Consider the following 70213-nt stretch of genomic DNA (forward strand, 5'->3'; position numbering starts at 1 on the left):
TTGTACTTTTGAAGTTCACCACATTGCTCTAATTTAGTCTTTTTTTCAGAATCTCCAAGATTTTTTTTTTTTTTTTTTGGCTGTTGCTCTGTTCATTCAAGTTGTACTGAAATCCTGTACATACTGATTTTTATTTTACTTTTTTCCCTCTTCGCGTTACTGAAATTGAGCCCAACTGAATACAGCACTAAAACAGACTGTAGTTAACAGTGCTAATATCTTTTAAAGGGTTTTCTCTCTCTCTTCCTTAAGTTGAGCACCAAGGCAGAGTTGAACGACAAAGTGAAACCCATCACTCTTGTTGACCGTGATGATGGATCTCTGCCAAAAGCATGTGTCATTTCTGGTTGGGGAAGCACAGAAAACAGCAAATATATGTCTGTCAAACTCCTGGAAGTAAATGTGACCCTGACTGACAATGAGCTGTGTGCTAACAGAAACATGTACTGCTCTGAGGGTGAGAGAGAACCTGGTCAGGTAAGTGTATTTTTGCACACTAACATCGAGAAAAAAACTTTGGTCAACAACAGAAATTCACTTCCAAAGCAATCACTAAATACTGTGTAAATACTAAATACTTCCAGGGAGACGCTGGTGGTCCATTAGTCTGTGAAGATGGAAAGGTATATGGGGTGATATCCACCAGCAAAATAAACCCAGATGGCTCAACAATTCAGGGTTATACTAAGATACCTGACCACAGAGACTCCATCAAAGAACATAAGGGAAAGTTACATTCTCCAACAACCGATACAGTAACCATCATTCCTGTTTCTAAGGAACATCATATTTGTGTTAGAGATGCTGATTAGTCTAATAATACATGGTAATTGACAGAAATTAAATCAGCTGTTTTGATGAACAGAACATTTGATAGTTTGTCAGATATGTGATTTTCCACAGATTACAGCAAAGGGAATATTTTTGGGTTTTAGACGGCTGGAGAACATTACAGAGGCTTTGGTTCCAAGCATTTTTTGTCATTGTTTATTAAGTTAAACACAAAACAAAGGTCAACTGATCAGGAAACTAACTGTCAACAAAGAAAATAGTAATCGCTGGAAACCTTCAATCTTCAAACAACATGAGGTGCATTTAAAAATCAACATGGACTCAACTGTGGTCATCAAATTGTGTAATGTATGTGTACTTTTACTTAATAAGAAAAAAACAGCTCAAACAGCGAGAGAAACCTTCCGGTGATAAACTGCAGATTCACATCAGACAGAGGAAATGGTAACAGTAATCTGCACTTCCTGACTATTACAAAAATAATGAGAGATGCAAGAACATTTCCACATGTGTGACTAAACCAGATACACGATACTGAGAAACAAACTGGACTTTAAATGATTCATTTACTGAAAAAGGAAATTAAATAATTATAATGAGTAAAAACGTGGATTAAAAATCTCCAAAATTAGAGGCTTATGTGGCCATAGAAAGGCGATGCATAAAATAATAGAAAGCACATGAATGAGTACAGAAAACCCTTTCACTCGGTAGTTGGTGTAGATTTACAACAAAAATATGTTTTACCACATGTGCATTCAAATTTAATGTCATAACATTTCTTTTTTCACTTAAACAGTGCTTGTCCTGCAATAGTTGAACAAACAGTAATGGCATTTCTCTGCAACTTAAACCTCTATAAGACAAACACATTAGTGTCTTTATTGAAAATTATTTTTACATTTAAATTTAAAATTAATTGACACGACAAATATATTCAGAAATTTAAATCAATGTATAAAGATATGGTTTTCATGCAGTCCAATGTAATAAATTCACATGGTTATACAACATTTGGAAGCAGCTGCACAATTACATGACTGAGCTATAAATATGTGAAGGGGGTGGTAACACGTGTGTTACTTCTTCCCACTGCTTTTTGAACTACAGGACAGTATTTTCCTTTTCGTAGATATGCTCTATTTTGTATGTATGTACGTATATGCTTGAAATAAATGATCTATCAATCAATCGCCTCTATTAATAAACATGGCGAGCTTCATGCAAGCACAGCTTAATGGATGGTGGCCAGAAACACTGAGACTGTGCAGTGAATTAAAACTTGATTGCATCTGCTTGTTCACGCCAGACTGAGACAAAGCAGGGAAAGAAAGACTGAAGTCAGGTTTGTGTTTTATATAGATTTTACAGACCAGCACAATAAAGAATGTATACAGCAGTTTGTATAAAAGGCAGGATCTCCTCTGGAGTGCAGTCACCCATCTGCACACGGACTATAATACCATCTCATGTGGAGGATAAATTTGGTCTGTTTATCTATTTTTGAAGAAAGATGTAGTAACTTACTAATAACTTGCGCTGTTGTAGGTTTCCACTTGCTTTTATATGTGATTTTATATATCAGCTTTTTTAATGATCTGTACATGGCAGGCCACAAATCAAAGCAAACAGGCTGTATCCCAATTCAGAGCCCTGAGTACTTTCTCCCACACTGAAAACACTTGAATGATAAAATTATGGGAACATTACCTAATAAGATTGATTCAGGACAGACAGTTAGTTTAAACTTTTCTAGCAGTCCTTCACAAACAGGGAACAGTCTGTCTATTCTCTTCATCTGTCAGCTGCTGCGGGCTCTTCCTCCTCCTCTTCCTCACACACTGCTGAGTTTGTCCTGGTGGATCATCAGGGGTGCAAAGCCTCACAGATGATGTGCAGCAGTGGGTCCCTCAGTCTGTCCTCACTCTGGACACTTGCAGTTGTCACACATGGAAATCAAATGTGTGGTAAGCTGCAGGATTCAAACACAAGTGTAACTTATAAATACATGTTCATACTTTTATTACACAATCAGAGAGAAAGAAACAGAGAGAGAGTGCAGGACACACAGACAGGTGACAGTCTCAGGTGTATACACCGTACAAGAGAAGGAGGATTTAGTCAATATGCCGTCATTCAAACAAAGGTAAGTCAGCTTGAGTACTGCAAGTAAAATGCATTTAATTCCCCCCGTACTTTCAGATTAGTGCAAGCATCAATTCATTCATGAGGGGGAAATTACAGTGAGAACATGTGGAGGCTCTGTTAGATGGATAACATAGTGAGTTCAGTGCATTGATGTGACATTGTCCTGAAGCATTTAGTCATTCTCTATGGTTAAAGAAATTGCAATCATTAATTCATATTTATTATAAATAATCCTAATTATACATCTTGCTTCCGTGTTTATGTCCTGTGTCACTAAAAATACATTCTTTTTTTGTTTTATACATTGATTAATGACCTGCAGAATCTCCTTATCATATTAAGTGATTCATATTTGTCACTTAAAGTCGAACTTTATGCTTTCTCCCTCTTGAAAGTGATTACATCCTTACATTACATAATTTAGGTTCATTTTTTGCTGGCAGATTTAAAAAAAAACAAAAAAAAAACAGGCAGATTTAGAATGTAACATGCAACATTCTATAGATGGATACATAAAAAGATTTTTAAAAAATTACATGTATTGTCTTTAAATTAACTTTGTGTGTGTTGCAGGTACTGCACGGCACTGAATGAACCAGCATTGCAGGCATGGGTCATTGTGAGCATCACAGGGAAGGTTGAAGCCGCCCACTGCACCTGTGTGCCCGGAGTCGCGGATACCTGCAGCCATGTCACCCCTCTTCTGTTTAACGTAGAAGCAACAGTGTTGATCTGTGGCACAAGGACTGTTACAGATGAACCTGCATACTGGGTTTTGCTGGGCAATATGACCATGATACAGTCAGAGGTTGGCCATAAGATAGACTTCTCTTCAGCTGCCCCGAAAAAGGCTCTCAATCAAAACACAAACAGACCATCTGTAGTGACAGGTAAAAGAAGCCGTCCTCAGAAAAGAAAAATTCCACCTGCTACTGTGGAGGAGTCGTCTCAACGGATGAGAAAATATTTCTCCAAGCATAGTTCTGTTCTGAATAACCCATAATGTTTTATTTAGGGGGTCTACATTTGTGTCTGAAGCGCATTGCCATGTAAATAATTTGCATTTACTGAATATGTGCTTACTAAGTAACACTGTTCAAAAAGTTGAATAAAGAAACAAACTAATTTTTGCCTTTTAATTAAAACCACTTTGTAGAATATCACATCAGTTACAATGTAGAATCAATGTATAGTTTACAAATGACAAAATGTTCACATAAAACCATGACAACATTTAAATAATATCACCCACTATTAGCGTTCTGTAATTTCCTGTCTCTTTTGAAAACTTATAAGTACATACACAGCACAAGACTTTTAAGAGTATTTAACAAGAGCATTTTTCCCTGGTTTTACTACCACTCACTCATTCACCAAAACGCAGAAACCTTCACTATCTTGTCCAAAAGGGTCACCTCTTCACCTTCACATGGAAGAACTAATCTGATTGGCATAGTGGTATGCTATGTAGCGTGTAGTTTGAAGCAGGGATTTCGTAGTGCCCCATATGTAGCGTTGGAACCCAGTCAGGATTTGTGCCATCCATTTCATTGGCCTGCAATAATGAAAAACAATTAGCAACTCTATAAATAGAACGTATATCTACAAAATCACTCATTAGGATGTTTGTTCTAATTTGCTATGGCCTCAGAGTAGGGCTGTGCGATGTGACCAAAATCACATATCCCAATATAAGCATCTATAGCCCCGATAACGATATAAATCACAAAAATGTAACATTTTCTGTAAATTCTGTGAATCTCGGGCAGCTCGACTCAGCTGGGCATCGTGTACCTGGAGTTGAGTGTTGCATGAAACGATACATAAGTTGTAACGGCCGCCGTTTTCTTCGTGAGTATTTATTCAACGGCGTGCTGCGGGGAAAGGCCTGTTCTAACGTTTGAGTCTAAGGTTTATTTTTAGCACCTGGCGGCTCTTTTTTGCTTCTCATCTATGGGCTCAAATTGTGGTCATAAATATTTTGTTATTTATTTCTGGGGCGGTCGTGGTTCAAGAGTTGGGAGCTCGCCTTGTAATCGGAAGGTTGCCGGTTCGACTTTCACATGTACTTTTTGGCTAAGTCCACACACAAGTCTTTTTTACACATACAAATCTTTTTTACAAGTACAACATATTTATGACCACAATTTGAGCCCATACTCATCCGTAAACACTCTTTCACGTGATTCAGTTTATTTTGAAAAGTCTCAACAGGATCTTGAGCTTTATTGTGAAAGGAAAATAAACAAGCGGACACGACGGTTTTACCGTTGCTAACGACAACACATAAAAACAGTCGCTTGTCCATCTGTTTTACAAACGGTAAAAAGAGAGCCCATTCTCCAGCTCCCTTCCCGATCGTGCATCTCGGCGGCCACGCCCTCTCCAGTGACATCGCACTCCAAAGCTGACGTCAGTGTCACGTGATACATTTTCAGCTTTGATCTGGTCAGCTTTGATCTACCAGCTCATAAATAGGTTCGGAGCCAAAGAAACTTCATACTAAACGTTATTACAGACACTAGTAACGGCATCAGAGAACAGCACAGAAAAAAAACTCAAATGGATTCCTTTAAAGCAGACAGTCCACAGGAAACCAGGCCCATAGAAATATCTGAAGAGGAGATGCAGACAGTTCTCTTCAAATCCGCCTTTATGACCCTTACACGGGCAGAAAGACGAGAAATGGATGAAAAAAACTTTATCGTTCAGTTTGTTGTAAAGCTTTCAAACACCATTACAACAAAAATTAAATTAGTCATAAAACCCATCGACATGTCTTCACTCCTCAAAACGGTCACAGAAGAAACTGCAGGAAAATTACCTGCAGAACTGCCAACATCTATAGACAGGGTGGTTAAGTCTGTTTTCCACGGACTGCAGAAGATGTACAACTCCAAGGACTTGCTACTATTTGTCATTGCATTTCATCAGTCAATATTTGAAGCAAATGTCACAAGAATTTTAATATCAGAGATCAATAAGGTAAAGGAGAAAGGGATAAAGGATTCTGTTGTTGGGGAAAATCAGACCAGTCCTGCTGAAACGGCTGAAGAACAGATCCCCTTCTTTGTGTCCAGTCCAGGGCAAAGGACACAAGAAACTAAAGAAAGAAACTTTATAATTCAGTTTCTTGTTAGGCTGATCAACATGATCGCCTTAAAGACAGGCACAGGAACAAAGCAGGTCAACATTTTTGCCATTTTAGAAAAGGTTATTGAATTGGCTGTGGGTAAACTACCCGCACAACTTCCAAAATCTTTAGGCAAACTTGTTAGAGCCGTTTATAAGAGTCTAAAGAAGACATATAAGTCTAAAATGATGGTACAGACTGCCATGGAATTCAGGCAGTTAAACTTTGAAGATAATGTAGCAAGAACGTTGATCTCTGAAGCGAACAAGATGAAGGACAAGAGGATTAAGGTTTTTGTTGTTAAGGAGAATAACAACAATTCATCTGAACAATCCTCTTCAAAGACCTTTAGGAACTGTTGTTCTTTTGGGCAATTTTTGAAAACATTGTTTCCCTACAAAATCATAGTCGAAATCAGGCTATGATTTCGACTATGATATATACAATTCACAAGATTTCAACAATTTTAAAATCCTACAGTGTTGGTTCTGTCTCGCATCAGCCCCATCCAAACAGGTCGCGGCAGATGGCTGACCCTCTCTGAGCCTGGTTCTGCTGGAGGTTTCTTCCTGTTGAAAGGGAGTTTTTCCTCCCCACTGTTGCCAAGTGCTTGCTCATGGGGGATTGTTTGGGTTGGAGCTTTAATTTTGTAAGGTTTTTACCTTACAATATAAAACACCTCGATTCAGAACCTCTCACTGTTGTTGAAATTGTTTGGCCCTTTCTGTGAGGGCACTGCATGTTCTCAATCTCATTGGGAAATGCTAAATTTTGCACATGAATGCAGATTTATTCTAAATTGCAAAATGCATTTGCTAAATATAAACAAACTAAACTAATGCATGGCTATGGTGTATTTTTATGAATCTCGTACTCAGGTAATAAATACTTTTGTCTTATTACTGAGCAATAATAAAGTTAAAAAAAAAACTCATGTCTTTTAATGAACTGCTTGTGTTTTAGTTTAGTTATAGTTATAGTTAGCTACATTAACTAACTATAGTTAATGTAGCTACCCTAACCCTTTAGTTGTAGTTAGTTAATGTAGCTTGAACTGAAACCTCCATGCTTCATAAGTCTGGTTAAAATAAACTAGCGCTTGATGATGTCACTGTTTGCTTCATGATGGATTGCAGCTCTGTTTTGATTTCAAAAACGTATTTTATTAAATGCAGGGGTGGGGGGACTGCTGCAACTATACTAAATAAGGTTATATTAAATACACTTTAAATAGGGATGTTGGTTGCATTGAAGTATAAATAGAAATACGGTTTGTAAATAAGGTGTAATGTCCATGAGTGCTGGCAGTGCAGTTATCCTCCAATCAGGGTGGAGCACAGCAAGAATTTGCTGAAATTATTTTCTCAGCAAGTAATTTTTGTAACTTTCTATGTTAATATTAGTAAATATGGTAAAAATCAAGAGTAACATGTGGAAATCACGAATATCAAAACTAATTACATTTTAACCAAATTACAGTAGCTGGTAAATTAATAATACTAAGTTGTCAAAAATATAATTTCATGTTTAACAAGTACTGTATGGATATAAACAATTATATGGCTAAAAATCACATGGTCCTGTGGCGGATTCTTGAGTGGTGTCTCATGATGCCATCCACTTTCAACCACAGTGTGTTTGAGGTCATGGTTTCATATGAAGCTGCAAGGCCTGGCACTCTCCACCAGTATAGTGCCAACAAACCAGATGAGTGGGGCTTTAAATTGTTCTGCCAAGCAAGTTCATCCGGCATCATCCACGACTTGCTGCTATATCAAGGGGGCCAAAGTTATAAAAAAAAACAAAAAAAACACTATGCAACCCCATAAAAGAACCTCAGCTCTTCACAAGTTTCAGCTTGGTCCAGAACTCGCACACCTCCTTGGGTGTCAGGTGCATTGGTACTGTATGGTAAATGGCCTGTATTTGTATAGCGCTTTACTAGTCCCTAAGGACCCCAAAGCGCTTTACACATCCAGTCATCCACCCATTGTAGCCACAGTGAAGTGTCTTGCCCAAGGACACAACAACTGAGACTGTCCAAGCCGGGACTCGAACCGGCAACCTTCCGATTATAAGGCGAACTCCCAACTCTTGAGCAATGTTCCCTCTAATTTTTCACGTGTCTGAGCGAACACACAAACTCCCTGAGCAGTCCCTTGGTACACTGTGAGCAACAGCAGACGTGTACATTGTGGTCACGCCAGCATCAAATCCATCCAAGTTAGATGGTTTGGCAAAATACAGTATATAAAGACCAATGTTGGGCAATTAATTATATAGTTACTTCTTCAAAAAAGTTACTGAGTTTTTTGCTGCTGTTTACCTAAAAATGCAGCCAAGGCGTTTTTTAAAAACCTCCAATTATCCGTTCAAAACACACACACATCTTCAACCTTTCCCTCTATCTGTCTGTAGTTCCAGCCTGCTTCAAAATGGCCACCATCGTCCCTGTACCCAAATCCTCCACCATCTCCTCATTGAACGACTGGCGTCCTACAACCTTCAGTAATTAATTACAAACCTATGGTAGCATGAGTCTCTGTACAGTGCTCTGATCTGCATCACAGAGTTTTGTGTCACCTCTCTTACCTGGTAAAGGTGTGCGGATCAGCTGATTTCTGTGTGAGGCTTGTTGATGTGTAACTGGAGCATTCTTACTTATATCCTATAATCCTTGCCTGACTCCTCCCATTACCTGTACCTATAATTATCATATGGTTGTTTTTTTATTTCTCCCAAACATTGCTTTGGAAGAGGGCTACAAATGTTTTTACAAATAAGCCGATGACGCAAAGATGAGATCTGCCAGTGTCAGTGAAAAAGTGCAGAACTTTTCACTGCTCTAAATTTAACTGCCATCAAGTATCTGTTATTTCTGTGATTTGATTGACAAGACCGCATGTTAGAATATAGAATACACACTGAAAAACCACCAGTTTGCTGAGACGTTTCAGAATTCTGACCGCTTTACTTTTAATTAGTATTTAAATTATTTAAGTTATCAAGTTTTTAGTCTGCACTAAAAGAAATTCAGAGTGAAAATTAGTTTTGAGAGTTTCTTGAAAAACTGAAATATTTCTTTTTTAAAACTATTCAAGTAACCATTGAAGGTTTATTAGAATGTTTGCTTTAAGGAAGGGTGTAGAATGTCCTGAGTCCGATTGGTCCTCATTCCCAATACAAATTCCAGCAACTATATCCTGAAATTGTGTTTGTACACCTTGTCAGAGAGCTGGTCAATATTTAGCCGTGTCTTGATAACAATTTCTGTGGAAACGTGGGTTTATTATCTAAAAGCGAGGTAAAACATTATTCCAGTGCAAGGTATTTGTATCAGTGCGGATTAAATGTGATTTCAAATTCAGAAATTAATTTCCAAAAACATTAAAAACGGTGTAACAGAAAAGTGTAATTTGTGCAGAGAACAGAAAAGCTAACGTAAAACCGAATCTCTCCAAGCACCTGCAAAGAAGGTGCTCAGGATCTCAAACATGCACGAGGAAGGCAATGATTGCTCTTTAGAATATAACCATATCCATATTTTTCACTTTTCCCTTAGCGCTGGAGTTGTTACTTCATTATTGAAAACTGCATCCGTTACTCCAATTCTTAATAATTTCCCATAATTTCAATAACTTTCTACAGATATCTAACCTCCCTTTAATTTCTAAAATTATTGAGAATGTTGTCGCCTCTTAGCTTCACACACGTCAATAACAATAATCTCTATGAACAATTCTAGTCTGGTTTCGCCCACTTCACAGCACAGAAAATATTCAAAACGACCAATCACCTCCTGATGGCAGGTGACTCCAGCGTCCTCACCATCCTCACCCTTCTCTGAGTGCAGCCTTTGATTTACCACACTATTCTTCTGAAAAGATTTTGGCATTAGTCATATCCTCCTAGCCTGGTTCACCTCATATCTCTCAGATTGCACTCATTTCATTCAACTTAAATCTCACTTTTTAGGTTCATTTTCTGTTTCTGCTGGTGTGCCACAGGGTTCAGTATTAGGGTCTTTTCTATCTCTCTACACCACAAGAATGTTGAAGACATTGCTGTTTACTGCAGAAACGGGGGACTTAACAAGTAAAGACATTCTGTACGTAAGAAAAAGTACAGATACTAGTGTTACAAAATACACAAGTAAAAGTAGAAGTACTTTATTCAAGTAAAAGTGAAAAAGTAAAGGCATAGAGGATCTCGCTTTTCTCTTTTCTGACCTCTGCAAACTACATTGATCCTTGACACAGGTTTTCCCTTCTTTCTCCTGTCCTTTGCCTACTCTCTGCATTACTGCACGCTCTCTTCTCTGTTGGCCGTCAGCGGTAATGTCGACTCTCTCTCTCCTGTATTTGCGATTCTCAGTCTTATTGCTGTCTCTGCCTTATTGAAGATTTAAAATTCAAGAAGGTTTAATTGTGATTTCTCAAGGTATCTAGAAACACACAGGCTGAAACAAAATATTGTCGATTGATTATTGTATTCTACAGTGTAATAATAAGCAAAAAATAAATAAATGAATAAAATAAGAAAAATACAGTAATAAAAAACGTAAAATGAGTATAAATAACAATCAAACCGCATATTGTCCGAGACACTCGGCAAACACAGGTGTAAACAATCACAGTCATTCAGCCAGCAGCAGTCCTCACAGTCACTGAGAGGGATACATTATTTCCGCTAATTGTTATTATTACATGTCCTGGCCTTCAGTGGCCTTGAAGCTTAATACAGGCTCTCCTTTTTTCTCCTGACCTTTGTTTATAATCATCATCATCATCCTGTGCATTTAAGTCCTGAGTTTCCTCCAGTTCATCGTCTTTGTCATTTTTTATTCTGTTTGTCTGTTTCCACTTCAGTTCGGTCCCGTCACGTGCATCAAGATCTTCCTGAATTTCTTTGTACTTGTTTATGAGGTATGATTTACTCTCAATTTGTTTTTACATGTAAACTGTTTTTCTGGTCGCTATAGAGAAAGGTGCTCATGACAGCACACATTAGTTGGAATCCTGCAAGAGTCAAAATATTATCAAAATAAATTAAGGCTTTAATTTTCAGGTGGTGATGCTTTATTGAATCCTGGAATTTAAACTGAATTTCATTTTAACATTTTATTGTTTAAAATGAAATTTAATTGAACATAAAAAAAAAAAACAATTTGGTGCAAACTTAGTGGACTTTGGAGTGAGGTTAATCAGTTCACAGGATCATATTTTTAGACATTTTTCATGAAAAATAGTAAGGCGATATTTACCTTCCTTAAGAATGTGGTTCAAAGCCACATCACTGAGCATGCGTATGCAAATAACACAAATATATAGGAAACATTTCAGGGTGAAAATGATCAGAGATTATTATTTCTCTTCAGTATCTCAGCTGAACTCTCGACTGTGATCGCACCATGATTATTTACTATAAACTGACATTACTGACACTGGTACTGAGCTTTCATCAACAAGGTAAAGATCTTTACATATTTTACGCACACATTTGTTTTTGTATGTATATACTTTATTTCACTTTTGTCTCAGGCCATGCGATCATTGGAGGTCACGAGGCTGTGCCTCACAGCAGACCTTACATGGTGCTTTTGCAGATGAACAGCACAGGTGGTCATATAGGACACTGTGCTGGCTTCCTTCTCAATGAGGATTTTGTGATGACTGCTGCAGTCTGCCAAGCCGAGTGAGTCTAACACACTGTTGTGTTTTGTTTTTTTTACCTGTTTAGTGTTTAGGGGCCTACTGTGGAATCTGTAATCTCAAGATTAAAGTCAAGTCACATATTGAGAGGAGGAAATCTGTTTTTATGCAGCTTCATGGTTATTAGATAAAATGACCCAAAAATTTTTTATCTTGTGAACACAAGACCAAAAACTCATTATTTTTATCAAACAAATAATAAACTTTTTTTTTTTTTTAGGTCCTACAAAGTTTTTCTGGGACTTCATAATTATCATGATCAGAATGGTGTACAGCATGTTAATGTGCCTGGGAGAAATGCATTTCCAATGAAAGGCTACAATCCAGTTAATATTAAAAATGATATGATGCTTCTTAAGGTATATATATATAAAAAAAAATATGATTGTACTTTTGAAGTTCACCACATTGCTCTAATTTAGTCTTTTTTTCAGAATCTCCAAGTTTTTTTCTCTTTTTTTTTGGCTGTTGCTCTGTTCATTCAAGTTGTACTGAAATCCTGTACATACTGATTTTTATTTTACTTTTTTCCCTCTTCGCGTTACTGAAGTTGAGCCCAACTGAATGCAGCACGGAAACAGACTGTAGTTAACAGTGCTAATATTTACTTTTTTCTTTTAACAAAGGGGTTTTCTCTCTCTCTTCCTTAAGTTGAGCACCAAGGCAGAGTTGAACGACAAAGTGAAACCCATCGCTCTTGCTGACCGTGATGATGGATCTCTGCCAAAAGCATGTGTCATTTCTGGTTGGGGAAGCACAGAAAACAGCAAATATATGTCTGTCAAACTCCTGGAAGTAAATGTGACCCTGACTGACAATGAGCTGTGTGCTAACAGAAACATGTACTGCTCTGAGGGTGAGAGAGAACCTGGTCAGGTAAGTGTATTTTTGCACACTAACATCGAGAAAAAAACTTTGGTCAACAACAGAAATTCACTTCCAAAGTAATCACTAAATACTGTGTAAATACTAAATACTTCCAGGGAGACGGTGGTGGTCCATTAGTCTGTGAAGATGGAAAGGTATATGGGGTGATATCCACCAGCAAAATAAACCCAGATGGCTCAACAATTCAGGGTTATACTAAGATACCTGACCACAGAGACTCCATCAAAGAACATAAGGGAAAGTTACATTCTCCAACAACCGATACAGTAACCATCATTCCTGTTTCTAAGGAACATCATATTTGTGTTAGAGATGCTGATTAGTCTAATAATACATGGTAATTGACAGAAATTAAATCAGCTGTTTTGATGAACAGAACATTTGATAGTTTGTCAGATATGTGATTTTCCACAGATTACAGCAAAGGGAATATTTTTGGGTTTTAGACGGCTGGAGAACATTACAGAGGCTTTGGTTCCAAGCATTTTTTGTCATTGTTTATTAAGTTAAACACAAAACAAAGGTCAACTGATCAGGAAACTAACTGTCAACAAAGAAAATAGTAATCGCTTGAAACCTTCAATCTTCAAACAACATGAGGTGCATTTAAAAATCAACATGGACTCAACTGTGGTCATCAAATTGTGTAATGTATGTGTACTTTTACTTAATAAGAAAAAAACAGCTCAAACAGCGAGAGAAACCTTCCGGTGATAAACTGCAGATTCACATCAGACAGAGGAAATGGTAACAGTAATCTGCACTTCCTGACTATTACAAAAATAATGAGAGACGCAAGAACATTTCCACATGTGTGACTAAACCAGATACACGATACTGAGAAACAAACTGGACTTTAAATGATTCATTTACTGAAAAAGGAAATTAAATAATTATAATGAGTAAAAACTTGGATTAAAAATCTCCAAAATTAGAGGCTTATGTGGCCATAGAAAGGCGATGCATAAAATAATAGAAAGCACATGAATGAGTACAGAAAACCCTTTCACTCGGTAGTTGGTGTAGATTTACAACAAAAATATGTTTTACCACATGTGCATTCAAATTTAATGTCATAACATTTCTTTTTTCACTTAAAAAGTGGTTGTCCTGCAATAGTTGAACAAACAGTAATGGCATTTCTCTGCAACTTAAACCTCTATAAGACAAACACATTAGTGTCTTTATTGAAAATTATTTTTACATTTAAATTTAAAATTAATTGACAAGACAAATATATTCAGAAATTTAAATCAATGTATAAAGATATGGGTTTTCATGCAGTCCAATGTAATAAATTCTCATGGTTATACAACATTTGGAAGCAGCTGCACAATTACATGACTGAGCTATAAATATGTGAAGGGGGTGGTAACACGTGTGTTACTTCTTCCCACTGCTTTTTGAACACTGGTTGTACTACAGGACAGTATTTTCCTTTTCGTAGATATGCTCTATTTTGTATGTATGTACGTATATGCTTGAAATAAATGATCTATCAATCAATCGCCTCTATTAATAAACATGGTGAGCTTCATGCAAGCACAGCTTAATGGATGGTGGCCAGAAACACTGAGACTGTGCAGTGAATTAAAACTTGATTGCATCTGCTTGTTCACGCCAGACTGAGACAAAGCAGGGAAAGAAAGACTGAAGTCAGGTTTGTGTTTTATATAGATTTTACAGACCAGCACAATAAAGAATGTATACAGCAGTTTGTATAAAAGGTAGGATCTCCTCTGGAGTGCAGTCACCCATCTGCACACGGACTATAATACCATCTCATGTGGAGGATAAATTTGGTCTGTTTATCTATTTTTGAAGAAAGATGTAGTAACTTACTAATAACTTGCGCTGCTGTAGGTTTCCACTTGCTTTTATATGTGATTTTATATATCAGCTTTTTTAATGATCTGTACATGGCAGGCCACAAATCAAAGCAAACAGGCTGTATCCCAATTCAGAGCCCTGAGTACTTTCTCCCACACTGAAAACACTTGAATGATAAAATTATGGGAACATTACCTAATAAGATTGATTCAGGACAGACAGTTAGTTTAAACTTTTCTAGCAGTCCTTCACAAACAGGGAACAGTCTGTCTATTCTCTTCATCTGTCAGCTGCTGCGGGCTCTTCCTCCTCCTCTTCCTCACACACTGCTGAGTTTGTCCTGGTGGATCATCAGGGGTGCAAAGCCTCACAGATGATGTGCAGCAGTGGGTCCCTCAGTCTGTCCTCACTCTGGACACTTGCAGTTGTCACACATGGAAATCAAATGTGTGGTAAGCTGCAGGATTCAAACACAAGTGTAACTTATAAATACATGTTCATACTTTTATTACACAATCAGAGAGAAAGAAACAGAGAGAGAGTGCAGGACACACAGACAGGTGACAGTCTCAGGTGTATACACCGTACAAGAGAAGGAGGATTTAGTCAATACGCCGTCATTCAAACAAAGGTAAGTCAGCTTGAGTACTGCAAGTAAAATGCATTTAATTCCCCCCGTACTTTCAGATTAGTGCAAGCATCAATTCATTCATGAGGGGGAAATTACAGTGAGAACATGTGGAGGCTCTGTTAGATGGATAACATAGTGAGTTCAGTGCATTGATGTGACATTGTCCTGAAGCATTTAGTCATTCTCTATGGTTAAAGAAATTGCAATCATTAATTCATATTTATTATAAATAATCCTAATTATACATCTTGCTTCCGTGTTTATGTCCTGTGTCACTAAAAATACATTCTTTTTTTGTTTTATACATTGATTAATGACCTGCAGAATCTCCTTATCATATTAAGTGATTCATATTTGTCACTTAAAGTCGAACTTTATGCTTTCTCCCTCTTGAAAGTGATTACATCCTTGCATTACATAATTTAGGTTCATTTTTTGCTGGCAGATTTAAAAAAAAACAAAAACAAAACAGGCAGATTTAGAATGTAACATGCAACATTCTATAGATGGATACATAAAAAGATTTTTAAAAAATTACATGTATTGTCTTTAAATTAACTTTGTGTGTGTTGCAGGTACTGCACGGCACTGAATGAACCAGCATTGCAGGCATGGGTCATTGTGAGCATCACAGGGAAGGTTGAAGCCGCCCACTGCACCTGTGTGCCCGGAGTCGCGGATACCTGCAGCCATGTCACCCCTCTTCTGTTTAACGTAGAAGCAACAGTGTTGATCTGTGGCACAAGGACTGTTACAGATGAACCTGCATACTGGGTTTTGCTGGGCAATATGACCATGATACAGTCAGAGGTTGGCCATAAGATAGACTTCTCTTCAGCTGCCCCGAAAAAGGCTCTCAATCAAAACACAAACAGACCATCTGTAGTGACAGGTAAAAGAAGCCGTCCTCAGAAAAGAAAAATTCCACCTGCTACTGTGGAGGAGTCGTCTCAACGGATGAGAAAATATTTCTCCAAGCATAGTTCTGTTCTGAATAACCCATAATGTTTTATTTAGGGGGTCTACATTTGTGTCTGAAGCGCATTGCCATGTAAATAATTTGCATTTACTGAATATGTGCTTACTAAGTAACACTGTTCAAAAAGTTGAATAAAGAAACAAACTAATTTTTGCCTTTTAATTAAAACCACTTTGTAGAATATCACATCAGTTACAATGTAGAATCAATGTATAGTTTACAAATGACAAAATGTTCACATAAAACCATGACAACATTTAAATAATATCACCCACTATTAGCGTTCTGTAATTTCCTGTCTCTTTTGAAAACTTATAAGTACATACACAGCACAAGACTTTTAAGAGTATTTAACAAGAGCATTTTTCCCTGGTTTTACTACCACTCACTCATTCACCAAAACGCAGAAACCTTCACTATCTTGTCCAAAAGGGTCACCTCTTCACCCTCACATGGAAGAACTAATCTGATTGGCATAGTGGTATGCTATGTAGCGTGTAGTTTGAAGCAGGGATTTCGTAGTGCCCCATATGGAACCCAGTCAGGATTTGTGCCATCCATTTCATTGGCCTGCAATAATGAAAAACAATTAGCAACTCTATAAATAGAACGTATATCTACAAAATCACTCATTAGGATGTTTGTTCTAATTTGCTATGGCCTCAGAGTAGGGCTGTGCGATGTGACCAAAATCACATATCCCAATATAAGCATCTATAGCCCCGATAACGATATAAATCACAAAAATGTAACATATTCTGTGAATCTCGGGCAGCTCGACTCAGCTGGGCATCGTGTACCTGGAGTTGAGTGTTGCATGAAACGATACATAAGTTGTAACGGCCGCCGTTTTCTTCGTGAGTATTTATTCAACGGCGTGCTGCGGGGAAAGGCCTGTTCTAACGTTTGAGTCTAAGGTTTATTTTTAGCACCTGGCGGCTCTTTTTTGCTTCTCATCTATGGGCTCAAATTGTGGTCATAAATATTTTGTTATTGATTTCTGGGGCGGTCGTGGTTCAAGAGTTGGGAGCTCGCCTTGTAATCGGAAGGTTGCCGGTTCGACTTTCACATGTACTTTTTGGCTAAGTCCACACACAAGTCTTTTTTACACATACAAATCTTTTTTACAAGTACAACATATTTATGACCACAATTTGAGCCCATACTCATCCGTAAACACTCTTTCACGTGATTCAGTTTATTTTGAAAAGTCTCAACAGGATCTTGAGCTTTATTGTGAAAGGAAAATAAACAAGCGGACACGACGGTTTTACCGTTGCTAACGACAACACATAAAAACAGTCGCTTGTCCATCCGTTTTACAAACGGTAAAAAGAGATCCCATTCTCCAGCTCCCTTCCCGATCGTGCATCTCGGCGGCCACGCCCTCTCCAGTGACATCGCACTCCAAAGCTGACGTCAGTGTCACGTGATACATTTTCAGCTTTGATCTGGTCCGCTTTGATCTACCAGCTCATAAATAGGTTCGGAGCCAAAGAAACTTCATACTAAACGTTATTACAGACACTAGTAACGGCATCAGAGAACAGCACAGAAAAAAAACTCAAATGGATTCCTTTAAAGCAGACAGTCCACAGGAAACCAGGCCCATAGAAATATCTGAAGAGGAGATGCAGACAGTTCTCTTCAAATCCGCCTTTATGACCCTTACACGGGCAGAAAGACGAGAAATGGATGAAAAAAACTTTATCGTTCAGTTTGTTGTAAAGCTTTCAAACACCATTACAACAAAAATTAAATTAGTCATAAAACCCATCGACATGTCTTCACTCCTCAAAACGGTCACAGAAGAAACTGCAGGAAAATTACCTGCAGAACTGCCAACATCTATAGACAGGGTGGTTAAGTCTGTTTTCCATGGACTGCAGAAGATGTACAACTCCAAGGACTTGCTACTATTTGTCATTGCATTTCATCAGTCAATATTTGAAGCAAATGTCACAAGAATTTTAATATCAGAGATCAATAAGGTAAAGGAGAAAAGGATAAAGGATTCTGTTGTTGGGGAAAATCAGACCAGTCCTGCTGAAACGGCTGAAGAACAGATCCCCTTCTTTGTGTCCAGTCCAGGGCAAAGGACACAAGAAACTAAAGAAAGAAACTTTATAATTCAGTTTCTTGTTAGGCTGATCAACATGATCGCCTTAAAGACAGGCACAGCAACAAAGCAGGTCAACATTTTTGCCATTTTAGAAAAGGTTATTGAATTGGCTGTGGGTAAACTACCCGCACAACTTCCAAAATCTTTAGGCAAACTTGTTAGAGCCGTTTATAAGAGTCTAAAGAAGACATATAAGTCTAAAATGATGGTACAGACTGCCATGGAATTCAGGCAGTTAAACTTTGAAGATAATGTAGCAAGAACGTTGATCTCTGAAGCGAACAAGATGAAGGACAAGAGGATTAAGGTTTTTGTTGTTAAGGAGAATAACAACAATTCATCTGAACAATCCTCTTCAAAGACCTTTAGGAACTGTTGTTCTTTTGGGCAATTTTTGAAAACATTGTTTCCCTACAAAATCATAGTCGAAATCAGGCTATGATTTCGACTATGATATATACAATTCACAAGATTTCAACAATTTTAAAATCCTACAGTGTTGGTTCTGTCTCGCATCAGCCCCATCCAAACAGGTCGCGGCAGATGGCTGACCCTCTCTGAGCCTGGTTCTGCTGGAGGTTTCTTCCTGTTGAAAGGGAGTTTTTCCTCCCCACTGTTGCCAAGTGCTTGCTCATGGGGGATTGTTTGGGTTGGAGCTTTAATTTTGTAAGGTTTTTACCTTACAATATAAAACACCTCGATTCAGAACCTCTCACTGTTGTTGAAATTGTTTGGCCCTTTCTGTGAGGGCACTGCATGTTCTCAATCTCATTGGGAAATGCTAAATTTTGCACATGAATGCAGATTTATTCTAAATTGCAAAATGCATTTGCTAAATATAAACAAACTAAACTAATGCATGGCTATGGTGTATTTTTATGAATCTCGTACTCAGGTAATAAATACTTTTGTCTTATTACTGAGCAATAATAAAGTAAAAAAAAAAACTCATGTCTTTTAATGAACTGCTTGTGTTTTAGTTTAGTTATAGTTATAGTTAGCTACATTAACTAACTATAGTTAATGTAGCTACCCTAACCCTTTAGTTGTAGTTAGTTAATGTAGCTTGAACTGAAACCTCCATGCTTCATAAGTCTGGTTAAAATAAACTAGCGCTTGATGATGTCACTGTTTGCTTCATGATGGATTGCAGCTCTGTTTTGATTTCAAAAACGTATTTTATTAAATGCAGGGGGGGGGGACTGCTGCAACTATACTAAATAAGGTTATATTAAATACACTTTAAATAGGGATGTTGGTTGCATTGAAGTATAAATAGAAATACGGTTTGTAAATAAGGTGTAATGTCCATGAGTGCTGGCAGTGCAGTTATCCTCCAATCAGGGTGGAGCACAGCAAGAATTTGCTGAAATTATTTTCTCAGCAAGTAATTTTTGTAACTTTCTATGTTAATATTAGTAAATATGGTAAAAATCAAGAGTAACATGTGGAAATCACAAATATCAAAACTAATTACATTTTAACCAAATTACAGTAGCTGGTAAATTAATAATACTAAGTTGTCAAAAATATAATTTCATGTTTAACAAGTACTGTATGGATATAAACAATTATATGGCTAAAAATCACATGGTCCTGTGGCGGATTCTTGAGTGGTGTCTCATGATGCCATCCACTTTCAACCACAGTGTGTTTGAGGTCATGGTTTCATATGAAGCTGCAAGGCCTGGCACTCTCCACCAGTATAGTGCCAACAAACCAGATGAGTGGGGCTTTAAATTGTTCTGCCAAGCAAGTTCATCCGGCATCATCCACGACTTGCTGCTATATCAAGGGGGCCAAAGTTATAAAAAAAAAAAAAAAAAACACTATGCAACCCCATAAAAGAACCTCAGCTCTTCACAAGTTTCAGCTTGGTCCAGAACTCGCACACCTCCTTGGGTGTCAGGTGCATTGGTACTGTATGGTAAATGGCCTGTATTTGTATAGCGCTTTACTAGTCCCTAAGGACCCCAAAGCGCTTTACAGATCCAGTCATCCACCCATTGTAGCTACAGTGAAGTGTCTTGCCCAAGGACACAACAGCTGAGACTGTCCAAGCCGGGACTCGAACCGACAACCTTCAGATTATAAGGCGAACTCCCAACTCTTGAGCAATGTTCCCTCTAATTTTTCACGTGTCTGAGCGAACACACAAACTCCCTGAGCAGTCCCTTGGTACACTGTGAGCAACAGCAGACGTGTACATTGTGGTCACGCCAGCATCAAATCCATCCAAGTTAGATGGTTTGGCAAAATACAGTATATAAAGACCAATGTTGGGCAATTAATTATATAGTTACTTCTTCAAAAAAGTTACTGAGTTTTTTGCTGCCGTTTACCTAAAAATGCAGCCAAGGCGTTTTTTAAAAACCTCCAATTATCCGTTCAAAACACACACACATCTTCAACCTTTCCCTCTATCTGTCTGTAGTTCCAGCCTGCTTCAAAATGGCCACCATCGTCCCTGTACCCAAATCCTCCACCATCTCCTCATTGAACGACTGGCGTCCTACAACCTTCAGTAATTAATTACAAACCTATGGTAGCATGAGTCTCTGTACAGTGCTCTGATCTGCATCACAGAGTTTTGTGTCACCTCTCTTACCTGGTAAAGGTGTGCGGATCAGCTCATTTCTGTGTGAGGCTTGTTGATGTGTAACTGGAGCATTCTTACTTATATCCTATAATCCTTGCCTGACTCCTCCCATTACCTGTACCTATAATTATCATATGGTTGTTTTTTTATTTCTCCCAAACATTGCTCTGGAAGAGGGCTACAAATGTTTTTACAAATAAGCCGATGACGCAAAGCAGAGATCTGCCAGTGTCAGTGAAAAAGTGCAGAACTTTTCACTGCTCTAAATTTAACTGCCATCAAGTATCTGTTATTTCTGTGATTTGATTGACAAGACCGCATGTTAGAATATAGAATACACACTGAAAAACCACCAGTTTGCTGAGACGTTTCAGAATTCTGACCGCTTTACTTTTAATTAGTATTTAAATTATTTAAGTTATCAAGTTTTTAGTCTGCACTAAAAGAAATTCAGAGTGAAAATTAGTTTTGAGAGTTTCTTGAAAAACTGAAATATTTCTTTTTTAAAACTATTCAAGTAACCATTGAAGGTTTATTAGAATGTTTGCTTTAAGGAAGGGTGTAGAATGTCCTGAGTCCGATTGGTCCTCATTCCCAATACAAATTCCAGCAACTATATCCTGAAATTGTGTTTGTACACCTTGTCAGAGAGCTGGTCAATATTTAGCCGTGTCTTGATAACAATTTCTGTGGAAACGTGGGTTTATTATCTAAAAGCGAGGTAAAACATCATTCCAGTGCAAGGTATTTGTATCAGTGCGGATTAAATGTGATTTCAAATTCAGAAATTAATTTCCAAAAACATTAAAAACGGTGTAACAGAAAAGTGTAATTTGTGCAGAGAACAGAAAAGCTAACGTAAAACCGAATCTCTCCAAGCACCTGCAAAGAAGGTGCTCAGGATCTCAAACATGCACGAGGAAGGCAATGATTGCTCTTTAGAATATAACCATATCCATATTTTTCACTTTTCCCTTAGCGCTGGAGTTGTTACTTCATTATTGAAAACTGCATCCGTTACTCCAATTCTTAATAATTTCCCATAATTTCAATAACTTTCTACAGATATCTAACCTCCCTTTAATTTCTAAAATTATTGAGAATGTTGTCGCCTCTTAGCTTCACACACGTCAATAACAATAATCTCTATGAACAATTCTAGTCTGGTTTCGCCCACTTCACAGCACAGAAAATATTCAAAACGACCAATCACCTCCTGATGGCAGGTGACTCCAGCGTCCTCACCATCCTCACCCTTCTCTGAGTGCAGCCTTTGATCTACCACACTATTCTTCTGAAAAGATTTTGGCATTAGTCATATCCTCCTAGCCTGGTTCACCTCATATCTCTCAGATTGCACTCATTTCATTCAACTTAAATCTCACTTTTTAGGTTCATTTTCTGTTTCTGCTGGTGTGCCACAGGGTTCAGTATTAGGGCCTTTTCTATTCATTTTTTACATGCTTCCACTTGGTTACATACTCAGAAATTTAATATTAAGTTTCACTGTCATGCTGATGACACTCAGCTGTATATTTCTTCCTTCTAGCCGCTCTGCACCGCGGCACTGGAATTCCCTTCCTCCTGATATCAGGAATACTGGCTCTCTCTCCTCATCCAAGTCAAAACTCATCTGTTCAAACTGGCTAACTCTCTTTATACATTGATTCCAATCAATGACACAGTTTATACTGTAATACAAACCTATCTGAAAATGTGAGGAAAGAAGTCACAAAACTGCTGACTCATATTTGTGTTTGTGCAGCAGCTTTATTAAGACAAAGTATGAAACTAATGTACAGAGCAGCATCACCTCATCACGTTAAATATGAAGGCCACTGGCTATGAACTTCTCAGTGAGTTTGAGCTGGCGATGAACAGATGAATGAGTGCTGAGTTTCTGCAGAGCAGCTCGTGGAGATCCAGCTTCTCGGGTTTTGAACCAGCACGCAGTTGGAGTCGTTCTCGGGCTCACCGGGGCTCACCGGCGCCCCCCTCAGTCTGGAGGAAGACAGCGAGCGACTGTCAGCCCACGATGAGCGTCCTGGACCTCCAGACAGACCTGAGGAGCAGAGAGAGGAGCCGTCAGTCTGGAAGCAAAGCCTGACACGCACCAGGCCTCAGGATACAACATTTCATCCACTGGAGCTCCAAATCAGAGTCACTGAAACAAAAACCTTTCATCGTCATCAGAATCAGCCCGAAAACTCATTAATAAAGAAAACCTGCTCAGGTTTGCGAGCTTAAAAGTTTCCAAAGAGTTCAAAGCATCAAAAGATGGCAGATTCAAGAGTGAAACAACCAGAACAACATGCTCGGAGCTCAGCGACTGCAGCAGAGCTCTGATATGATCCAGAGGGCCACACTGACACCACAAAGCGTCCTTTGTGTTCAGGTGTGTGAGAACAAACTCAGCACCTGTGTGACAATGATCCTGCAGTTTACCTGCAGCACAGCCTCCTGCCAGGTAACAACGACAGCTTGATTTCTCTGAGAACAGAGTTTAAAAAAGACAATGGCTTTGCTTTCTTTGCCACATATTCAAAGTGATGGCCCAAACTCCAAATCTCTGAAAACAGAACTTTTCTTTAAAGAGTTTGCTCGTTTATTCCTCCTACGTCAGCATCACCTTTGATTCTCTCTGAGCCTGCAGGTCCAGCGAGGTGTTACTAAGAGCCCAAAGTGAAAATCTGTGAGGGACCAGATTCAGCCTGCGTACAGTTTCACATATCTGTGCTACATCCTAAAAAAAACAGTGAAATAAAATACAGTTTCCCAGTCAAACTGCAGAGGCCTGCTGGGGTTTGTTCAGACTTTCAGTTCTTTAAATGTGGATAAAAGTCAACATGACCCAAAAGCCAAGAAACATCAGGAAACAGCTAAACTAACTATCAATGAACTTGATTAATTACTGGTTATCATTATTGAGGACACACCCACCGATCCAAAATGGCTTCTTCCCTGCAAACCTCCACAGCCAGCTCACGTCTCTCCTGGAGTGCACGTCAGTCAGGCTGCTGTTAAACCTGCCAGAGGAGAGCAAAGGTCAAAGGTCACATTAGAGAGCAGGTTCTTGAATGATTAATATTTCCTTCCTGCTCATACGTGCAGCACAGAGGTGCATGACCTCAGGCTGGCTCAGCATCGTTGCTTTAATTAGATGAAGCACGGTTTTCAAATGCTCATTGAGTTCAAATAAAAATCATACAGTCACTGCGATGGTTCAAAATCTTTTCCTTGCTTTACAGCTGCAGGCTGTTTGCCACGCACAGCTGGAAGAAACTCTGTGAGGACCTCCTTTAAACCGTCAGATGTGTTACAGCGAGACTCGTGGTCATGTTTTAAACATGTCATGGACATCAGTGATGATTCTGACTTGTGTCGCATGTCAGCTGAGTGACCAAATCTGAAACCAAAGATCAATCAGCAAACCAGAAACAGAACGGAAACAGAGTCAGAGGAGAAAGCGGCTTCTTTACAGCAGCGAGCAGGTTCTGTCGGCGCTGGCCCAGCTCGCCACGGACGGGCTGAGGATGTAACATCGTCTCCTGTGGTGCGTCCAGCCATCAGGACATGAGCTGCTCACAGACTTCCCCACCTGAACACACACAGATAGCCGGAGGTCAAAGGTTACTCCAGTGTGTGTGTGTATGTGTGTGTGTGTGTGTGTGCAGGTGTGTGTGTGTACCTTGTGCTGGCGGAGCTGGTGTTTCTGAGCTTGATGAGCCATCTGAGGAGAATCTCCAACGTGGAGTTCCTGCAGGGGGCGACCGTGAGCTGACCAGCTCCACTCGACATCGCCCGGTTGCAGCTCCTCCAGCCGGAGAGGAGTCAGACTGTGGAACTGGAGGAAGAAGGGGAGGAGGAGGAGGAGGAGGAGGAGGAAGAGACATTAACACAGTGAGCTTCAGTCGGTCTCTGGATAAACTGGCTGAGTGTCTTACCGTCCAAACCTTCTCCTGCTCGTCCTCAGGCCTCCTCTGTGCAGACAGACGGACCTGAACAACAACACAAAGTTCAGAATTTACAGAAAGACACACTCACACAAACACACACAGACGAGAAAATGGATCACAAATCTGTGAACAGATATTGTTTGAGAGCGCAGGCGGTGCCCATCTGAGCCCAACTTCCTGTTCGCTGATGTGTTACGATCGTGTGACAATCGTTCACTCTGACTGTTTAAAGTTTAAAGAACTCAGATTCATGTTCTGTCTGTGTCTCACCGTGCTCCCAGTGTTCCCAGTACTGCTTCCAGTGTGCTGCTGAATGTTTAGGTGGCTGCTGTGGGGGGTGTAGCCATTGCTGTGGGGCTCTGGGTCTCGTGGCTCCACCTCTTTGTAGTCCAGGTGGTGTCGATTCGGGACGTCTCCTCGGGGCGGGTGAGGCTGGTTCTCCCACAGCAGCTCCGCCTCTATATTGATGACCGGAACCTCCTCTTCCTCCTCTGGCTGCAGAGGATCAGGGAGCTGAGGAGGGAGAGGGGGAGGAGTAGGAGGAGGAGGAAGGGGGCGCTGATCATCTTCTACCCACAGGTCGTCTGGGTCACAGCTTCCTGAGACACAGAAACGATCCTTTAACGTTCAGTCGAATCTAAGACTGACCAGCGGCTTATGCTGGGCAGACACTGTGCGATTTTTTCAGTCGCGCGATTCAGCTCCTGCTCAAACTGTACGGTTGACTCGCAGGGGTTAGAAGTTCATAGGTCACGATGCAGGGTCTCACACTATACGGCCCGATGCTCTGATGCGACCTGAGTGCTCACACTGTGCGTACATAAAATGAAGGTTATAACAGAAATTCTGTCACTCGCTCTCCCTCTCTGTCTTTCACTCACTCACACAGACACGCACACCACCACCATCAACTTTGCTAAATTGCTAATGAAAAACATTGATCAGGCAGCTGTGATTGAGCAGCAGTGTAGATCCAACTATTTTCACGGTTGTTGTGGTCGTGATAATTTTGTGAGGCCGCATCGAAAAGGCTCGGATGAGCTTTCCAAAGTTCTACAAGTTGTGCCTCCATCGCTTGTGTCCAGATCACACGCTGCACTGCCGTGCTGCGCCGTCTTTTTCGCTGACATTTGTGTTTGCGCGTGCGCAGTGTGACAAACTGCGGTGACAGCCTCATGACGGTCGCGAGGATTTCAAACAGGTTTGAAATCCTCACGACCAAGCGATTTGATGATCGGGAGCTGGTCGTGAGGTGCTAATCGCGTCTCGTTACCCCACGTATACTACACGATGCACGATGAAGGCCAAAATCGGGCCGCTCGCCAAAACGGTCGCACGACTCAAAAATCGGCTCAAAATGGGCCAAAAATCGCACAGTGTAAGCCCAGCATTAAAGTCCTAACTGTGATGATGTGAGGATGGTTTGATGGTTTATAGAGAGGATGAGCTTTCATCGCTGACGTCCTGGTTCATCAGAACCAGCTGTATTTAATCAAGATCTGAACCCGTTAAATGAAAAATAAAGCAGCAGTTTTCATTTCAAGTCGACTGGAATCATTTTTAAATCCCGCTCACAGACAATTTTATTGTATTTATTTCTCAGTTTGTAGAGTTGAATTCATTCATTGGACTCATTGATCAGATCGATCATGTCACCTCGGCGGGGGTCGATGATCTCCACGGTGGCCGAGCTCCTTGGTCCCAGGATGGCGTTCTGGGGGTTTCTCAGCGTGACCGTGAAGCTCTCGTGGTTTTCTTCCAGGCCGTCGTCAATCAGGTAAATGTTCCAGGTTTTCACCTTCACACCTGAAGCACAACAAAAAACAGCTGTTAGACCAGGACTGCACGCTGCGCCACAACAGGTCACATGATGAGGCGGTGAAAGTCCAAGCGGCGGTCAGACCTGGATCGAACTGGATGAGACTCGCAGTGCTGTGAGTGAAATCTCTGCCAGCTTTGGCTGATCCTTCGTCCACCTGAAGAAGAAGACGTCAGGATTTTAGTCCAAAACAAACCGAGCTACAGCTTCCTGCTCGTTACACGTCGGCTTCACTCGATTCTCAGCTGCTTTTAATCTAACTCAGAGTTTGTAAAAGCTGGAGTCTTTCGCAGGTTTACCACAGCGGCTTGAAAACTGAGAAACGCTCAGGAAGACATCTGAGAGTCTGCGATTTCACTCAGACTTAAAACAGAATCTGAGCAGACAAAGCAGTTAGGAACTTCCTGTTTTATATATTATAAACCAGGAGGAGGGCGAGGTTTGACCTGGATGGCGACGTAGGCCGGGTCAGCGCTCCTCCCGCTGCGCTGCACGCGGATCTGAAGTGTCCCGGCCGTCTCACAGGTTCTGTAGCAGGTCGCCGACAGCTCCACTCGAGACCAGGACAGCTCCAGCCTGCAGGAAAAAGAAGAGGCTGTTAGAGTCAGACAGCACCCCCACCTGACCGAAGATTTCATTTATGTTCACAGAGTAACCGCGAGCAGACAGACAGGATGTGATGTAACGTACGTCTGAGGCAACGCGCTGTTTCCTGCCGGATCTCTGAGGACAAACAGGAAGCTGTCAGACGTCACTTCCACGTCAGCGGGGAGGACGAACATCACGGCTCGCCGATCCACGTCACGCTGCGTGAAACGACCTTTGATGTACGACCCTGATGGAGCGAGAGAAGGAAGAGGAAGAGAAGGAAGGCTTTTAATCTGACTGCACAGTAGGAGAACGTGAGCCCTGCACAGGTGAGCCTGTCTAAGCAACCATCAGTTTCCTCGCACACCTGTGGCGGCGTTCTCCAGGTATCCTGAGAGTGGAGGTCTGCTGATGGAGAACTCGAGCTCCTCTGTGGGGCTGTCAGGGTCTGAGGCCTGCAGCTCTCTGCTGGTGATGAAGATTCCATAACGGCCGCCGCCCAGATCCACCACGGTGCTGGGACTCCCCCTGGTGTTCAGAGTGGGAGGCGTCCGGTCGACCCAATCCACCTGAACACAGCAGGAAGTTAAATCAGTAACACAGAAACAGCGAGCACTTCAGGGGGACGAAGATCAGAGGAAACTGAGCAGCAGGAATCGAAAAGAAACCAAACGAGTCAAACACACGCAAAAAACTTTTTTATTTTCTTTAGGGAAACATTTCGTTTGTGCATCCGTCATCAACTCATCATCTCACTTCAGGACCTGAATGAACAGTTTAACAAACAGTGTTTTCTGGAACGTGTCTTCAGACGAAGTTCAGAGGAGAGGATGAGGATGATTTGTCGGTCATGCAGAGATAACAGTCGGGCTTCAGTCAGGCTTACGGCTTCCCAAGAAAGCGTCGCTCTGTCAGCACTTTACAGAAACTCAAATCTGTGGAAGCGACAGATTCAAAGGTGATGGAGGAAGTGACATCAGAAACAGCAGCATGTGACATCACGTGTTGGCGGAGCTTCAGGTCATCCTTTGTCATCCTGATTTAAGATCTGAGCAGAGGCGGTGGAAGGAGCTTTTACGCTGCTGTTGTCATCAAACTGGGCACAAATCATCTCCCCCTCGTTCTCTCAGTGCCTCCTTTTCCTGAAAAGGCCTGCTGCACTTCATCTCAGGATTTTTATGTTCTGGATATTTCAGAGAACTTTGTGAAGCAGCAGAAACTGATCAGTGTGTGTTATTTTACCCGTCTTTCGCTCTCTCTGCCTGCAGTTCAGCTGCCTGACCACCAGGTGTCACCGATGTCCTATGTATGAGTCCGTTCATGGATGATTCTGCTGACACTGATGAAGCTTATGCCATCCTCTGACTTCAGCTCTTTTTTGGTGTGTGTAATTCATTTTCAGAGCAAGAACAGAACATCTGAATAAGACAAGGTGCTTTAATATCTCAGTGATCTGCAGCTTTTTCGGTTTCTAATATTTTAAAGAACAGAGGAAGGAGCCCAGTTTCATTCATCCGGGTCGCCTCTGTTATGTCCAAACGCAAATAGATATAAAATCTACGTCATCATCAGGTCAGAGATTTGTGCTGCAGGCATGAGCAGCTCCTCTGCGAGGGGATCCTCTGCTGCTTTTCATGGATGCTCCCTGCTCTGGTGTTACATATTATACATATCAAATGGCTTCTCACACACACACACACACACTTTTCACTGATATCCTTCTCACACACACACTATTCGATGTTTGGTCCAATCACAGGTGGCCTCCAGAGTCTCAGAGGCTCGAGGCGATGGTGTTAGCCACCTGGCTGCCTGTCAGCAGGTAACCTGTGGGGAGGAATCCAACTCTGGGTCAAAATCAGGCTTTTAGTGGAAACCTGGAACTGGTTCCAGATCAGGACCAGCACCTCCTGTGTTTGGTCCATTTTCACTGCTGGAAGTTGCTGGTTTGAAGCCGTGTGCAGAGGTCCAGATCGTTGTTTGTTGGGCTCCGTCTGACCTGCTTTAGTTATTATTAAAATTTTGCGTTTCTGCTGTGAGATGAATAGAGTAATTCTACCTGTGGATTGAGCCACACTGACCTCTGACCCTGCAGTCAGTGTTTGGTTCTGCTGGAGTTTTCTGCCTGATTAAATTGAGTTTTTCCTTCCCACTGTCCCCCCGTCACAGGGGTCATGTGTGATTGTTGAGGTTTACTTTGTATTATTGTAGAATCTTTACCTTATCAAAAAACCGCCTTGAGGTGACTGTTGATGTGATTTTTGGTTATATAAGTAAAACTGAACTGAAATGTTCAGACTTCCTGTGTTGTGTTACTTCCTGCTACTTCCTCTGAGTTGTGTTGTGCGTTCGTGGCTCACCTGTATGTCAAACACAGCAGGCTCCTCCCTCAGCTGCCCAAACTCCAGGTAGCCCCTGTTGTGTCCGTCGCTCGGCATAAAGTAGAACCCGTCGATCTTCGCAGGGCTGCTCGGGTCGTGTTGGTAAGTCAGGTGGAGGTCGTCCACGTCCGTCTGGGAGAACCGGGGCGGCGAGGGCAGCGGCGTGCCTCTCAGCAGCAGCTTCCCGTGCTGCGGCAGCTGCGTGATGACGTATCCCAGGTTGGCGGTGGTAGTGTCGGGGTCGGTGAGCTGCAGCTGGTCCGAAGTGATGGTCACTGTGGAGCCATCCTGCAGCCGGAGGCCAACGTTGCGGCTGAGGGTGGGCGGGATGCGGTCACCATGCTCGATGGTGAAGTGGAGGGTGGAGCTGCGAGACGAGTCACCGTTTGTAACAACAAAACTGAGGAGAGAAGAGTGGAAGCAGTTAGAAACTGATCTGATATTTAGCTTCAACTCAGTTGCAGCGCCTCCCGATGGGAGAACATGTTATACAGGACATTGTCCTCAGGTTGAGGCAGTGTCCTCCAAACCAGTGTGTGTGTGTGTGTGTGTGTGTGTGTGTGTGTGTGTGTGTGTGTTTTGTCCTCTCTGCTCTGTGCCAACACAATCTGCCTCTCAGCCCTGGAGCTGACAAACTGCCCCAGGCCTACACACACACACACACAGTCCTGGTGTAACATCTGGCTGCAGTAGCGTCCACGTTTGCCCAGGGACGGCCGTGCTCTGGTTGTCGGTCGCTGTCGTGCCAACGTTGTTGTTATTTTTCTAATAATACACATTTATCATCTGCTGTCACCACACACACGCACACACACACACACACGTGTGCACCTGAGTCCTAACACACATCATCAGTTAAAAGGTAAATCCAGCCACAGCTCAAGCTCAGACTCTAAAAGAGGGTGTCAAACATGTGGCCTGGGGGCCAAATCCGGCCTTCCAGAGGGTCCTTTAAAAGCAGCCAGCGTTAATGTTGAAGAATAAAAGATTTTCACATCATTACTACTTTTTGATTGAGGTTAAATATTTGTGTTGTTCCATGACAGAGACACACTAACTGTGGGAAACTGAGACACTATGTTCAAACTGGTTTTTCTTCATCTTCTGACTCGTCAGGCTGTTCGTGATCTTATCTTCGTGACCTTATTTTGATGTTTTCAGAAGTTAAAAAGGGGACATTTCCTCCTCCTTGAATATATAACTGTAGTGGTCTGAACTACATGAGACTGAGTTTGTCTGTGCCTTCTAAAGCTGACAGACTTACGCTGATGGAAGCTGTTTCACCCCGATTCTGATTCCAGATCTGATTCCGATACTAGGAACGTGATCAGAATTAAAGGAAATGCAGTGTAGTTGAAGCCTAAACTCTAACTCTAAACCTCGCAAGATAAGAAATACTTCCTCCCAAAAGTCTGGAAATTACTGTCCCCCAGCAGCCAATCAAAAAGAAAATACACAAAATGAAAACATCAATAAATTAAAGTCATTCGTATAGCTCTAACATGAATGCAGGTACTGAGGTGTGAGGTAGTAAAGAAAGTGTTCAATTATCAGTTATCCACATTCATGCACCACAGCTACAACCACTGGAGTCAGCTGATGGAGGAATCTAATCGGCTGAAGCAGTTATTAATTCCCGGCAGCTTGTCACATGTTTTATTTGGTTCAATTGATGTTTGATGATAAATGATGACCTCACTCGCTATCGGTTCTACACAGCCACAACTTAAACAGACATAATCAGCTGGAGCTCCACAGGAAACACAGCACACTCTTTCACTATGCAGATGACACCCAACTTTCTGTGTGAAGCCAGATAACACACACCAACTACTTAAACTGCAGGGATGTCTTAAAGACAAAGACCTGGATGACCTCTAATTTTCTGCTTCTAAATTCACATAAAACCGAGGTTATTGTACTCAAACCTAAAAATCTTACAAATATGGTATCTAACCAGATACTTACTCCAGTAACACCAGACCAGCATGTCATTCAGTGCACATATTAAACAAATATGTAGGACAAATGGAAGAACATTTGTGCAGGATCTCTAAAATTAGAACCACCCTGTCTCAGAGTGATGCAGAAGAACTAGTTCATGTATTTATTATTTCCAGGCTGGACTACTGTAATTCATTATAATTCAGCTGCTCTGGAAGCCGTCAGAGTGTGGCTCTCTCTCTCAGTCTTGGCTGTGATCTGATGGGTGTTCTGGAGCCAGATAGCCAGCCGGCTGGGGCAGCAGAGGTCTGGGTGACAAACCCGGGGTCTGCACACACCAGCATGCTCCCCTCCTCCTCCTCAAAACCCTAACCGCTGCCAAATTGGCTGGAAAAGCAGATAAACATACTGCAGCAGAGAAAGCCTCTCGTCTCCTGATGCTGAGCCTTTTTTCCTCTCGTCTCCGTGCCCAGTTTTCTTTTGTTGGCCAAATGTTGTGTGTGATAGTTTTGTGTGTGTGTGTGTGTGTGTGTGTGTGTGTGTGTGTGTGTGTGTGTGTGTGTGTGTGTGTTGGGGGGGGGGGGGGGGGGGGCAGAGAATTCCTTCTCTCACAGTGTGCAGATTTTCACAGGATCCTCAGCCTTTTATTCATCATCACAAACATCCATTTTATTCTGTCATTGTAACTTGTATCTGGCCACAAAGTGATTTAAGGACTAAAATATTCTTCTTGTCAATTATATTTCTTATTTAACAACAACAGCATTTTAAAACTTCATAAGACCTTAACCACTCTGAAAGCATCACTTTTATTTTGAAAATTCACTGTGTTTAATAGTTGCCATCTGACATATGCTGGTTGGTCAGGTTCCTGTTGGTCCTCAATATCACTCAACCTCCTCCTCGTTTTGTTTTGGAAGCTTCTTCTAACCAGAACCTGCAGCAGGAGGACCGTTTGTGAGCAGAACCAGAGCTACCACCTGCAGAACTCAATTCAATTTTATTTATATAACGCCAAATCACAACAGCAGTCGCCTCAAGGCATTTTATATTGTAAGGTAGACCCTACCCACCCTGCATTCAAAGACAAAAACCCAACAATCATATGACCCCTATGAGCAAGCACTTTGGCGACAGTGGGAAGGAAAAACTCCCTTTTAACAGGAAGAAACCTCCGGCAGAACCAGGCTCAGGGAGGAGCGGCCATCTGCTGCTACTGGTTGGGGTGGAACAACATGGAGGAGGTGGAAGAGGGACTCACTGGAGATAAAGCTGATATCTCCTCACAAAGTGTATAATGTTTTTTAAGAAGCTGCAGCAAACACACTCTTCTGGCTGCTCTGCAGATTCGGCTGCCTGTGACTTTGCCCTCTTTGCAAACTTAAATTCAAATTGAGATTCAGTGTTTCGACACAGTGACAGAGTTCCAGCAAGCATCTCAAATCTTTAATGCACGGTCAGAAAAGAACCTCCAGGAAGTGTCCTTAAATCAAGGAATTGGTCCGGAGAACACTAGCAGGTGACCTCAGAGGGCAGGTGGGGTAAACTTAAATATACTAAAGAACACACTGTGTGTAACACACGAACACACAGCAACGGTTTGAAAGCTGACAGATTGCACTGTAACGGTTCTTGGAAAAAGAGCCGAGAGCAGAGAGAAAACCCGGAGTGTTTGTTTTTTTAAAAATCACGCTCCGCCTTCACCTGCACAGCGGTTGTCATTAAAAGAAGCTGCTCTGAGCTCCAACTCTCACCTGAAGGAGTCAGCCTCGACATCATGGCTGTTGTCGTGGGTGTAGCAGACTCGGTGCGCGGCCACGTCCAGCTGGGTGAAGCTGAGTAGCGGGACTCCAGGCCGGTGGACGGCGTGGACGAGGCCGTGACGCGGCGGGTCAGACACCGTGTAGACCAGCTCCTCGGGCCGGCCAGTCGAGTCTGATGCCAGCAGGATGTCAGTGTTCAGGACGACACGCTGCCCCTCCCTCAGGTGCACCGGCCTGCTCAGCACCACGACGTCCCCTGAAGGCAGTCAGAGGGAGCGTTCAGGTGTCAGAGGGGACCGAGCGATTGCCTACATAATACATGTGACAGTCGGGGCCCAAGTTCAACTTTTCAACTAAAAAGCACCCAGAGGAGGTGAGGCGGCGCCCTCCACAGCTGCTCCACCTCCCCGCCATTAATTATTCAGGAACCGAGGAGGTCGGCCATTTCTCACCTCTCTGTTCCTCCAGGATCACAGGGCGCCAAGCCAGAAGGGCCGCGGACCCACGGCAGCGTGTTCATCCGACTGGTAAAACCGGCAGGAAGGGGGCGCGCTCAATAATGAATGAAGCAGGGCCACACAGAGCCCTGTGTGTGTGTGTGTGTTTGAGTGAGTCTGTGTGAGTGTGAGTGCGAGAAAACATGAAATAAAATCATGACCTGGATAAAAGTGTTACTGCTGAATTCTCTGCATTAAAACTCTCTGTGACCTCTGACCTTTCTGCACCACGTGCACAGAGATGAAGAAGCTCTGAGCCGGAGACTCGTTGTCCAGGTCGCTGAGGGTGAAGCGGAAGCTGTCGTGACCTTTAAAGCCAGCTGCATTGGTGGCGGCGGTGTGTTGGTACCACAGTCGGTTCATCTCCACGTCGCCCTGTGTGAAGTTCTGACCCGCCGTCAGCTCGTTCCACCCCGATGTCATCTGCGGGCGAGACGCTCGGATCAGGAAGAGACGCGGCAGGAAGACGAGTCACCTTCAACGTCTCACATCAGCCTCAGGTCACAATTTAATCAGGAGGATTTAACACCTGCACAAACACACCTGACTTCCTGTTTCTGCCACTTCCCCTCCCATCCTTCATTCCTCTCGTCCCTTTCTCTTTCCGCTCTTATTCCCTTACTTTATTCTACCATTTGTTGTCTTCATCCTCCCTTCACTCCTCCTTTCCTTCATTTTCTCCTTTTCTAATCATTTTCCTCCTCTTGATTCCATCCTTAGTCTTTCAATCCTTCCTTCCTTCCTCTACTCCTCTCATCCTCCCTTGTTCCTTTCTTTTTCCTTTTTTCCTCCTTTAATTCTTCCTTCTTTCCTTCCCCCCTCCTTCCTTCCGTCCTCTTTAAACTTTTAACCTGGAAACAACTCAAACTGAAATCTTTGCTTATTATAGAAGTAAAACTCAGTAAACACACACACGCATGCACAAACACACACACACACCTTCAGCTGCAGTTTTCCAAACCGCGGAGCAACATTAAGGAAGTAGTACACCTGTTCTGGGGGCGTGTCCAGGTCCTCAGCCTCCAGAACCACACTGGAGAGCACCCTGAGCTCACCTGAGTCCACCTGCAGTCCAGCATTCCTGAAACACCACAGAAGAAAATTTTGTGGTCAAGCACATTTTTCTGTTCTCAGCATGCTCATAACTTCCATCCTGCATGGAGTTCAACTCAAACATCTGTTTAACTTAAAGTTAAACAGATGTTTGAGTGCCCCCTCCTGGCAGATCTGTGTTCAGAGTGAGACAAAAGTTCACTTAAACTTGTTTCCTGTGCAACAAAACTGCAGACAGAGAGGAGGTAATGACACTGACCCTCTAAGAGCATCTGTATGTCACAACACCAAGAGCGGCATACCATACCAACATCTCTGAGGTGAAGCGCAGAGGTGGAGAACAGAAAATATTGGTCTTTAATAAAAAATATTTCTGACTTTAAAAACATCTTGCTTTATTTTTATCATCAAACACGTTTCGACTCGAAGAGAACACGAACAGGAGCCGTTTGATGTGAGTCACGAGCAGGAGGGTGAACGTTTGTGTGAGCAGGCTTTTCCTGTGGGATGGTGGAGATGTTGGTGGTGCTGGTGGTGGGGTCTTTTTTTTTTTTGAGGTGGGGCGGTGTTGAACATCAGGAACCATCTGGCTGCTTCTTCACTCGGAAGTAAAATCCACGCAGGAGCAAAGCTGCCACGTCCATCCTGCAGGAAACGGGAAAACAAGGCGGCCGGCATCTGCCAAGTCTCTGTGTTATTTCTGCCTCGGCGGCCTTTACAGCACCAGCTCAGCCTCCGCCAGCAACCTCCACCCCCACCAACACAGCTGATCTGGGGACAGCGCATGGGAGGGGGTGAGGAACAGTGGGTGGGAGCCCAGTCAAGGATGCAAATTCACAATCAGTGGAATGAAAACACTAAGGGTGGGGGAGGAGGGGGTCACAGGTCACATGCACCTACCACCCCCTCCCCCAATGCTCTGGATTACACAGCAGCTGCAGACAGATGTTAAACCGGACGTCTGCTGACAGTTCAGGACTTAAACGAATATCCGAACACCCAAACAACACAAAAAATTCTAAACGGCTCAAAAGGTGACGCGATTGGAGCCGGAGAGATTTCTGAATTTCAACTTTTAGGGTCCAACGCTCAGACTGCAGAGGAACAACAGAGGTACAGGTGTGAGGTGGAAACACCTGGACTGAGCATCACACATAAACTTTTATTTTTAGAGTTTTTATGCCGTATTAAGAATTTACTGCACTTTTTTCTGTAGCAGTTTGTGACAATTAAACGAATTTTTGCTGCTCTGTTCTCACACTGTGCAGGTAATTCCCCCTCCCTGTGCAGCAGCGCCGCCTGCTGTGCGGAGGCAGAAGTTTCTTTCCATAAAGCTCAAATTAATCCAAATTATAGTAGGTCCATGTGTCCATGTGACGAGAGGAACTAAACCCAAAACATTTCACCTCCTTCACAGCTTCTCTTTACTTCCTCCCTGAAAACCTTTAAAGAGTTTTAAATCTCCTCACATACAAGGTCTTAAATAATCAGGTCTTATCTTAATGACTTTATAGCACCATATTACCCCATTAGAGCACTGACGCCTTACTTCTTGTATTTAAGTATTTAAAAGTAGAATGAGAGGCAGGGCCTTCAGTTTTCAGGCCCCTCTTCTATGGAACCAGCTTCCAGTTTGGATTCGGGAGACAGACACTATCTCTACTTTTAAGATTTGGCTTCAAACTTTCCTTTTTGCTAAAGCATATAGTTAGGGTTGGATCAGGTGACGCCGAATCCTCCCATAGTTATGCTGCAACAGGTGTAGGGTGCTGGGGGATTCCCATGATGCACTGAGTGTTCCTGTGTGTTAACACACCTCTGCTGCATGTAATTAACTTTTGTCTTCTACTTGCTGACATCCGTGTTTGGTCTCAGATGAAGGAAGGCAGTCTTAGATATTTCTGTGTGACACCATGTTTCTGAGGTTTTTAGGGACAAGAACATTAACTTCATAACAAAGAGAATAAATGTGTGTGACAAAATGAAAACGATGTTCAGCAAATGACACAAAACCATCAAGAAGAAAAACATTTTGCAGCAGCTGCATTTTTAATTCCTGCAGCAAAGTCACAGGAAATGTAAAACATGTTCAGCCTCCTTACACCTGATTTTAATTTCAGACCCACAGGAAGCCAGATCCACATCAGGGTGAGCAAACACCACTCTGTGTGTGTGTGTGTGTGTGTGTGTGTGTGTGTGTGTACTTGAGCAGTCGTGGTTTCTCGTCGTTGACCAGCAGCACAGTGACCTGAACTGTTCCCTCGACTGCATGGACACCATCTGTCAGCCGCAGAGCCACGGCGTCCTTCAGGGTTTCTGTGTCATCGTGCATGTAGACGATCCTCATGCCTGCAGGAGGAAAACAGAAAATATGGAGCAGTGTGTTTCTGTGTGTGTGTTTCTGAGAGCATGTATTCATATCTTTGTGGGGTTAAAAAATTGGATGTTCCCACTGTCGCCAAAGTGCTTGCTCATAGGGGGTTCTCTGGATCTATTATTGTACGATCTACTGTACAATATAAAGCGCCTTGAGGCAACTGTTGTTGTGTTTTGGCGCTATATAAATAAGATTGAATTGAATTGAATTGATGTTAACTATACTTATGGGGACTAACATCCTGGTCCCAACAAGTTTGAAGGCATTTTTTAGACTCAAAATGTGTTTTTTTTGGTTTTTTTGATTGACATTTAGGAATCACTGTACAATACCATCAACTTCAGCAATTTGTTACTACATGTATTTCAAAATGTGGTTTTAGTGACAGGGTTACAGTTGGGTTATGATTAGGTTTAGGGTTAGGCATTCATTTTGATGGTTAGGGTAAGGGCTAGGCCAGTAGCTCCCAAACTTTTTTTGGTAGGCCCCCCTTTGTTTTACAAGAAAATCTTTCCGACCCCCCCTCCCCGGCACAAACACATCCTCCAACCACACACACATATTTTTTTTTCAAACTCCATTGCAGTTTATTTCACAGCTCGAACCTTTTGTGAACAATTAAACAAATAAAAATGAACTGCAATAAATTACAGGTAGCAATAAAATAAACTTCTAACTCTTACACTACGTCCACATGTACACGAGTATTTTTGAAAATGCAGCTTTTTCTATGCATTTGGGCCTTTCGTCCAAACGTAAACAGTGTTTTGGATCACTGAAAACTAAGATTTTTAAAAACTCCTGCCAGTGTGGAGTTTTCAAAGTCTGTTCTTGCATTTACCTGTGGACGAGGAAAACGGAGATTTCGTCACGCAACGTCAAAGGTGTGTGCCTTTTTTGGCATCACGCTGTGCGCCACGTGATGTTTACGTGAGATGAATTTCTACAATGGCGGATAGAGACAAAATACTGTTGCTGTTAATCTGACTATCTGCAGTTTTTACATAAACACACGCGGTTACTGTCCATTTAGAAAGACAAAGGCGTCAGAGTGAACTTTGGACGTGGCTTCTACGTTCACCACAGACGCTTTCACAACCCAAATCCCGACGCCAACGTTGTCGTCAGTTTTGAATACATTTAATTTTTTTTTAATTAAATTTATGTATGCTGTATGCATTTGTCCATTCCTAAGTTGTGAGTCTACATCAGGCAGTCTAGACTTCTGATTGGCCAACATTTCTTCACAGTTAGGATTTGGCATGTTCTTGACAGCGTTTGACTTCATTTTTTTTGTTTACATGTGGACGGAGATATTTTTTTCAAAACTGCACATGTGGGCGGGATTTTTTTTTTTTTTTTTTTTAACGAAAATGGAAAATCTCAGTTTTCAAAAATACCCGTGTACCTGTGGACGTAGCCTTAAATAACAAAAACAAGCCGTCTTTATGGTGTGATTATTTTACGTGTGGTTGTTTTTTTGTTTTTACTGTGTAAGAATATTCAACACTGCTGTCAATACAAAAAATTACTCTGTGCAAAATGGGTCTAAAAACATAAACAACTGTGGGATACTGTTTGTCTGTGATTTGGACAGGGGGAAAAAATTGTGGCAGGATCAGCCTGATATTATTTGTATCCCACTGTAACTTTACTGTATAAAGAGCTAACGTCTCCAAAATTTCAGGGGTAGTTAGTCATTATAATAAGTGTTTGTGAACTAAAAAAAAAAAAATCAAGAATGTGGGATACTGTTTGTCTGTGATTTGGGGCCAAGGTATTCCTGCATGCACTCCCCGTGTATGCGTGGGTTCTCTCTGGGTACTCCAACTTCATCCCACAGTCCAAACACATGCAGTTAGTGGGGATAGGTAAACTCTAAAGTGCCCATAGGTGTGAATGGTTGTCTGTCTCTATGTGTTAGTGACCTGTCCATTGCATACCCTGTCTCTCGCTCTAAGACAGCTGGGATGGACTCCAGCCCCTTTGCGACCCTGATTTAGATAAGCAGAAGCAAATGGATGGACCAAAAACATTTTATTTTTTAGATGGTTGGGAACACGGCCCTGCTGCTGACCCTCTCCGAATATGAAATAAAAAGCGATTATTGCTCTTGTTCAAAGTCATCCTGGTTCAAAGTGTTTGAATGATGATCATCTGTATAAAACACACCAATAATCTAGAATGTATTCACCTTGTACTTTCACACTTCCTGTTTGAGTGACTGCCTCACCTCGTCGGAGCTCCTGCAGAGTGAAAGAAGTGACAGAGAGGCTCCTGTGCAGGAGGTCAGCTCCCGCCTCCGTGCCGTGGATGCTGTTAATCAGGCTGCCGTGAGCCGGCGGCTGCACCACGGTGAAGGTGAGCAGGTCAGGTGGGGCGTCCAAGTCAAAACCATCCAGTATGGATGGAATTAGCTCCCTCATCCCGCCCTCTTTTACCTGCAGAGAACAGGAGGAGTGCGCCCCCGTGAGGCTGTTGGGATCATCGCAGATTCAGTTTCAGTCAGAGAAATCGTTTTACTTTTACTCTCTTGTGTGAATTATATTTAGTCTTTATTGTTATTTTCTCTTGTTTGATGTCACAATTACAGCTTTGTCACCTCAATCGGGGGAGGTGACAATGTTTTTAATAACCAGTCAGCTGTCTTCAAGTCATAGCTGATTGATGACCAATTATTGATCATGCCTCAGGTCAGGCCTCAGGTGTACGTACGGTGAAGTTGGCGAGCAGCAGCGATGGTGTTTCGTCATTGGTTGGTTTGATGATGATGTAGAAGGAGACGGGGGCGGAGCGATGCAGCCCGTCGCTCACGCTGATGGACAGCTGGTCGACAGTTGGCTCCACCCCTTTGTGCTCCGATTGCACGTAGTTGATGAAGCCAGAGGTCAGGTGTGTGAGAGTGAAGGATTCTGGGAAAAGACAAACATTAGAGTGAGATCTGAGTCGGCTCCCCGAGGTTCTGCCCGTGCACCGCACACTGACCGACTCGCACTCCTGCGTTGCTCTTCTCGGAGCCGGGCATCGGCTGCGTGTTCTCCAGGAAGCCGTGAAGGGGAGGAGTCTCCAGGTGAAAGACGAGCTGCTCAGGGGGACTGTCTGGGTCTGACGCTCCGAGGACCCCCCCGCACAGACAGATAGAAGAGCCTTCATCCACCACCAGCATGGACTCGCCTGCGCCAGGACACAGCAACACCTTCATTCTTCATTTATCAACTACGCTGCTCGCCACACTGACTGAGCGCCTGATGGTGGATTTCAACTCCACTGCTTCCACACATGCACGCCACGCAGTAAGCACAGCGTCCACCGAGATGTCCACTCGAAGCACGCAGGAGCACCTGCTTATTTTCTGCCATGATGTTGAAGCCCACCTGAGGCACTAACACAACTCTGGGCTGGACATGTTGTACACAATAGGTACATGTGTAGATGTTGAGCTGCCAGCTCCTCATGTGTTAGCGGACGGTTCATGCAGGCGAATCCGTCCATTCTTTCACTCCCACCTCATCACACTTTACCCCAAACTGAGATCTCTCACAGCTGGAAACTACACCTGTGGTTATTAGTTTCTAACTAAAGTTCAGGCATCGTTTAATAATCCTGTTTTTTATTGAGTGAAACTCAAACAGGACCAGGAGCAGAATTCCCTCCACCTGCAGCCTCCACCCCCCGTTTTCTGCAGACAGGAGCGGGTCTAAGCCTGCTGTGTTCAGTTGGAGTATGAACACTGTGGGCGGATGTGAGTAGATGGGTGTGAGCATTAATGAGGGACAGTCCTGGATCTGGCTGATAAACCAGCGTCGTCCTAAAACAGGAACACGTGGATGTGAGGCTCGCGCCAATAAGGCTCTTATTCTTCGTCTTTATTCACTGCTAATTAATTAGACCAAGAACTCCCCACCCAAACACCAGCACCACCACACGCGCATGCACACACACACGCACCACCCCACCCTCGGCCCTGAACTGTGCGCCGGTGCCGAATGAGCAGGAAGACCCGCCGGCAGGATTACGAGTCGTCCCGCCGTCGGCAGCGCTAAGCTGATCTGGCTGCTGAGCTGCGGCTAACACGTCTCCTATTGTGAGCACGAAATGGAGGTTCTGTCTTTTGTTTAGTTAAGACGCTCATTGTCCGCTGTCCACACACACACACACACACACGGCTGAGATAATCTCTCAGCCGTGTGTGTGTTTTCATGTAATACCACCAGACAATTAGCAGATTTCATTTAAAACACATCAGTGCCAACCTCGTTAGCCGGCTGACAACACACACACACACACACACACACACACACACACACACACACCAAGTATCAGGCCAGTTTAAACAAAGACCTCAGCAAGTGTAAACTCAGGGCTCTGTCTCCAGAATAAACTCTATGCTGAGTTTAACTTTAAATCTTTAAAGTTAGAGATCATTCTGATTTCGGTTTCCTGAAGCTCGACAGGATCAGAGCACCAACCTACAGTTACATTAAAACTCGGCCAACCCCAAACTGCTCCATCTTCTCATCTGCTGCCTCGATGGTTAAACCCTGGTTTATGAAACTGTAATCCTGGGGTTCCCAACACAAGGTCCGAGGGCCAGAATCATCCCGGCAAAGACTGAAATGCGGCCCACGAGATCTCATTAAAAAATAGGAAGGAGGGCATAAACTTTTTAATGTATTTTCATAAGTTTCACAAGTTTTTCCTTTTGGGTAGGGTTGGGGTAGTCATGGGTTAGGTTAAGACCTTGCCCATGACTACTCACACTACACCAGGGGTGGGCAACTCCAGGCCTGAAGGGCCGGTGTCCTGCAGGTTTTAGATCTCACCCTGGGTCAACACATCTGAATCACATGATTAGTTTGTTACCAAGCCTCTGGAGAACTTCAAGACATGTTGAGGACATAATTTAGCCGTTTGAATCAGCTGTGTTGGTTCAAGGACACATCTAAAACCTGCAGGACACCGGCCCTCAACGCCTGGAGTTGCCCACCCCTGCACTACACCAAGGTAATGAAGTAATAAATAAACAGTTACATGAAAGAAAAGTCCCCGTTTTTAACCACCTACTGTAGAATTTTCTGGTTTTATAGTGAGTAGTTAATGCATTGTTAAACTTCATTAGACTGACTGGAAGGAGAGTTTCTTTGGTCTGACCCACAGTGTTTGACATCCCTGCTGTAATCAAGCCAGCAGCAGGCTGACAATGCAGCTCACAGTAAAGTGTTATTTGTGAGCTCAGAAGACGGCTCATTTTTACTAAAATGGTTCTGATTTACTGCCCTGAAATAAAGCATCGTGTTCACATTTCACTCCTGACGAGCATCATTTCTGGGGAATTTTGCGCCGTTTGTAAAGGAACCCAAAAATCTTCAGCCACCGACTAACAACACAGACCTGCTGTTTCTCATCTGCCATCATCTCCACCTGTGACAGGTGAGTCACTGAGTGCAGCTACCTCACAGTTTAAACGTCTGTGACCGAAAATCACCTCAAAGAACATCTTCAGGATTAAAACAGAGAAAATGGAGACAATGCACAGATGATGTCTCTACTGTGGAGGAGATTATCCCTCACACACACACACACACACACACACACACACACACACACTCGCTCTCTCTCCTGGGATGGATGATCATTCTCACTGCTCACAGCCAAAAACAGGGATTGAAGAGCTCCATGGTTATCAATGGAGACCAGTGACCACTGGGACACACACTGGGAAGACTGGGAGACGGTGTATGTGTGTGTGAGAGATGTTAGCCCCCCTTGCCCCTCCCATTACAGAGTGTGTGTTGGACTGATAGGTAACGGTGTGTTGTTGGTTAGAGAGGATTAAACACACACATGCGCACACGCACACACTGAGCCTTTCAGTGGGAATGAAAGCACACACTTCCCCACAGTTCACAGATGTAAACGCAAACACAACATTGAAAGGACATTGTGTGAACGCCGTGTGTCAGCTTCACTAAAATCTGACCAATCCTGAAGGAGATCAGTGAGCGAACATCAGCACAGTTTTTCAATGGTTTTTGTCATTTTTGACATTTCTTTATTTCTGCAGTTTAAATAACCACAAACCTGTTTCCTGTTTGCAATAAAGTAGTTTGATGACAGTCTGAGTTTTTTGTGGCTCTGGTGCTGTTACAGAGGAAAGTTAAGGGCTTCTCTCTGATTGGTTCACTCACACAGATCCAACAGGTGTGTCCACGTGACATCGTGAATGAGGCTGTTGTGTAAACTGTACACGTGGTTTTTGTGAATTTGGTGAATCTTACCCAGAGTGACGGCAGGGACTTTATCGTTGACAGGAAGAACTGTGATGTTCAGATCGTAAACAGGAAGTGTACCATGGAGAGGAACGGGAGGGGGCAGGGCTTCCCCGTGGCAGCAGCTGTCCGGCCCTCTGGCCTCACTGTCGGAGATGATGAGGGTGACCGTGTCGAACACCGGCTCAGGTCCGATCTCCCCGCCTTAAACAGAACAGCATGTCCACAACAAACGTTTCTAAAGAGCTGCTTTCGTTTCATTTTATCTCATTTATGAATGCACCACGGGTTAGTTTCTGCTTTCAAACCTACTTCATAACCCATTCAAACTTTTTCCAGGGTTCAGCCAAGGCTGGTTCCCTTCCTGCGGAAGGAACACACATTTTTACTACGTGCCGTGAACGCAGCCTGGCCTGCTCACCTGTGTGGGCATAGTAGATGTGACCCTGCAGGACGTCCTGCTGGGAGAACTTGTCCACAGTCACGCCGGCTCGCTGCAGCTCTCCCCTGCTCGGTCTCCGGGCGAGCATGTAGGTCAGAGTGGAGTCGTCGCTGTCCCGGTCGGTGGCCGACAGGTAGTCCACCGTCACCTGGACACGCCCCCCTTCCTCGCAGCTCAGCCCCCCTTGCAGACGCGCGCCCAGCTGGGGAGGCTCGTCGTTCATCGGCAGCACCTGAGGACGGGGGGGGGGGGGGGGGGGGGGTTACATTTCGTTTTTATTAACCAGCTAAAAGTCCTGGCTGTGTTTGGTCTTTTTTTACACACACACAGTCATCGCTCTGGTTTCCTCTCCGAGTTTGAACTACAACCAGTGAAAACCCCTCACAGTTCACTGAAATAGGAAACTCTAGAAAGTAAACATTCACCAACATCAATGTCAGCCACATCTGATGACCCCTCCCACTCTGCTTGTTCCTCCTCTGCATTTCCCCCTGGTTTTGTGTGGGCTGGACTCAATGTTTACAGGTGTTAAGCAACACCTGTAAAGTTTTCCCGTTTCGATTTCTGCTAGTGTCTAAGCATCCCGCCCACAGTAGCACCTGAACTTTTATAATCAGCTTCTTCTTCACTTGTTACATGTCAGTAGAAACCTTTGAGTGCTCAGCAGGTGACACCTTTATTCAGTAGATTCACCTGAACGTGCAGAACGACGTCCACCGAGTTCAGACCGTCCGACACCTTGAGACCAACGACATCCTCGGTGGTCTCAGAGTCATCGTGGATGTACCTGAAACACAGAGACGCCGTCACGCTGACCTGTGACCAGCTCCTCAGTCAAACATCGGTGACATCAGCAGCTTCTACAAACACTGATGATGTTTAGAGCCCAAAGAGTTTCTGCTTTTTAAATGGAGACTACTGAACCTCTTGTGAACTTTCCAACAGCGGTAAGCCGGGGGTAAAGGTCCAGCACAATACTGAGTCTAATTTAATCTGAATAATTACACAAAGTAAAACTCAATAAAAAGTTGAATCTTAAAAATTCAATAAAAACAAACACTAATGTCATAAAATAAAATAAACTGGCACAAAATAATTGCTGAATAAAAATGTTATTAAATGTACAAAAGAAAACGATGAGTCGACGAGTCAAAGTCACGTGTTGACAGAGTCTGCCTTTAATCATCGCATTAACAAAGAAATTCTTAATATATAAAATATGAAGCCTGAAGTGGGGTTTCAGCTAAAACAAGAACCTGGCCTCCGAGTATAAATATAGTAAAATAGAAAGATTACAGCTGCTAATTATAGAAATACTCACAGTCACCTAAGAACAACTGAAAAAAATGATGGATGCCTTAAACATTCAAAAAAAGAAGAAACTTTCTGATTTTCGTGAACTTTAAGAACACAAACTGCTGGTTGGTGAGTGACCCGGGGTCCCTGAACACCACACGGTTACAGCCACCGGCTGGTTGGATTTTACGTGACTGGCGCTCTTTGCAGGGCGAGGTTTCAGAAGAACACGACAACAGCAAAAACAGCAGCATCACTCACAGGAACAAACTGCAGCGTTTCTATCTGACGTCTGTGCTGGAACAGGAAATCATACATCACCTACAAATGAATGTGAGACGAGCAAAAGCAACAAAACAGTTTTGCAAAACAGGAACAATAATTGGTTTATCTAAACGTTCAGTGGACGTTTAAAACAGAGGTGCAGGTGAAACACTTTAAAGGTGACCTACCTGCACACTCTGAGCTCATTATTAGAAACATGTTTAATGTGAACGCCCACCACTGGAACAGGAGGTACATGACAGGAAGTGAGGAGTAGAAAAGCTGGCAGTAAATCCGCTCCGTGCTTTCTGCTCTAAGAAACCAAGACTGACTGCAAACAGTCGACCACAGCGAGGTGAGCGGCTTCATGATCACCTGAAAACTTCGGAACCTCTGAAACCGAATCCTCTAAAATCAGAAAAACCCTCCGGCGTTACATCACCGGTGAAAACACACCCATCTGCTGAAGCAGCGGATAAAACCAGAGAGCTCTCAGAGTGATTGCTGAGCTCAGATCACCACGGCACGTCCAGAACCACCTGACCCGGGTCTCACCTGACGCCCAGCCCTCTCAGTTCCTGCAGGGTAAACCCGCCTCCCTGCTGCAGCGCTCGGCCCCGCAGCTCCAGCCGGCCGTGACGAGCCGTGCTCCGAACCTCCACCCTCAGCGCCTCCTCTCGACTGTCCCGGTCCCGGACCAGGAGGTGCTCCTCCGTCACGAAGGCCGCGCCGCCCTCCTCCACCCGAAGCAGGTTGGTGAAAGCCTGAGGAGCACATAGAGATTCAGCATGACGTCCACAGCACGGTCAAACCAGAGGCTCCGCCCATTTGACCTCTGACCTCTGGCGCCTGGTCGTCGACAGGGGTAACCGTGATGTTGAAAATGAGGCCGGAGACGGTGTCGCCGTGGTGATCGCTGACTGAGAAGATGAACTGGACGAAGAGCGACTCGGGCCCGATGTCCTCGACCGGCGGCATGAAGGCCACCTTCATGTGGTTCACAGCATGCTAGGAGAAAACAAGAAATTTACATCTTGACCTGCAAAAGCACGACCCATGCCAACCTCGCCAGCCACGCCACCCCCCCAGCAGCGACTCCTTCATATGTATTAGAACCAAGCAGGTGCTGCACACCTGAGTGAAGGACTTCAGCACGGGCGCTGTGTGGTCCTTCTTCATGGCGTTGGTGCTGTCGGTGTAGAACAGACGTCCCGCATCCATCAGGCTGAAAACGAATACAAACACGATAGTTAGTTTCTCAGTCACAGGGTCTGCTCTTCCTCCTCTGTCAGAGCTAAGCTGGCAGCCGGGTCCTTACCCAGGATGTAGCGGGCTGAAGCAGGGCTGCGTAATGACATAGGTGAGGTCAGCATCTGGGTGCTCTCGGTCTGTGAAGTGAAGGTGAGCCTGGGTGATGTAAACCACCTCCGTCTCCTTCACTGTCAGCGAGCGGACGCTGCCGGGAACTTCGACTGGCACCTGGTCCTCCACCGGGAACACGTGCACCACCACCGTCTGCACACAGGGAGGAAGAGGAAGGAAGAGGTGAGAGGAAGAGGTCTCAAAGCGACATTCAGACTTGTCACTCTCTCAGACCAGAGCCGACTCACGTATGTCTGCGACAGGTTGGGCGGCCGGTGGCTGTCAGACAGCGTGAAGTCGAAGGCGTCCTCAAACTGCTCGTCTCCCGAGTGCTGGTAGAAGATCTGACCCTGGATCAGGTCCCTCTGCAGGAAGCTGGCCACCGGTGACCCTGCAGGGAGAGCACAGAAGAGCTCAGAGACCAGCAGTGCAGGAACATGATGGTTTACAGCAGAGAGCTGCAGGACTGAGCCCTCTCACCCAGAAATCAGCATTTTCACCCCCTTGTAGATTATTTCTGAATGTGTTTGTGGTTCAGTGAGTAAAGCTGAGCGTCCCCCAGGAGCTCAGGGGTGTGACCCCTAGTCACGTGACTGTAGTGAACATTTACCTTTACCCTTCAAAACCATTAAATTCAACACAAATGGAGTATCACAAACATTTATTTACCACAGAGGTGATTCTGGTCATTGAGGTCAGTATCAGCTGATAATCAGCTGACCTATCAGAGTGAGTTTGGATTCTTCTGGGTGGGAGAGTCCCAGCGTTAGACACGCCCACATTGCCTCTCTAATTATTACGTCTAAATACTCACCCTCACCTGTCTCATGGGCGGATGTCCTCCTGACCAGGTGCCCGGCCCGGGGGGCGGAGACTATCTGATAAAGGATGTAGTCGTCGCTGGAGTCGAGGTCGGAGGCCAGCAGCATGAACTCCTCGAGCCGCACGGCCCCACCCTCCTGCACCTCCACCGCCACGTTGTTGATGAGGAAGGGCGGAGAGTCGTCCTTCGGGAGGATGTTGATGGGGAACTTGTGGCGGACGCTGTGACGACCGTCGCTGATGCGGAAGACGACGTGGTCGCGGGTGGAGTCACTGTCGGAGTGGTGGTAGACGACTGTGCCCTCCTTCAGGTCCCGCACGCGGAACATAAACGCCTTCCCGCCTGGAAACACAAAGCAAAAGTCACATGACTCAAAGAGAAAGATCTTTAATTCTTTTCCACTAAACAACAGTGAGTCCTCACTGTTCCCACAGCGTCAGACGTCCGTTTTCTAAAATAAAAAAAGCCTCAAATCCTCACCTCTGAGAAGCCTGACAGATCAAAACACCTTCGATTCCATCCAGCAGGTTCAGAGCGATGACAAGATTTCAGACATTAGAGACTGAAAGGTCGGCGGCCTCCTTCCAGCCACTCAAAGCATCTGACTGGCAGCTAAAAGGATGTTTTTACCTGATCATAAATAATCTGTGATCCTCACAAACTGGACCTTCAGTCTCACTGAGGAATAACTTCAGTCAGTAACTTTATTCTTCACGCTCACTGCAGACTCTTGTCTGTCTGACTGGGGTCGCGTTCAGATCTTATATTTAATGAGACAAAAACTCATTTCTACATTTAAACAAAACTCTGACTGTGATGACGACTGTGTTAATCAGCTGGGGGCAGATTCACGACGACATCAGTCAAAAGAAAGAAAATCATCTGCTGAAGGCTTCACCTCAGCGACAGCACAAACGCACCGAGGTCACTCGCTCTCTGTGCCTCTACACGAACTACTGGCAGGATTTTTTTTAATGCTGAAAGAAGTTTTTGCAGTACTGTTTGGACTGAATAAAGATGAAAGCACTCCCTCTTTAACCTGACTTATAATTCAGAAAACTAAAACAGAACGATGCTGTGGACTCTGTTTTAAACACTGCACATATTTCTGACCCTTCACCATTTATTGTTACATTGCTATTATTTATTGTCTTCAAAAGCGTCGTCTTTTTAAAGAGTAAATAGCCTCCATAAAGACTGATTATTGATTTTTTTGATGGGATCTTCCCGCTGCAGCCAGGTTTCACAATAAATGTTCATGCTGACTTATAAACTGAAACAGATTGAATGTTTCCACGGAGTGATGCGTCAGGAGGGCATCGTGTCATACTCGGGATGAACGTGTGGCGAGCGTCTGCTTCTGTCACAGAGCGGCGGGATGCTGTTTGTCTCTCGTCGAGCCGAACATGAAAAACTTCGGTGTCCTACATTAATGAAATGTCGGCCGCGTCCATCTGCCAGCTCTCTGCCGCTGGCTGGCCCTCCTCGCGCTCTACAACATGCTGATGGCCCAGCGTCACGTGACCGTGGCCTACCGGAGGACACGTGTTGTCGGTGGCCGGTTTCCAGCCAAAGCTTCGCACTTTGATTCAATTACCGTCTCCAACACGTGCGCTGCTTTCCTCCCATTGTCACTTGGAAATAACAAGTTTGTGTTGGCGCCTGGAGGCACAGCGAGGCGCTGGCTCGGTCTGCGCTGCGAAACCCGGTAGGCTACAACATGGCGTCCTTCCCGGCGGCTGCCCGGCTGCCAGGACGGGGGCTTCCTGTCTCCCTGCGAGTGCCAGAGAGACAGAAGGGCAAGGTCAGCAGACAGATTGAGAGACGAGCGGTCGCAAGCCCGAACCTCATTAGCAACTTTACCGAGGGGAACCGGCTCGCGGTCCAAGTGATGGAAACAACTTGGTAATTGGGCCCAAAGGTGGCGTTGGGCAGCCGGCCCACGAAGGGAGAAACGCCACGCCTGTGTATATGTGTGTGTGAGAGTGTGTGTTTGTTAGGGACAGGCAGCCATCCATTTGGCTGAAGGCGTTGGAGCGAGCCCGTCCCCACGCTGCAGCCGCCGCCCTCCAGTCGCAGCACCGAGGGTCAGCGGCGTCCTCAGAGACGCAGCTCCACCGCAGCTTCCTGCACGGACGCGGCGCCAAACTTCAGCCCAAACCGACGGGATGAAATGATGCTGGAGCAGGTGCTGCTGCAGGAGGAGGAGGAAGCTGCCTGGTGGGACCAAAGTTTCAACAAGCATCCAACTTATTTTGCTGCGTGTTAGAGACGTTCTTCCCTCTGCAGGTTTCTGCGCTTTGATAGAGGATGCAGACATGTCGACGAAGCAAGCACGAGTTCTCGCTGTTGTGAAGTTTGTGGTTTGAAGCCTGACAGAGGCACAGTGAGCAGGTTTAACCCCTGCTCTTTTTCCAGCCTGCTGTGAAGTCATCAGCCTGACCTCACTGTAGCTTTTCTGTGTGACCCCGATCTGTAAATCTGAGGAAACTGCTGCCCGATCTGAGTGTGAACACGTGGTAGGAGGCTTCCTCCGAGCAGAGGTCTGAACGTCACACGCTGGATGGAGAATTTTTGTGGATCATTTTCTGCATCAGCTTACACAACACGAGTTTTTGTCCCAAACACAGTGAAAACTCCTCTGCTGAAAATTAAACAACCAATAAAACAAAAACACATCTCGATCAATAAAGTAAAAAGTAGGACAAAACCAAAATCTTAAAAAGGTACAAACTTAGAGGAGCTGAAGAATAAACTTAAAAAATTAAAAATATATAAAAGTGGTTAATCATTTAAAATCTTCTCTCCTGTTCTTTTTGCGGCAGTGACGATCTGATTCATTTCTGATTAAATGTGTTTATGTTAGTAATAATTCATTTATTGGAATTCATAAACTCATTATTTTTGTTTCCATGGTTTCATTTATTTCTGTGAACTTTGACAGCTGGGACAAAAAATGATGATGTAATTATACCAAATTATTTTTGCCTCCACCTTTTTTAATTCCTGTTTATGGATGTAAGTCAGTGGATACGGCAGCACGCTGATGAAAAATCATGTTCAGGAAATAAAAATGAAACTTTTGCAGGGACATGGAAAAAAAAAAAAAAAGAGCAGAAATGTTGTGACTTAATTTGAAAAGGTGGCGTGATGTCACAGCAGCTCAGGTGAGGACTGCAGCTTGAATCACAGATTAAACCTCACAAACGAGCGGAGGATGAGGCGAGCACAAAAGCAGCCATGAAAGGTTAACTCCCGCCCGCCTGAAGCCCTCGGGGCGCCCGCCACCTCCTCCCCCTCCGAGCTGGTAGCATGAAAACCTGTTTGGGGACAGTGCATCTGCTCCCTGTGCACGGCGCCATGAAATGGCAGAAGTCGCTCCAATCTGCTCCGTCCCGATGCTGTTCAGACAAAGAGGCGACCTCGCCGAGCGGCGGGCTGGAAGGGACGGAAGTGGACGGAGAGGCGGGCAGCGGCGGCCCCTGGCGAAGTGGCCCTGGCCCCATTTTACACCTGATTAGGAAACACATGCAGGACCGTGAGACATATGCTTCCCCTGCCACACGGCGGTCCCTGATGGACGCGCAGCACATGGAGCTAAAAGGGCGGAAAAGGCCAGACGCCGGTTTGCAGAAGTCCCAGGCGACCGAGCAGCATACCAGCGAGGGAGTCGAAGACGGAGGGTCAAGGCAAGGCGGCGTTGCCGAGGGGCTTCCCGAAACCCGTCGACGACATCTTCTATACTTTCTGCCTGTTCTGTGTTTATCGTTGGTCTTGATGATGATATCTAACAGACGTAACATAAATACTCATGGATCATAATTTATATATAACAAGATTTAAATTCAAAATAGAGAAGATAAAAAGTAAATGAAGCGCAAATAAATAAATTATTAATTTTAAAATGGAACATAAATCCTTGAAACTTGTTTAGTTTTTTAACACTTTTTATTCAATGTAAATAAATAAAAATAAAAATATATAATTTTAATAAAAATTATCATAATATATATATAATTAAAATTTTAAGGTGTTTAAAAAATATTTTGTCACAGCCAGAGGTGGGTAGTAACTAGTAATTGTATTTATTGAGTTACATTTACTTGAGTGACTTTTTGGTTACTGTACTTTTTACTTTTACTTGAGTAAAACTATGTTGAGGGAGTGCTACTATTACTTGAGTACCATTTTTGGCTACTCTACCCACCTCTGGCCATGACTCAAGGATTAAAACGATTTTTAATATTTTAATAAACGTAGCACCCCACCATGTTTTCTTTCATCTGCTCAGATCTGATCGGTCAAAAGAACTCAGACTACACAGAAAGCAGAAGCTTCAGGTACAAAAGTCTCACCTACAGTTTCAATTTTGTGGCACATCAAAGTTTTGGTAGCAACTAAAACTGAAAAACTCAATTAGTCTGAAAGAAAAGAAAGAAAACTGAGGAGAAGATTTTTCTTCACTTTGTTTGATGTTCGATGGAGCATTTACCACCTTAAACCCAACCCCGCCGACCTTTGACCCCTCACCTCTGACACTGAGCCGCCCGTGCACGGGTCCGTCCACGGCCACCAGGTAAACGGCGTCAATGTTGTCGCTGTCGACTATCTGCAGCTGCTCCCAGGTGATTGGTCGGGACTGACCCTCCAACAGGTCTAGACCTGAGATGGCACACATGTTCACATGTTACCTCAACGAGTAAAACGCAGTGAGACATTTTTCATGCCACAGAGATGGACGCGAACGTACCCACGTTCCAGGAGACTCTCGGAGCATTCGTTTCCGATGTCCTGATGGAGACGTGGACCACGATGGGTGGGCTGGTCAGATAGGAGCCGTCTATCACCTGAAACTCCACCTAAGCATATAAAAAGGGAACGCAATGACAGGAAATGACATTATTAAGCGTGTAAAACAACGTATGCGTGACCTATTTACACCTTCATGCCTGTGACGCAGACAAGTTCCATCTGAAACTTCACAGAGTGCATTCTGGGTACACTTTCAGGGCTCATATCAGCCTGTGGGACAGGTGAGAGAAAAAGAAAGGTCTTCTTTTCACCTACATTTGACACCAGGATCATCTTCTAGTTGCGATTGCCTCTGGGTCAAAATAATTTTGTAATATCTATTTCTTTAGCCGCTCCGGCCCAAGCAGGCCAGCAGTGACTTTGACCCTGTGTGATTGTATCTCACTCTCTCTCCTGCTGCTGTTTTTTGTACAGCTGATTTGAAGGTGAAGCGTCTCCTAAACCTCCATGTCTCCTTTTTTTGACATAGACATTTTTGAAGGCAACAGAACACGAACACTCAGATCTGGAGCCCCGGCTCAGACCCTCTGAAACATCGGTGTGGGGTGGGTTAGCTATGGTTAGCTTTGGTGTGCTGTTATGCTGTAGAAGTTGAAGCAGCATTAGCAGCTACAACGTTAGGTTTGATTCCTAGAATAAAAGCGCAGATATCGGCCACACTGCCCTGAAAAAAAGCTGTTTTCTCCAAAATTCCCAGTGTTGGTGCTTCTAACATTCCAACTTTTCTACAGAAACTGGAAGAACCTTTGGAGCCCTGTCGCGTCTTCAGTACCTCATAGTTCCTGCGGCGCCCCCGGCTGCTGTTGGATGGCTGGTAGGCCACTTTCATCTCCTGAAGGTCCAGCCATGTGAAGGACCGGATGGGCTTGGTGTGGTCGTCCAGGTGTGTGATGTAGCCCTCGGCGGGTGGGGCGGTCACGTTGAAGACCAGCTTCTCCTGTGGAGTCTCGTGGTCCTTGGCGTCCAGCGTGGCAGTGGTGAGCGGGGTGAGGATGAACTGGTCCACCTCCAGGATGAAAGAGGCCATGAAGGTAGCCTGCGGGGGCTGGTTCTGCATGGCTCCGTGGATCAAAACCGGCAGCCACACGGCCTGTGACTGTGGGAGGAGAAGGACAGGTAAAGTTTAACACACCACGCAGAGATCAACACATGGCGCCACAACTTCTGCTGTTACACTCGTGAGAGGTGTTATGCCACCGCTCACGTGCTAACGATGAGACAGAAATGCTTTAAAGGAATGCTGGAGGCTTCAAAACCCCGCACAACCTCCGCCTGCACATCCGTCCTCATCGCCGAGCTGAGAAGGCGGGATGTCACCTTCTCACTGCCAACATCTCACCTGCAAACAGCAGAATCTGCACTTTACAAACTTTCTTCCTTTAAAGCAAGTCTGAGCCTCATTTCTGCTCTCTTTGTTTCCACGCTGCTGTCTGAGCTGTGAGCTCATCGGTCTTTCCTGTACCTCCAGCAGTGCTCTGCTCGCCTGCTCTCTCAGCTCCACCCGGACGGGGACGTAGTCGATCTCCGGGGACGGCGGGCTGAGGTGCTGGTACTTGAGGCCAGAGCTCAGGAATTCATGGCAGCTGGTTTTGAGGAAGCGGACCTCGGTGGTGTCGTGAAGACACGGACTGTTTCCCGGGCAGAGCGTCGCCTGTCGACCTATCAGAGAGGAGAGCCGAGGGTTTTAAACCAGTCGGTGAGTGGAAATCACCAGACACACACAAACAGATAAACCACAAGCAGCCTGCATTTCAGTTTATATTTATACTAATGTGTATTTTATATTTAAGCATTTCTCTCAGTTATCTTTAAGTTTTGATATTTTTTATAGTTTTTGCTTTATTTGTGCTCCACATTGTAAATAAAGTTTAATTTATTCAACTTAAAAGGTTAAATTATATTTTATAAACTGTGATGACACAATGAAACAAAGCAAATTAAAAACATCTTATGAGTTTGGTACCCTTCCTCTGCGTGGAGTCTTCCTCCCTCACCAGCCGACCCGCAGCGGGGACGCTGGTGTCTGCGGTCAACAGCCTGACGGTGCAGACAAGGTCAGGCGCGGCCCTGATATTCAGCACCGAGCCGTTGATGGCGTTGGATAAACCGTAGAACTGGGGAACGACCAGTGGAGCGCTGCCGAGTGCCACCACGCCCGCACCCGAGTCCACCACCCGGACCCTCAGGATCACCGTCTCCACCTGCGTGTCCGAGGATGTGAACCTCCACACAGACACCACATGTCATGTTAAACAGAGCTCCACACTGGCCCACGAGGTCATCACATGTACATCCAAGTTTGAATTAATGTTTAAGCCCCGTCTGTAAACGCTCCATAAATCTAACCTGCAGAAATAGTTTTTCTGATTATTCTAAAATTAATGGCAACCTTCAGGAAGCCTGCTGAGGGGCAGCTCCCAGCACTCTAAGCTGTGTCGTGAGGGGGGTCGGGGCCGTTTTCCTTGGGCTCAGAGGGGTTGTTGTTACTGTTTGCAGGATCAGCTAACAGACCATGTCTGTGCCTCCAGGACTGGACTAGCACCTGAAATCTTATCTGCTGTGTGTCCCAGATGGGCCTCAAACTTTCCACCTAGGAGAGTCCAGGAATGTCCGATCACAGGTCGAAACTCCCTCCCTTCAGTGTTTCTACTCTGACCTCCTCACCTCAGCCCTCAGAGGAGTCATTTCTGCTGCTTGGATCCTCCATCTCATTCTTTCAGCCATCACCCACCAATCCTGCTTCACCATCTTCTCACTGAACAAGCCCCTAACACCCTGACCGACATGTTGCAGACCTGTGGATGCTGCTGACTGACCTGTAGACTCTGAGCATCACCACGTCCTCGTCCAGCAGAGGGCTGCCGTCGTGGACATACTTCACCTCGTCCTCCAGGAAGCTGCAGTCAAACACCTGCAGAGTGCACAGAGCAGAGCGCCTGTAACTCCTCTGAGCGGCTGCCATACGGCACCAACCTGTTCCACCCTCACCTGTGGGCTCAGCCTCCCGACCCTCTGAGTCACGGGCTCGTTCATCACCACCTCCACCTTACAGTCGGCGCTCGGGTCCACGCTGATCTGAAGCTCCGCCCTCGTGATGAAAACCGAGCGCCCTCTGCTGACCTCCACGGCAGAGTTCACCACAACCAGAGTCCGAGGGCAAACGCCCGTCACCGCGAGCAGCAGCAGGGACACGAGGACGGCAGCCATGCTGTGGGCGGTGTCACCGGTTTCAGTAGTTCAGGTGAAGCAACGCTGAGGGAGAATAAATCTGTCCGAGGTTTCAGAGGTTCCCGCTCAGTCCGCCCACATCGTCCTCAACTCCTCGTCTTTGGGCTGAAGGAGGAAAACAGGAAAACCTCATATCGTATTTCAGCGTCACTTGACTGATTTCACACACACACACACACACACACACACACACACACACACACACACGAGACGTAAAAATAAATATATATATGAAATCCGAATGGAAACAAACTGAATAATGTCAGAATTATTGTCTGACGTCAAACAGACAGAAGATTCAACACTGTGTGGTGTTTGCATGTCTGCAGCTTCCTCCCACAGTCCAAACACATGCAGTCAGTGGGGTTAGGTGATTCTAAATTGCCCAAATGTGCTCCAAATGTGAGTGTGACCAGTTGTCTCTCGGTGTTAACCCTGCAACAGGCTGATGACCTGTCCAGGTGTACCCCGCCTCTCGCCCTACGGTAGCTTGGATAAGCTCCAGCCCTCCCACAACCCTGATAAGGACAAGAGGAAGAGGATGGACAAAGATGTTATTCTATTTTATAGGCTTTTATACACTTACTGCAGTTTAACTGTTCAAAAAGCTCATGTTAAATTTACTGTATTAGTCATTTGTACACACTCATTTCCAGACCCTAAAAACAAAATAATGGATGATGGAACAGAGCGAATCATATTTTAGAACTGGTTGGCTAATGCTAACATTGGACCATTTACAGAGGAAATCATATAAACCATATCCAATAAGAGAGCACGGAGCCAGACAGTGTGCAGTAGCACTGCCTGATACTGTAATGGGCTCATTTACAGTTTACACTGTAAACTCTGTCAGTCTTAAATAACTGCAGCTGTCATGCAAATGAGCTGTCAAAGTGTCTTCATCTGACACAACATGCCACAGAAGCACCGACAACATGTCAGCCGACCCTGAGCTTATTTCAGGCAGGTATAAATACAGGTGTGCATTTACATTTTGGTTTGCCCTTCAGTGTGCTGTGGGTGTGCTTTGAACACCACCTGTCTATGAAACCGAAGACTCCAGCCTCTCCTGCAGGAAATACTGCACACAAAGAAGCAGGGAGCTGCTGCAGAACAACAGAGTCTTTCTTCTTCTGTGGTTTTCTTTGTGTGTCCTCCACAGGTCAGTTTTCTGCATGAAAACGGCTCAACACAGATCAAACTAAAGCAGATTTAATAATGTCTGACTCCAACAGAGACAGATGTAATCCTGACTCTGACCTCTTCCAACACAAACACTGAACCCAGCAGACCAGAATACTTACAGCAGATACTCCAGAGCAGCTCCAACCCACCTCCACTGTTCCCTCTGAATCCCTGCAACTGCCCCTCTGCCACATAAAAAGTCCTCTAAATCCTTCAGACAAAAACAAAAAAACACTCCCAGCATGCAGCTGGCCAGCCCAGCTTCTTCCCCCACTGCCCCACACTCCCAGCCGGAAACTGCTTCACCCTCCATTTCACTCCCAACCAAAACTGTCTGCAGGAAACGACAGGTTAATCTGCATGACCCCGCGGAGGTGCTGGACGGGCCGGGGGAGGGGGAGAAGGAAGGAGGAGGTGAGGAGGTGATGGGGTGTTTTCAGGATCAAAGCAGAGAGCTGGCGTGCCGCTTCCCATCCAGCCAGATGAGCGTGGGTTCATTAGTTTGAGGTTGGAAGGAAACAGAAGCTACAACGAACTGCAGTCCCTGTGACGTCCAGCAGATCAGCAGTGAGTCAGTCCCCATAGACTCCCATGTAATACATTAGAGCAGAAACAAACACGTTTAACAGCCTGTTTTTATAAGTTACCTGTTTAAATTGTACTAAGGCTTAAATTAGGATTATTAGAGGCGTGGCCTCTTTGACTGACAGGTGGATGTGGACACAGGTGGCTGTACCTGCGAGCTGTCTGCTAGGCTTCACCTGAGCTGGACCTCTGGGCTGTGTTTGTTCTGTTTGAGCCTTTTAGAGCATTTTTAATGTCAATGAGATTTTTTAACTGGATATAGGATAAAGGATGTATAAAAGTCACTGCCAAAAACTGATTGCAGCTTCTACCTTGTGACAGGAATGTGGTTCAAGATGACTGGATATCATTCATGAGGGATCCATTTGACATGTTTCATATAATATAGACCAACAAGTTATTTATGACAGTTCAAACAAATTTAAATAACGCGAATCACTTTTTGGCATGACACCGGTCAGCAGTCTACACACGGCTCATTGGTACTTGACCCAATTGACCCAAATCACGCTGCAGCAGATGGACGGATGGATCCTCTCAGACGCTGTTTAGATTTGTCCGAATCCCATTCTCAGAGACACCTGGACGTTAAACTGTACTGGACGGGGTGTATCTCTCTTACTTTAGTTAACAGTTGCTTATTAGGAATGTTTAGCCTGCATAAATTCAAAATTACTGGTCAAAATCATGTTTAATCGCAGTCCTGGTGATTTTCATCAACACCTCTTTGGTGGGCACCAGAATTTTAGAAAAAACCCCAAATGCTTGATAGGCGGCACCATTCACAGAAATCAGTAATGACTAAAAAGTAGACGTACAGAGACTTACATGTTTTGTAAGGATGCTGGGTTTTTACATAGAAGGACACAAAGGTACTGTCACTTCCTGCCACCAGCTCAGCTTCGCCAACAAAACGTGTCATCACTTATAGGCATTAAAGAGCTGAACTGAGTCGCGCTTCAGGTGAATGTCTGTCTGCATCGCTGCTTCCTGCTGCACCAACACAGCTGACAAAGTTTCATCCTGAGCCTGCAAAACCCAATGACTCGCTGTGTGAGGTTTTTCTTTTTTTAAAGGAGGAGGAGGAGGAAGCCAAAAGGAGAAAAGGGTGAGAGAATAACGAAGGAAAATCCTTTAATCTGTACGAGCCGGTTGGAGATGAGGGAGCTGGCACCTACCTGCAGCTGCAGGAGCTCCATACTTGTCTTCTTCACCTTCTGCACACGCTCACAGGAATGCTGTGACACAAACAACACAAACATCCACCGCGCGCCGTCAGTCACCCTGACACATCTGGCATCTGAGGGGAGCAGAGGGGGGAAACTGAGATAAGGAAAACAAGGCGAGCACAGACGTTCTACAGCCAGAGAGAGACAGCAGACAGGAAGTGTGCTGAGAAGTTTCCAGGACTTTTAGTTTTACTGCCCCCGTCTGTTTACCCACTCTGTGCCTGACTCAGCTCCACCTTCTGCTCTCAGTCCTGAACCACATCAGAGCCCTGAGTCCCAAACACGCCTCTGATCCTCATCAGGAATACCAAACATTTCACTCACAGATCTGAGTCCACAGACTCAACTGTATCTGTTATCTGTACACTTCAGTGTAAACGTTTTAAACGTTAAATTGAACCTTCTGGCAGGACGAGTAAAACCAGGGGGAAACGAGCAGCAAAGCTCCACAAAGTTCAGACAATAAACTCCCAAAAGCAGCGAGAAGGTTTCTGGTTTCTCCAACAAACCCATGAAGACTGAAGATGATTTCAAATATATGAGGCCAACTTTCTTCTGATTGGCTGCCCATTAAAAACCGCAGGTGGGTGGGTCTTATAGCCCTTCTGTGACATCCCACAATTTAACTAGTAGAAGAAAAAAAAACTGTGTGAAGTCTAAACTTTCAGAGAATAAAGAAAAAGGTAGAACCTTAAGTTCCCACAGCAACTTAAACTGTTATTGTTAATATCATTGAAGCTCCTTAAATATAAATTAGACCTGTGAGGATCTTTCTGGTTCACGTGGCTCTTGCTTCCTATGAAGTAGGAACGATCAAGTCAGAGCCGTGTGAACGTCATTTGATTTCAGTGTGACGCTTTTAAGACCACCAGCAGATCCAGCTGTGAATCATCGCTGACGGCGTGTTTAATCAGCGCAACCCTGCTAACAGCTTTTTCTCCATCACAGCTGCAGCTCAGCTAAGCACAAACACTGGAAGTGAAGGGAAACCGTTAGCATAAAGACAGAAAGTCATCTTTCGAGAACTCGTGTTTGCGTCTTTTTTAAAACTAAGCTGGTACAAACGAACTTTGCCACAGAGCCGCTGATGGCCTCACAGCTCTGTTATCCTCGTTAACTCCCAGGTTACCCTGATCCCTGCTCTCTGATGGCTTCTGCAGCTGCCAGAGGAGAAAATCTGCCTTAATGGAAGAACCAGCAGCAGAAGATCAGCTGACTCAGCAGAAACAGTTTCACTCAGGCGGTAAACTCTTACCGTGCAGCTGCTCACAGCCAGCAGTGCTGCCTGTAACATTCAGTCTGAGCTCAGCTGAGAGTCTCCCTCCATTCCAGCATTACTGAACCCAAAGCAACAAACTGGAGGCAAGAGTCAAACACCATCACAGTGTGTGTCTGTGTCGTGTGTGTTTCTGAGTCTTTATCTGTGTGTCTGTGTGTTTTTCTACATGAACAAATCTGATTAAATGCGTCTCTGCCACACAGAAGCTTTCCTGCAGGTTTTCAGGTTTCATTATGACTTCGCTGTCTCTGGCTCCTCCCACCACAGCTGCAGTAAACAAACACTGAGTATTCCGGCCTTCCATCTTTACCACCATAAGTCCATTCGTCTGACATCCTCTCAAACTGTCCTCGGTCTCTGTTGTGCTGACGTGATTGGTTCCTACATTTCCCTGTTCAGCAGTTGATTGGGTGTTTGGTGGCAGCGAGCGAGAACATGTCTCGCCATTTTTGCCGTTACCAGATTACAGGTTTCTGTTCGGGATTCTCTGAGTGTCTCAGCCTCCCTGATAACATCTCTGCTGCAGAAAAAGTCTTTTTCATCAGCTAATTAACATTTTGATGATTTTGGAAATCTTCTAAACTCCATGCAGCGATCAGCATCTTTCCTGGGAAGAGCTTCAGATTTGGGACAAATGATCCCACTGACTCAGGGAGGAGTTGTTCAGCATGTTCTTGTTCATAAGGAATATCATGTCAGCTCAGGTTTAGTTTAAAATGCAAGAAATTTAACATGAAGGGAAAAGGCCCGACGGGTTTGATGAAGCCGGCGGACTGAACGTACAAACTGTTTGGAAACTGAGGAGCTGTGAAGAAGAATCATGAAATGGTTCACGGGGTCAGAAGGAGCGTTGACAAGGTCGTGTCCTCCCCATTCCTGTTCGGGTCTCCGTCTGAAGCTCGTCCCAACAGCATTTAAACACCTGTTGGGAAGCAGCAGTGGCTCGGCTGGAGGAGGGAAACCGTCCCAGAGGGAGGAAACAGACCTGCTGCGGGTTTTTTACTTTAGTGGGATGAGCTGATGACTCTGTCACAGCTGATTGGACGAGGTCAGAGAGTCGAGGTCAGTCTTCATCAGGCACGAACGTGTGGGGCGGCAGTGAGTTCGGCCTCTGATCGGTTGGAACAGAGGTGAGTCATGCAGAGTCCAAAAAGCTGACAAGAGTCAAGTCAAGTGGCTTTACTGTCATTCCAACCATGTGCAGTGGTACAGTACACGGTGAAGCGAGACAGCGTTCCTTCAAGACCATGGTGCTACATATAAACAGTAGGGGTGCAACGATACACAAAATTCACGGTTCGGTTCAATACTTTGGTGTCACGGTTCGATAATTTTTGATACAAAAAAATGTTCATGCCTTTTCAATTTGCCATTTATTAAAATTATAAATATATATTTTAACTCAAAAGTACAGTTTTTAAATGTAATGTTGCTGAAACAAAAAAAAATAAATCTATCTGATCGAGAAATCACTCATATTTGGAAAAGAGTTTATTACAGAGAAATGGCTCTTTCCAAAATAAAAGCTATACTATACGCTTCTTCTGGGCTATATTCTCAGCAGCATATTAAACATATCAGGTCCCCATAAGGAGAATCATGTGCTTGTTGTTTTTGTCTGCTTCCACTTGTCTTTGCACTAGGATGATGTCAGTGTAAATGTGCAGTGATATTCGTTGTGTTCCCACTCTCTCTTCCAGACACTCTAAACCAAGGCACAATGTACATTCCAAATTCCTTTAATTTTAAATATGTTTATATTGTCTATTCTGTAAAATAGTCAGATGTCTATTCATATTAATGTACAGAATTCACCTGCTTGCTGCTACTACTGCACATTCACCCAATGTGTGTATATATATATATATATATATATATATATATATATGTTCTTCCTCTACCCCCCCCATTTTTGCACATGTCGAGGAGCGTGTCAGGCTACATTTCACTGTGTGTTATACTTGTATAACTATGCATGTGACAAATAAAGAACCTTGAACCTTGAACCACTAGTGCTGTCAGCGTTAATCTCGTTAAAATGACATTAATGCCATAACGCAGCAAATCTCCGTTAACGAGTTACCGCGGATCGCCCTGTGCGTGGGGCTAGACGGTGTCAACACTTTAACAAGCTAACTGCGCTAACACACTAGTTCCCACCAACATTGCGTGCATTGCGTGGCACATCCGACATACTGTTTTACTTTTGTCCATGATACGCTTACCATCAGGGTCATGCTTCACATGGAAACCAAGATAGTTCCAAACGCCAGAACTGAATGAGGGTGGGGGAGGTTCAATTTCAAGCTTAGCTTCTGTCTTGCTAGCTTGAGCTGCGCTCAGTGGATCTGCACTCGACAGTGCAGCCTAGCAGTGTTGCCAACTCCTCAGTAAGGAAAATCGCTATTGGCTGTCCTAAAAGTCGCTAGAAGTCGCTAAATGACGTCATCACCTAATTTGCATAATTGGTCATGCTAATATAACTGTTGGAGAGAGAAATAACATCGTGGAAGAGACATAAAGTGAGCAAAAAACGTCCTAAATGCATTTAGAATTTATTTAGAACTACAAATTAAATTTCTTTTAGCAATTATTGTTTTTTAATGTCACAATTCCAACCCTGCTCCTTTATCCGGGCTTCGACCGGCAAAAGTGACCCGAAATAGGCACTCTGGTGCAGTTACTTTGTGTGTGTGTTTATAAGTAGTTTTAAACCTTGTGATCCACAAAACAGCATAACAGTAAAAGAAGAACTGACTGCGTTACAGTCAGTGCGGGAGCAGCGGCTTCGCTCATGCGCGATTCATTTGCAGTTTGGACGCATAGGTGTGAACATCTCCTGCAGCTGGGGGAGGACTATCCTCCGCCCGTGAGTGCTTTAGCACGGGTGAGGTGCCCACAGCAGCACCGCTGCTTGTTGAGAGTAAGAGCAACACGCTCTTTCACCGCCAGTCGCCAGATTTGTCGCTAGTCGCTTTTTAGAAAAAAAAAGTCGCTAAGGGGCCTGAAAACTCGCTAAATATAGCGACAAAAGTCGCTAAGTTGGCAACACTGCAGCCTAGGCGGAGTAGTCGAACGCAGATACACTGAGCGCTCAACAAAGACAGCATCGTCAGAAGAAAAGTTGATAAAATAAATAAAAAAAATTGTATTGTTCGATACATATGCGTACCGAACCGAAAGCACTGTATCGAACGGTTCAATATCGATACAAGTATTGTTGCACCCCTAATAAACAGACAATCAATACAGGACTACATAAAGTGCAAGTGTGCAAAAATTGCAACAAAACAAAGACAGAACAGAACGATACAGGCAGAACAGTGCAATAGAAATGTGCAACAATGACAGTGGGTTGTGCAAAAAGTAACGTGATGTATGAATCTCTGTGTGTGTGTGTGTGTGAGAGAGAGAGAGATTGTGCATATAAGTGCTTGGTAGGTCTGTTAAAAAAATGGATCCAGTGATCAGAAGCTAATGTAAATGTGGAACTAAACAGGAAATGGAAGTAAATGCAAAAAAATCAAATACACTTGATTAAATAATACATGTAAATGCAGAACTTAATAAAAACCAACCATCCAATAAAACTGCAAAAATGTATGTATAAAAACTGTGGAAAGGTTCAGATTAGGCTGTTTCTGACTCTCGGGTAGTTATGGCCAACATGTTTGGACCCCCGTACCTGAGTGAGGCGCTGTTGTGCATTTTTCCAGAGTTCAGAATAGAAACGTGATTTCTTAATGCATTTCTTTTTCATGCTTTGTGTAGAGTTTAAACCTGAAGAGCAATCTCTCTGAAACCGTCAGCCCCCCCGTCCCCCAGGCCGTGCACACGTCCTTGCCGTGGCCTCAGAAAGTGGCGGTGAAGTTGAAGCGTGTCTGTCACATGGGTTTATGTTCATTCAGAGGCTTCGCTGCCAGAAACGCACTGACTTCCAGTCCGCTGTCCGGCGCTCTCTGATCACTTTTGACTGCTACCCTTTTGCATGGTGACTTCAGAGGCTACCACGGCATTTGGCCCCATGCCCGCCCCCCCTTGGCCCCAGGGCCCCTGTCAGCCTGACGCCATGACTCCTCCACCGCCTGAGATTAATTTCCCTTCCTCGCTGACCCATAATTAAACAGGCCGTGTCGCCGAGCAGCAAAGAAGAAGAATTTTCTCTCTGACTTTGCAGGCCTTTAACTTTTCTGCTGCAGCTTCATTGTGGCGCTGAAGAAGCGCCGCTCCAAGTCTGAAGCTGCGGATGTGGAAACGGGGCTGAGCTGCTGGCTCCTCCTACAGCTCCGGTGGCCCAGAAAGTGATTCTGAGTTCAGTGAAGATCAGGTAAGAGCTGTGGTTCCTGCTGAGCCTCTTACAAAGAGAGAGATGAAAGCCGTTCGGGTCTGCAGCGTGCTGGCAGGAGAGCGACGGGCCGCTGCCAGCGTCATGGCTGCCGTTCAGCTCAATGGCATCGACCCACAGAAAGCCACCGCTCTGGAGAGACGAGGGGCTCTGTAATAGCAGACTCAGAGCTTCCATCGTGACTGAGCGTGCTCTGTCTGTCAGAGGAAACTCTACTCCACTCATCATCATCATCGGGACGCAGAGAAAGAGAAGGCTCCACTTCCTGTTCTTCCACTTCCTGTCAGTCTAAAGCAGCCGAAATCCCAAGCAGACATAAAGAAGCACGTTCTGAGATGAACACTGCCCTTTGTGGAGTGTCCTTTGACCTTTACAACCTGTGTTTGTCTGCACAGAGTTAAGCCTGTGGGTTTCCTTTCAGCTCTTTCTCCCGTCCCTGTGAATACAGCTGATCCTGCAGCCAGAGTCCACAGCTGCAGGCCAGGCCACACTTCTCATGGCTGAATGAGGCGTGTTGTATATAAAGCCTGAATGCTGAGGAGAAAGGAGGACCCGTCCATTTAAAGAATCATTTAACATGTGTGAAAATTTTGCTTTTTTTGGCAAAAAAAATTACCCTTAAAATATGAGCACAGAGCAGAGGAGAGTCTCTGGAACCAGAATTGACCAATTTTATCACATTTTCATATTCATATTTAAGCCATTACTAATATATTATCTTTAAATATCACAGCTATATAACTGCGCACAGTATTGGATCCATCTTTACCTTACTGTCAATGTCACAGGAACCATCAGACAGTCCAAACACACCACTGCGTTTCAGTACTGAAGAAGTACATGAACATTTAAGAATGAGCGACTGAGTCACATGATAAATTAGCAAATGAATCTAAGGCTCTAAAAAACCTCCAAATCTGTACTGAGTCAAAGTGTCTGAGCAGGTGCTAAGGTCAACCCCGACTCACATCACATAAATATTCAGGTGTGATACAAACTGTTTTCACACGGGTTACCAAACATACCACCGTCCCCTCCTAAGCCCCTGAATGTTCTGATGTGGACCCAGGAGCTTTTGGAAAGATTCTTTCCTGTCCTGAGAAAAAAAGGACATTTGGGGTCAAAACAAAATTACAAATAACTGAAAGAAAAAACTACTGGGAGACATCTGGATGGTCTCCAGCTGTTTGGCTCATTCAGCTCCAGTTTAACACTCAGCTTCACATCCTGAAAGTTCTGGTTCAGGCCGACCCATCTTACTGTGTGTGTGTGTGTGTGTGTGTGTGTGTGTGTGTGTGTGTGTGTGTGTGTGTGTGTGTGTCTTCTCTCAGGCCATTAGACCCATTAAGGGCTATACTGGTGACCAGTGGATAGTCACACTGGGAAGCTGTCAGCTCTCATACATCACAATCACTGACTGACTGACACCCTCCTCCTCCTCAGGAGAAGAAAGGAGTGATCTCACACACACACACACACACACACACACACACACACACACACACACACACACACAGAGGCCTGCAGGTCAGCCTGCAGTATCAGGTGAAGGCATATTTAAGGAGGAATCAGACAACTGGATGAGATGAGATGATGAAGAGGAGAGGGGAGAAGGTGGTGGGGATGGTCTGTGGGGGGATATCGCCTCCTGAGGAAGATGGGGAGCGGAGGGATCGACCTTCCCTGGCAGTGATGAGGAGGGAGGAGCTCAAGCTCAGATTATGCAAATGAGGCGTTGTTTTGATGCAAAACAAGCCGGACTGGCTGCTAATGTTTCTCCAGTCGTGAAAGGGCGAGACTCCCTGGGAGAAATACCAGAAGAGAGAGGGTGGGGGGGGGGAGTGTGGAGGAACAGGGGAGTCTGGGTAATAAGCGGCGCTGGGCGGGCAGCTCCCCCGGCGTTATACATTATCATATTTCCACGTAATTAGTTGGTTTTTCCACATGAAATGAGGAAGCAGTTCGACGGTGCGTTCACTGCCGCGAGGACAACCGGCTTCTTCTTCTTCTCCTCCTCCTCTGTTACCAAGAGATGACCTTTGATCTTTGCTCTCTCATCAACTACCCTATCTCCCCCACACACACACACACACACACACACACACTTCACTGGTCAGTAAACAATAATTGAGCTACAGGACCTGATTAATATATGAATCGAGGCATGTAGAGGCAAACAGGGAGTTAATTGGAACCTTCTGGAACCTTTCATAGTCTGATTTCAATATCAGAAAACACACAGCAGGATAACTGGGACACACAAACAAAAAACACACACACAATTGTAAAGTGAATCAAAGCAGCAGAATCATCTAATTTCCAGCAGGACAAATCTGCACCTGAAATAATCAAACAGCCACCTTGCTTTAGCATCCTTCCCTCCACGTGCCTAATATAGATAAATTCTGGTTGTGCTTCAGTCTGAAAGGTCTAGGGGCAGCTTTCGCACATCTGCCGGACAGCGACATAATTTCCTGATTTACCAGTCAAGTAGTGATGTGCGATACCACTGATTTCCTTTCCGATCCGATACCAAGTAAAATTCAGGGTGGTATCGACGATACTGATCCAATACCGATACAAAAACGTAATATTTCATTGTATTTCATATATAATTGTATTATGTAATTGTAATAATAATATAGCTTCATAATGATTACAGGACATCAGACTACTTGTTCTTATTGCTTAATAATTCAGAATTATCATATAGAAATAAAACTTAAGCCCGTATTTCACACATGACTATGAAATGCAGAAGAGGAAGTAGTTCCTTCCAATTTAGACGATCCAAATGATATAGTTTCTACTGTGTTCCTGTTAATGATAAACTACAAATTTACCCCAAAATACTAAAATATCGATATTTTAATATAAGAATCGATTCTAGAACATAAATTACTGGTATCGGAAGAATCGATATTTCAATATCGATCCGCACACCACTACAGTCAAGCCAGCGTCTATTGTGTGTAGCTCATTGTGTCAAAATTCATTGTTATTCATGCATTTATTTCAACACGTCTGGATAATTGTAGCTCATTGTTCACTTGTCTTAAAGCTGCCCTGAAGCATCTGCAGGTTGTTGAGAACGTTGCTGTGAGTCTTATATTTGCTCTAGTGTCACATCGCTGATAATTCAGCTGCACTGAAGTCGTTCACGTTACCACGTGGTCCCTGTGATATACCACGTGGACATCACAGAGACCGCGTGCACGCTGAGAAACTCCGTGATGGTCAAAGATGCTACAGAAATACAGCCTGACCCCATCTCTGACTGAGGTTGTCACACAGCAGGTGAGTTAGCTCGATGGTAATGTACCACAACCTCAACTTTATTGACAATGGCAGCATGAACACATGACATTAACTTTAGTTGCCTGAAAGCCAAAACTCTAGATGTTGTGGCCCAGTTTAACCCACATTTACACCTGACTGACATCTCACCTGGATACCAAACGGCTTTGAACAAACAGCTGACGATTAAGCCTGTTTAACCCTTGGAAGGTCCTGGAGCCATTTTAATAAAAATAAAATATAAAATAATAATAATAATAAAAATAATAATAATTATTAAAAAATAAAAAACGTGTAATTCTGAGATTAAAACTGAAATGCTGCTCATACGTTTTAATTCAATAGCATATTTAAACTTTGGAGGAGTTTTCCACTGACACTCATCGTTTTTTTAATAAATGTAAAGGTGATGAATGTTCTGCTGTGAGGCTGCACCTGTGGCGAGTCAGGTTAGACGTACCTGTTAAATCATCTTCACAGCACGAAGCCTCCATCAGCTCAGGCTGCGTGCCACGTGCTCCAGCAGGTATGCTAGCCAGGTACGCTTCTCTTCATGATGATGCATTCAGGGAAACTCCGACATGTTAGAGTTAGTGATGTGCGGATCGATACTGAAATATCGATTCCTTCTATACCAATCATTTATAATATCGATATTTTAGTAATTTAGGGTAAATTTGTAGTTTATCATTAACAGGAACACAGTGGAAAGAAACTATAATATTCGGATTATCTGCATTCAAAGGAACTACATCCTCTTCCGCCTTTCATAGTCTTGTGCGAAATACGGCTGTATAAATGTGCTGCAGCCCCTTGGCGTGCACGCTCACAACAATGGCTGAGCATAATTGTGCGGCTGTATTTTATCTCCACAAACAGCTGAGACGTGGTTTGCGATACATGTGACCAAAAAGTGAGGTGTTGTGGCCATACTTGCCAACCTTGAGACCTCAGAATTAGGTAGACATTCAAAAGGGCTGTGGGGGGGGGTAAATACATTTTACAGTGTTGATTTATCGGATAAAATACAGCGGGGGTGTCCAAATTCAGAGGCTGCTTCCACCTGAGGACCCGGCCTTCGCGGTCTAAAGAAAGCCGGGTTGTATGTCACAGGCTCCCTCGGTGCAGTGAAACTCTGCCGTCTGCTCCTTGCTATCTAAAATATAACCGGGCGCTGACTTAAACTCTCGACCGTCTCACACTTTGTTTAATTAGTTTTCTGTTTGACGTTTATTCAGCTGTGTGAAAACCCCGGAGGAACCCTCCCGAGGGATTAATAAAGTTACATTTAATTTAATCTAATCTAATAACTTTAATCTCAGCCAAACCGATTTACTCACGAACAAATAAAACACTGAAAAAGCAAAAACAATAACATTTTTAAGTTATCAAAGTGACTTGTATCTCATGTTTAACCCGACTAGTGAAAGACCGCGGGGGTTTGAAAATGGTCAGCTCAGATATTTGAAGTTTACACAGCTACATTCTCACCTGAAAATATGTTAAATGTTTTTTTGCGACCCAGAAAGAGAAATAAGAGCAATATTAAAACTAAGTCGCTGCCGTCATTGTTGGAAACTGGAATTGGCTGGGCTGCGCTATGAATTCTGCGATATGGTTTTTCAATTTTGTTGTCCAGGTGGGAATTCGGGAGAAATTCGGGAGAATGGTGGCTCCGGGAGATTTTCGGGAGGGGCACTGAAATTCGGGATTCTCCCAGAAAAATCAGGAGGGTTGGCATGTATGGTTGTGGCCACATCACTAACCTTGTCAAACACCTCAAAGTAAATCATATCACAGAATATGACGAGCGTATGTTGAGGCGAACTGAAGAGGAGGAGAGGGACAGGTGCTGCTAGGGCGAGACAGACGTCTCTCACGGAGTTTAGTGCTGCAGGCAGGCAAGGTGTTCAAATAGCGCACAGCATCAGTTTTTTCATTTCTATATGATGAATCCTGCATTATTAAGTGATAAGAACAAGTAATCTGATGCCCTGTAATCATTATGACGCTATAATTTGAGATACAATAAATAAAATACGTTTTTGTACAAAGTATCGGTATCGGATCAGTATCGTCGATACCACCCTGAATATTACTTGGTATCGGATCGGAAAGGAAATCAGTGGTATCGCACATCACTAGTTAGAGTTGAGTATCGAGCAGGTGCTAATCACATGATCGCCACTAACTCGGAAACATCTACTTTCAACATAGAATTTCAAAATAAGAGAGCACTCTTCCTGCTTAAAACAACCAAGCTTGTGTTAAGTAAATAAGTCGGAGAAAGTTTTTCTGAAGCCGAAGAAGCTTCTCAGAATATTTTTCACCTTAAAACTTTATCAGCTAATATTAAATAAATCCACTTCATCGTGTTTGTCGGCCAGGCTGATGTCACCCAGAGTGCTCAGACCTCTGATCAGCTGATTATTAAAGATTTCCTTCAGTACCCTTCAGTCCAAACTGAGGAGGAAACCAGGATAATTTCAGCCTGTTCTTCTCCGCAGGAGTCCCCCCCCCCCCCCCCCAAAATTCCTCTTCAGCTCAAACTCCTCTAAACTCTTCTGACGTGACATCTCCGTG

The 70213-nt window shown here is 44.0% G+C and overlaps 3 protein-coding genes across 4 annotated transcripts in view; 2 read left to right on the top strand and 1 right to left on the bottom strand.

The window, feature by feature from the left end:
- Window positions 1–1255, top strand: part of LOC146361843 (mast cell protease 1A-like) — a 1943-nt gene extending 688 nt beyond the window's left edge. The window contains exons 4-5 of the mRNA XM_084922286.1: window positions 253–477; window positions 585–1255. Of these exons, the coding sequence (XP_084778412.1) occupies window positions 253–477; window positions 585–812 (453 nt within the window). The 3' untranslated portion in view covers window positions 813–1255. The remainder of the gene's footprint in view (window positions 1–252; window positions 478–584) is intronic.
- A 10228-nt stretch (window positions 1256–11483) lies between these two features.
- On the top strand, window positions 11484–13112 carry LOC146361844 (mast cell protease 1A-like). The gene is made up of 5 exons (XM_084922332.1): window positions 11484–11541; window positions 11614–11767; window positions 12005–12143; window positions 12436–12660; window positions 12768–13112. Exons 1-5 carry the CDS (start codon window positions 11484–11486, stop codon window positions 12993–12995), a joined length of 804 nt encoding a protein of 267 aa, XP_084778458.1. The 3' UTR covers window positions 12996–13112.
- A 9471-nt stretch (window positions 13113–22583) lies between these two features.
- On the bottom strand, window positions 22584–58900 carry frem1b (Fras1 related extracellular matrix 1b). Of its 2 annotated transcripts, none has more exons than XM_084922038.1 (36): window positions 58659–58900; window positions 55468–55812; window positions 55296–55390; window positions 54443–54702; window positions 53942–54138; window positions 53252–53575; window positions 52418–52526; window positions 52198–52329; window positions 47665–48009; window positions 47093–47235; window positions 46801–46997; window positions 46617–46707; window positions 46323–46490; window positions 46038–46246; window positions 44616–44709; window positions 43902–44154; window positions 43490–43684; window positions 40197–40385; window positions 39927–40123; window positions 39445–39652; window positions 37039–37183; window positions 34721–34862; window positions 34000–34204; window positions 33276–33540; window positions 29557–29977; window positions 27564–27765; window positions 27299–27443; window positions 27055–27184; window positions 26693–26765; window positions 26446–26595; window positions 25060–25388; window positions 24778–24831; window positions 24522–24677; window positions 24313–24431; window positions 23774–23859; window positions 22584–22895 (listed from the first exon to the last, which is right to left on the bottom strand). In XM_084922038.1, exons 2-36 carry the CDS (start codon window positions 55684–55686, stop codon window positions 22687–22689), a joined length of 6456 nt encoding a protein of 2151 aa, XP_084778164.1. In that variant the 5' UTR covers window positions 55687–55812; window positions 58659–58900; the 3' UTR covers window positions 22584–22686. The 2 variants fall into 2 exon arrangements, with proteins under 2 accessions (XP_084778164.1, XP_084778163.1); XM_084922037.1 differs by having other exon boundaries at window positions 47659–48009.
- Window positions 58901–70213: the final 11313 nt, after the last annotated feature.

This window comes from Perissodus microlepis, chromosome 23, assembly GCF_051167445.1.
Source record: "Perissodus microlepis isolate ML-2025 ecotype Zambia chromosome 23, ASM5116744v1, whole genome shotgun sequence".
NCBI classification, from domain to species: Eukaryota; Metazoa; Chordata; class Actinopteri; order Cichliformes; family Cichlidae; genus Perissodus; species Perissodus microlepis.

Excerpts from the sequence above, each read along its gene's own strand:
- LOC146361844 (XM_084922332.1), top strand. The coding sequence starts at position 11,484 with ATGATTATTTACTATAAACTGACATTACTGACACTGGTACTGAGCTTT. Across the intron at positions 11,542-11,613 it reads ACTGAGCTTTCATCAACAAG|GCCATGCGATCATTGGAGGT; the intron begins GTAAAGATCTTT and ends CTTTTGTCTCAG. Across the intron at positions 12,144-12,435 it reads ATGATATGATGCTTCTTAAG|TTGAGCACCAAGGCAGAGTT; the intron begins GTATATATATAT and ends CTCTTCCTTAAG.
- frem1b (XM_084922037.1), bottom strand. The coding sequence starts at position 55,686 with ATGGCTGCCGTCCTCGTGTCCCTGCTGCTGCTCGCGGTGACGGGCGTT. Across the intron at positions 55,391-55,467 it reads TCGGGAGGCTGAGCCCACAG|GTGTTTGACTGCAGCTTCCT; the intron begins GTGAGGGTGGAA and ends TGCACTCTGCAG. Across the intron at positions 27,444-27,563 it reads CCTGGAGAACGCCGCCACAG|GGTCGTACATCAAAGGTCGT; the intron begins GTGTGCGAGGAA and ends TCGCTCCATCAG.